A 72,089-nucleotide genomic window follows, 5' to 3' on the forward strand; every position below is an offset into this window, starting at 1 on the left:
GGTCATTCTTGCAGGAGTAAGGTGGTATCTCACTGTGGTTTTGATTGGCATTTCCCTGATCATTACTGATGTTGAGCATTTTTTCATTTTTTTGTTGGCCATTTGTATATCTTCTTTTGAGAAATCTCTATTCATGTTCTTTGCCCACCTTTTGATGGGATTATTTGTTTTCTGTTTTTTGTTTTTTCTTGCTGATTTATTTGAGTTCCTCAGAGATCCTGGATATTAGTCCTTTGTCAGATACATAGTTTGCAAATATATTCTTCCACTCTGTGGGTTGTCTGTTTACTCTGCTGATTATTTCTTTTGCTATGCAGAAGCTTTTTAGTTTAAGTCCCATCTATCTTTGCTTTTGTTGCATTTGTTTCTGGGTGCTTGGTCATAAACTCTTTTCCTAAGCCAATGTCTATAAAAGATTTCTGATGTTATCTTCTAGAAATTTTATGGTTTTAGGTATTTGATTTAAGTCTTTGGTCCATCTTGAGTTGATTTTTGTAAAAGGTGAGAGATGAGGATCCAATTTTGTTCTTGTACGTGTGGTTTGCCAATTATCCCAGCACCATTTGTTGAATAGGGTGTCCTTTCCCCACTTTATGTTTTTGTTTGCTTAGTCAAAGATCAGTTGGCTGTAATTATTTGGCTTTATTTCTGTGATCTTTATTCTGTTCCAATGATCTATGTGCCTGGTTTTATGCCAGTACCATGTTGTTTTGGTAACTATAGACTTGTAGTATTTTTTGAAGTTGGGTAATGTGATGCCTCCAGTTCTGTTATTATTGCTTTGTCTTGCTGTGGCTATTAAGGCTTTTTTTTTTGTCCATATGCCATATGAATTTTAGGATTGTTTTTTCTAGTTCTGTGAACAATGCTGGTGGTATTTTGATGGGAATTGCATTGAATTTGTAGATTACTTTTTGCAGTATGGTCATTTTAACAATATTGATTCTATCCGTTCATGAGTGTGGGATGTGTTTCCATTTGTCTGTGTTGTCTATGACTTATTTCAGCAGTAATTTGTAGTTTTCCTTATAGAGGTCTTTCACCTCCTTGGTTAGGAATATTCCTACATATTTTATTTTTGTTTATTTGCAGCTATATTAAAAGGGGTTGAGTTCTTCATTTGATTCTCAGCTTGGTGGCTGTTGGTATATAGCAGTGCTACTGATTTGTGTACGTTAATTTTGTATCATGAAAATTTACTGAATTCATTTAGCAGTTATAGGAGCTTTTTGGACGAGTATGATTTTCTAGGTATACAATCATATTATCAGTGACAGTTTGACTTTCTCTTTATCTATTTGTATTCCCTTTCTTTCTCTTGTCTGATTGCTCTGGCTAGGACTTCCAGTACTATGTTGAATAGCAGTGGTGAGAGTGGGCATCCTTTTCTTGTTCTAGTAGAATGGAACATTCAGTAAAATGTTGGCTGTGGGTTTGTTATAGATGGCTTTTATCACCTTAAGGTATGTCTCTTCTATTCTGATTTTGCTGAGGGTTTTAATCATAAAGGAATGCTGGATTTTGTCAAATGCTTTATCTGTGTATGTTGAAATGGTCATATGATATTTGCTTTTAATTTTGTTTGTGTTGTGTATCACATTTATTGACTTACATATGTGAAACCAAACCTGCACCCCTGGTTTAAAACCACTTGATCATGGTGGATTATCTTTTTGACATATTGTTGAGTTCAGTTAGCTAGTATTTTGTGGAGGGTATTCACATCTATATTCATCAGGAATATTGGTCTGTAGTTTTCTTTCTTTGTTATGTTCTTTCCTGGTTTTGGTATTAGGGTGATACTGGCATCATAGAATAATTTAGGGAGGAATCCCTTATTCTTTATCTTTTGGGATATTTTCAGTATGATTGCTACCAATTCTGCTTTGAATATCTGATAGAATTCAGCTGTGAATTTATCTGGTCCTGGGCTTTATTTTGTTTGCAATTTTTTATTACTGTTTCAATCTCACTACTTGTTTTTGGTCTGTTCAGAGTTTTTATTTCTTCCTGGTTTGATCTAGGAGGGTTGTATATTTCCAGGAATTTATTCATGTTCTCTAGGTTTTATAGTTTGTGCACATAAAGCTGTTCATAGTAACCTTGAATGATCTTTTATATTTCTGTGGTATTGGTTGTAATATTTCCCATTTCATTCCTAATTGAGCTTATTTGTATCTTCTCTATTTTTTCTTGGTCAGTGTAGCTAACGGCCTATTGACATTGTCTATCTTTTCAAAGAACTAGCTTTTCGTTTTGTCTTTTGCATTTTTAAATTAATTTCAACTTCATTTAGTTCTGCTCTTAGCTTTGTTATTGTCTTCTGCTGGGTTTGAGTTTATTTTGTTCTTGTTTCTCTAGTTCCTTGAAGTGTGATCTTAAATTGTCTATTTGTGTTCTTTCAGACTTTTTGTTGGAAACATTTAATGCTATGAACTTTCCTCTTAGTACTGCTTTTGCTCTATCCCAGAAGTTTTGATAAGTTGTGTTACTATTATTGTTCAATTCAAAGACTTTTTAAATTTCCATCTTGATTTTACTGTTTACCCAATGATCATTCGGGAGCAGGTTACTTCATTTCCATGTATTTGTAGGGGAATGTTTCCTTTTGGAGTTAATTTCCAATTTTATTCCACTGTGATCTGAAAGAGGACTTGATATAATTTTGATTTTCTTCAATTTCTTGAGCCTTGTTTTATGTCCTATCATATGTCCTATCTTGGAGAATGTTCCATTTTCTGATGAAAAGAATGGATATTCTGCAGTTGTTGGGGAGAATGTTCTGTAAATATCTGTTGTGTCCATTTATTCAAAGGTATCGTTTAAGTCCATTTATTATTTGTTGACTTTCTCTCTTGATGACCTGTCTAGTGCTGTCAGTGCAGTACTGAAGTCCTCCACTCTTATTGTGTTGCCTTCTATCTCATTCCTTAGGTCTAGTAGTAATGCTTTTATAAATTTGGGAACTCCAGTGTTTGGTGCATAAATATTTAAGATTGTGATATTTTCCTGTTGGACTAGTTATTTTATTATTATACAATGTCCCTCTTTGTCTTTTTTAACTGTTGTTGCATTAAAGTTTATTTTGTCTGATATAAAAATAAATACTCCTCACTTTTGGTGTCATTTGCATGGAATATCTTTTTCCACCTCTTTAATTTTATGTGAGTCCTTATGTGTTAGATTATTCTCTTGAAGAAAGCAAATACTTGGTTGGTGTATTTTTATCCATTCTTCCATTCTGTATCTTTTAAGTGGCACATTTAGGCCATTTACATTCAATGTTAGTATTGAGATGGGAGGTACTGTTGTATTCATCATGCCAGTTGTTGCCTGAATACCTTGGTTTTTTTTTTATTGTGTTATTGTTTTAGAGGCCCTGTGAGATTTATTCCTTAAGGAGGTACTATTTCGGTGTATTTAGAAGTTTTGTTTCAAGATTTGAACTCATTTTAGCATTTCTTGTAGTGCTGGCTTGGTAGTGGCAAATTCTCTCAGCATTTATTTGTCTTAAAAAGGCTTTATCTCTCCTTCATTTATAAAGCTCAGTTTCATTGAATACAAACTTTTTGGCTGATAAATATTTTGTTTGAAGGTCTAAGATAAGACCCCAATCCTTTCTGGCTTGTAGTGTTCTGCTGAGAAATTTGCTATTAATCTTATCAGTTTTACTTTATAGGTTACCTCATGCTTTTGCCTCATAGCTCTTAAGATTCTTTCTTTTGTCTTGACTAGATAACCTGATGACTATGTGTCTAGATGATTATCTTTTTTGAGATGAATTTCCCAGGTGTTCTTTGTCCTTCTTGTATTTGGATGTCTAGATTTCTAGCAAGACCAGGGAAGTTTTCCTCAATTATTTCCTGAAATATATTTCTCAAACTTTTAAGATTTCTCTTCTTTCTCAAGAACAGCAATTATTCATATGTTTAGTTATTTAGCATAATCCCATACTTCTTGTGGGCTTTATTTTTAAATTCTTTTTCCTTTTCTTTGTTTGATTAATTTGAAAGCCTTGTCTTTGAGCTCTGAAGTTCCTTCTTCTCCTTTTTTGATTCTGTTGTTAAAACTTTCCAATGTATTTTGCATTTCTCTAAGTATATCTTTCATTTCCAGAAGTTGTGATTGTCTTTTCTTCATGATATCTATTTCTCTGGAGACTTTTTAAAATGCATATCCTATATTTTTTAATGTATTTAACTTCATTTTCACCTTTCTCTGGTACCTGCTTGAGTAGCTTAATAATTAACCTTCTGAATTCTTTATCTGGCATTTCAGAGTTTTATTCTTGGTTTGGATCCATTGCTGGAGAGCCGGAGTGATCTTTTGGGAGCGTTATAGAAACTTGTTTTTTCATATTACCAGAATTACTTTTTTGATTCCTTCTCATGTGGGTAGAGTGTTTCAGTGGAAGGATCTGGAAATCAAGGGCTGCTGTTCATATTCTTTTGTCACGTGAGACACATTTTGTCACATGGCTTGAGCTGGGGACCTGGAGTGCCTACAGGGCTCTTCCCACTGCTTCTTCTACTTTTTATATTTCTCTCAGCTCCCTAAAACAATTTCAGTTCTAGGTAAGGTTGAATCCTTCTGCTGTGATCTAGATTTTCAGGTTGCCCAGTGGGGATGTGTGTTCAGAGGCACACTTTTTCCCCTTCACACTTTAGGAACTCACAGTTTTTTGTGATGTGATGTGATGTTGTGCTATCCCTGTTCCCCTAAGTATGGGGCTTCCTGAGATCCCGACTGCAGTGATTGGTAATGCCCTTCCATGTCTAGCTACTTTGCAGGGCTAGCAGGCTCCAGGATGTTGCTGGGGAATGTTTGCAGAGTCCTGTGATGTGATTCATCTTTAGGTTTCCCAGCCTTGGATACCAGCCCCTGCTCCAATGGAGGTGGCAGGGGAATGAGGTTGACTCTGTGGGAGTCCTTGGTTGTAGTTTTGTTTAATGCACTGGTTTTCTCAGATGTTGGTTATGCTAACAGTGAATTTTTCATGTGACAGACTCAGGTCCTCTGGTTAGCTAGGGTGTTATAGGTGGTGGAATTGGCTGTTGTTTTCTTTTTTGATGGAGCACGATATAGTCTTGTTATGAGTTGCTATAATGGCTTGAGTTGGTTGGCCTCCAGCCAGGAGGTGGTGCTTTCAAGAGAGCTCAAGCTGCAGTAGCAGAAGGGAGATATAAGCTTGCCCTATGTTGCCTATGATAAGTATTCTAGTTTCTCAGAAAATGGGTGGTGCTACAGAGCTCCCCACAGTTCATGTCTTTTATCTTCAGCTACCAGGGTAGGGAGAGAAAAACCATCTGGTGGGGGCTGGGTTAGGTGTGTCTGAGCTCAGGCTTTTCTTGGGCAGGCCTTGCTATGGCCACTACAGAGGATGGGGGTATGGTTCTCAGGCCAATGGAGATATGTTCCCATTTGGATTATGGCTGCCACTGTGGCATCATACAGGTTGCCAGGGAAGTGGGCGAATGCCAGCAGTGACAGGCCTCAACCAGGTCCCATGCAGCCAGCAAGGCCATTCTCACTCCCACTGTGCCCCACCAGCAGCACCAAGTTTATATTCAGGTTATACCCAGGCCGCTGGTGAAAAGGGCTAACATCTTGCCACAGGCTACAAGCCTCCCAGCTAATACAGCAAGCAGGGCTCTCAGGCCTCACCCCTCCTTGCCTGCCTGCACCATGGGTGCAGCTTTTGCACTTGTGTCTGCACTTCTCATTTTCCCCACACCCCCATGCCCCAGGATTCTGCCCAAAAAAATTCATGCTCTGTCAAAATTATTACAAAGTTCAGCTAGAAGTTTCTTTAATTCTGAGGCCTTTCCCCAATTCCACTGGCTGCCCTCCCCAAGGGCCCGTGTGAGATAAAACCAGGAATGGTTCCCTGGGCTTGAGCTGGGGACCTGGAGTGCCCACAGGGCTCTTCCCACTGCTTCTTCTACTTTTATATTTCTCTCAGCTCCCTAAAACAATTTCAGTTCTAGGTAAGGTTGAATCTTTCTGCTGTGATCTAGATTTTCAGGTTCCCCAGTGGGGATGTGTGTTCAGAGGCACACTTTTTCCCCCTCACGCTTTGGGAACTCACAGTTTTTTGGCTGTCACATGGAGTTTGCAGTGGCAAACCACTTCTTTCAAAGGGTCTGTGAATTCTTTCCTGATGGTTAATATTTTTTATTAACACAGGCTGGTTAGGCTTAGTAACATCCTTAATATAGGTCAATCAAAGGAGTGGTCAAGTTTTTGTTATGAAAATAGTAACATAGCTCTGTGGAATGCAGACTGGAGGGAAAGAAAGAAATTATTAGCAGAAAAACTATTTATAAAGTTGCTTTAATAGTTTATAAGAAAAAGACATTAAGGCCTAAACAAGGAAAATGACAGTGTCACTTGAAAGGAGAGGTATCATTAGACATATTTCAGATTTTACCCAGACCACTTGATAATCAATTAGATAAGAAATTAAGGAGCATGAAAACTAACTTGGAATATTATTTTTAAAATAAACAGAAATAAAGTGTGTAAAGAAGCTTGCCTGGCATATAGTAGCACTTCAGTTAGTCCCAGTAATTATAATAATAACTATATTAATAAAATAAATAAAACTATTATATTTATTGGTGGTAGAATGACATGAAGTAAAGAGAAGAAGACATAAAATCTATCCTTAAACATTTTGGAGGCTGTTACCTTTGCCATATAAATACTTGAGTCTTTGCTTAGAAACATTGCAGATTCAAGGATAGAAAAAAAACTAGTAAAAATCAGGGCATGAACAATAGTTACATCTCCTTTAATCATTTTGAACTTTCTTCCTTCTTTCTTCTTGACATTGCATCCATTATCTCTTGTTGCCCCTTTCCCTATTTTCTGCTTCTGTTCACATTTTCTTTACAACGGTTTCTAATAAAAATTGCTTATTGCTACTTAGTCACCATTATTTTTCTTTGCACAATAAAAATATTCTGAGGGCAAATTTTGAAACTTGACATTTGTCAATAATCCTCCTGCTAGGAAAAGACCAAAATTGTTTTATCATTTTTTTTTCTAAAAAAAAATCCCTTCTGTATTTAAATTATCTTATGTAGCAGGATTCAGGTCATTTTTCTACAAATGAAAACTGCAAAACAACTGATATTGCCTATCTATAATCCACAGCACAAAGTCCAGATTTTGTTCTTTTCTATATAGGCTCTCTGAAATAATGTGAAAATCTGACTTTTTTTTTTTTTGCCTTTTCTCTAAATGTTACCTCCCTTTTACCTCATCCAATGGCTACAAATATTGTTTTCCTTTTTTCTGAAAAAATCATTCTCATGAGTGCCATGCTCTTTGCACATGCTCTTTCTTTGCCTGGGAAGCCCTTCACCAACTTTTAATACAGTGCAATCTAATTCTTATCCTTCAGCTCAACTAAATTCCATTTCCTTTGAGATGCCTCCTTTCATTTCTTCAAAGAGGGAACATATATGTTGCCACAGAACTTTTGCAAATCTGTATTATAGAACTTAACACATTGTAGTTATTTGTAGACGTATTTGTCTCTTTCAGATTGAGCTACCAGAGAGAACGGGTGACATTCTAGTAATTTATATATTTCTTGAATGAAGCACTCATCAGTATGATTAAGAGATAGTAGTTTCTTAGTTAATATGTGACAGCAGAAGAAGTGAATGAATAAGTAATTTAATGAAGTCTTATGACTGACACTGTGGTAGACACTAGGTTCCCTGTGCTTTTTTTGTAGTGCATATTCTTCTTTTCTTGTCAGGCAGCATTCTTATTAAACTGAGAAGATAATCTAAAATGGCCTATAAATGCTTTCCAGAAGATCAAATAAATATTCCTATGTAAGGCCTAGGTGAAATTTATGAGGCTACAAGAATGGTGAAATGAGATCAGTCAGTCAAGTGTGGAGGAAAGTAATTACGGCTGGAAAAGATTTAAACTATTAGAGAAGACTGGATTAGAGAATATTAATATTCTAGAAAATAACAAGCTTATGACAGGAATACTATATCAGAGTCAAGAGAAAACAAAAGTATAGGTAAAGACTGAATTTATCATAGCCCAAGACAAGGAGCAGGAACTGACTTTTAGTCAACAGTATTTATTGAGTCCCTACTATGTGTGCCAAAATAAAAAATTAACTAAGTACTGGGTAACAGATAAAGAAATGATTATGAAAGCTGGCAAATAGGAAGTGAGAGATGAAACTAAAGATTTAGTTTTACTTGCACACTGACCTTGCAATTTCCCCAATGTAATTTTGTCTGATCTGAGTTGTGGCAAGATATCCTGTTTTTTGTAGTTACAGGTATTCCTGCTGAGAGTCATTTCCTGTGCTGGATTTACCATCACAGGGACCAGATTTATAGAAAAATGAACATGTATTGTTGCTAAATGGAGTTGGTCATGGAGTGGAAACTAACAATATGTTCACCTGTAAGTTTTTAAGTGCTGTGCCAAGAAAGGCTCTTTGGAGGCCATTGCCATAATCTACTGTTTACATTTGTGCATTTAGTTTCCGGGAAATATTTTTTAAACCTATCCTAGGAGCTATTCAGAACCATAGAGGCTATTTCAGTTCCCCTATCGACTGTGAAATGGAGATCTACATTCAAAATTTAGCCTGAGTTCTTTAGAATCCTAGTGCATGCAATTGTGAGCTCTAAAACAATGTGGTTATATCTGCTTTGGGAAATCTAGTATTCAAGTAGCTAAATTTAGAGTTTTTGCCATTATAGAAGAAGTGTTAACTGTGCAAAATCATTTGCTAATGAGTATCAAGCTTTCTGGGAACGTTTATATGATCTGTAACAGTAAACAAACTACACACAATTTTCAGGGTGTTACGTATATTTGCCCAAAGTGGATTATCTGTAATATCTACACTAACTTAACTACCATTTATTTTCTGATATCAGAAAATTTCAGATTTAACTTTTACTCAGGCATTTTTTCTATGAGGAAGGTTGAGCTGAAGGATAAATGAAACATAATTGCTTTATTATGTGTTACCTATCAGGCAATGTACCTTTGAGTTACTAGCACTCGCATGAGAGCAATGAAGCTGAAAACATTTTAGGGAAAATTCAAATAGGTTGGCATAGCTGGTATGTTTGGGGCTGATAAAGAGGTTGATGAAGAAGAGCTAGGAAGCACATAATGTAAGTCAAACCTGAGTTGAAGAAACAGAGATTTGTGCTCTGAGAACTTATTGGAGGACCAGCAACCTTGCTCACAGGGTTACGCCTTCAGTGCTATTGAAAGCACATACTTGGGACTTAACATCTGATAGTTAAGAAAGATAATTTGATAATAAGAAGTTTTAGTATTAAAAAATAGGCATTTTAAGCTCCTATGTTTAATGGTTCCTGGATAGAAAACCATTGCTGTTTTTTTTCCCCTCTGGATATGTAGAAATTAACTGGAAAGTTGTTTGAACAACAGTATGCTACACCTTGAATCTATTTTAGGAACATTCTTTCATGGCATATATTCACTTGATCATAAAAGGTGGTTCTCATTCAGGCAGATAAACAAAAAGCACAAAAAAGAAAATTAGATGACTGCCAATGTACATCAGACATAAATTACTGTCATTAAGAATTACTGTAAAAAGAGATCACACATTGTGTAGTTAAATATTTAATTCTTCTTGTATCCTGAGATACCAGTTAATATTCTTTCCTTTTAGCATAGAACTTAATTTGGTAGTTTCTTCTGGGTCCTAGGAATAAAGAATGCACTGATATTCATTGATGCTCACTACTAGATTTTAAAGCAGACTATTACTTAAAAGCATTTGGCTAATTGTCAAATGCAAGTAAAATTACTTTGGTTCTTTTTGTAATGGAAATTGAAATGCCATATTAGAGTATTTGATCAAAGAAAAGGAAAAATGTGGTAAGAAAACACTTCTATAGCAATGAGGTAGGGTTTTCAATAAGATTATTAATATTGTGACTCAGGGACATTACTAAAAAATTAAAAATAAGATTATGAATAAAATAAGCATACTAGAATACAATCTAAAATAATCTTTAAATGTCATGATTCATGTTATACAAAGCCCTGCAGTCCAGGATAGTTAAATCTTTTGCTCTTGTCTGTGAGCATTACTTATCACCGGATTTGGAACAACAGGTTTTGTTTTTGGTTTTATGCTTTGTTTTCCACTTCTACCATGGAAAATGTTTAATTCTTTAGATGCTTTCTCACATTTTTCTAATACTAAATTTTTAGAAAATAGTGAATTATGACTTTTACTCCAAAGTGTAGAAGGAATACTTGCCTTAGGAAAAAACAGTTTTGCTTTATCAGGAATGCCTTCTGAGGAGTTTTACATGTCCCCTAATAAATTGCACCTATATCCCTCTGCCTAATTTCTGAACAAACTGAAAAATAAAGACATTGCTATTCAAGGACCAAGATATCACCTTATAGATGATAAAATCAAAAGTGATGGGTGCAGCTTAGCGTAAAATCCACAAGTGCTACCTACTGAATGCCAGAAGTAGAAGGTCTTAGCCAGTAGAAGGCAGTATTGAACCAGTACCCACCAGATATGTGTTGATGAAGGGAACACTCTGGAAGAGTAATGTAATTCCAAGCAAGGAAAAAAAATGAAGCTAAGTTATTCTTCTCAGTTTTACCAATTAGTTAAATCATCCTCCATTACCTGGGGACAGAGTGAGTAAAGAAGCAAGCCAATGCCAGAAATGTGTTTGGAAAAACATGTGGGGAGAGATTAAGTCTGTACCTTACCAATTGTGAGAAATCATTGATATTATAAATTTCAATTTAAAAATATTAATAAACTCTATTTTTGAGAAGTTTTTAGGTTTACAGGAAAATTGAGAGAAAAGTACAGAGTTGCAATACACTCCATGTCACCGTCCACTCTGACCCCCAGCAATTAGCAATTTATCTTGTTATTAACACATTTAGTTTTTGTGATACATTGATTATAATGGATGCGCTAATATTGATACATTATAATTAAACTCCATAGTGACATCAGAGTTCACTCTTGCATATAGTATGTGTTTTGACAAATGTTTAATAACATGTATCTACTCTTATAGTATCATACACAATAGTTTTACTGCCCTAAAACTTCCCTGTGTTCCATCTATTCATCCTTTTCTAACTCCATTGAAAGCCCTTGATAACTGCAGATCCTTTAATATCTCCATAGTTTGGCCGTTCCCACCCAGAATGTCATATGGTTAAAATCAAGTACTACACAGCATTTTCAGTTTCTTTCACTTAACAATATGTACTTGAGGTTCCTTTTTGTATTTTCATTTTTTTTCTTTTTTTGAGACAGAGTTTCGCTCTTGTTGCCCAGGCTGGAGTGCAATGGCGCGGTCTCGGCTCACCGCAACCTCTGCCTCCCAGGTTCAAGCAATTCTCCTGCCTCAGCCTCCCGAGTAGCTGGGACTACAGGCATGCAGCACCACTCCCGGCTAATTTTGTATTTTTAGTAGAGATGGGGTTTCTCCATGTTGAGGCTGGTCTCAAACTCCTGACCTCAGGTCATCCGCCCGCCTCGGCCTCCCAAAGTGCTGGGATTACAGGCGTGAGCCACCGCGCCCAGCCCTTTTTTGTATTTTCATGGCTTGATAGCCCATTTCTTTTTATCATTAAATAATATTTTACTATATGGATATACAACACTGTGTTTATCCATTCACTTAGTGAAGGACATATTGGTTACTTCCAGGTTTGGGAAATTATGAAAAAGATTATTATAAACATTTTTGCACAGGTGTTTGTGGGGATGTCAGTTTTTAACATATTTGGGTAAATAGTTTTGAAAGAAACTATGACATTGTCTTCCAAAGTGCCTGTATTACTTTGCATTAGTACCAGCAATGCAAAGGACTTCCTATTACTCCACCTCTTTGCCAGCATTTGGTGTGATTGGAGGTTTTTTTTTTTTTTTTTTTGCCATTCTAATAGATATGTATTAGTATCTTGTTGTTTTAATTTTCAGTTCACTAATAGCATATGTTGCTGAACACCTTTTCATAGGCTTATTTGCCATTTATGTGTCTTCTTTGGTCAGGTGCCTGCCACATGTTTTGCTAATGTGTTAATTAGGTCGTTTGTGTTCTTATCTTTAAGTTCAAATAGTTTATTATGTGCATTTGAATACCAGTCCTTTATCAGGTATGTCCTTTGAAAAGATTTTCTCCCACTCTGTGGCTTATCTTTTCATTCTCTTGTATTTTTCAGAGCAGAAGTTTTTAATTTAAATAAAGCTCAACTATATATATTTTTTATTTTATGGATTTTGCTTTTGGTGTTGTAGCTAAGAAGTCATTGCCAAATCCAAGATCACCTAGATTTTCTCCTATGTTATCTTCTAAAAGTGTAATAGTTTTGTTCTATATTTAGGTTTATGGTCCACTAAAGTTAATTTTTATGAAAGATGTAAGATCTGTGTCTAGATTTGTTTTTGTTTTTGTTTGCATGTGAATGTTTGTTCCAACACTACTTTTTAAAAGTCTATACTTTCTCTACTGAAGCACATTCACATATTTTTGTCACGGATCAGTTGACTATATTTGTATGAATCTATTTCAGAGCTCTCTATTCTACCTGTATGTCTATCATTTTACCAATACTACACTGTCTTGATTATTCTGACTTAGCTATTAGTCCTGAAGTCAGCTAATGTAAGTTCTCCTATTTTTTCTTCTCCTTCAGTGTACCGTTGTCTCCTCTGGGTCTTTTGCTTTTCCACATACAATTTAGAATCAGTTTGTCAATATCCACAAAATAACTGGCTGGGGATTTTATAAATGTCAGGCTTAAGTTTTCCTGTTTTTTTTTTATTATTATTATTTTGTGCTCTTCAACCGCCACATTCCCATTAGCAGAAATGTGACTAAGAGATCAAGAGGAAAATATACAGAAAATTATCATTTTAAGAACATTTGAATGGTGATGTCTAAATTTCTACTTTGCTATACAGGTCTTGATAAATTACAGTAGAGTTGATCAAATATAATACTTCTTAGGAAAGAGGATGTACTTTGGTATTTATATGTGTGTTTAAAAATGTCACAATGAAAATATAAATGCAGTATATATCTTTCTTGGACAAAAATCAATATGCCACTTTGAGAGTCTTGACTGGCAGAAAATATCATATCAAAAATCACATCAAGATAGAATTTATTTTCTATTAGAAATGCTCTTATTCAGTCAGCGCTATCTGATTCTGCTTTATTTTTCCATTACGGTAGATTAATCCTGAACTTCTTCCTTAACTCTAATGAAATCTCATGTTACATTTTATGTAAATATTCAGGCATATATATATTATATATATATAAAACTATCATATTTCATTGTAATACCTGTTTTTGCCATTTTGGCTGTGTTTATCTAAATATAATCATATTTTATTTTTACTAATCTTTTGAGTGTGTGTGTATGTGTGTGTGTGTCCTTCAGTTAAGTTCTTGGCAATCCCTGGATGTATTATTTTGTTTCTGTTTCCTATTTTTCAATAACTATATGTTAATTATAACATTAACAATTACACTTAAAATGGATGATGAACTACATTTCAATCAAACACAACTTGTTGCTTCTGTGCATGGATAGAATTTTGAACTTTAACATTGTTTCTGACAAAAAAAAACATTAACTCTTTGCAGATAATGTAAATCCAGTTGATAAAATAACATGCAGATTTGATTCCTGCTTACACAGAGAAAAGATTTGTTAAGATTGGCAAAAAGAAAACTTGACCATTGTTATCTGGCATTTTAAAACTAATAACCAATCTTGTCTTACTTTTATTCAGTCTAACCTTTATTTCATATTAATTAAAATAAAGCAAAACAAAACATAATTATAAATGCAGAGATATTGCTGAATGAAATTGTCTCTGAAAATAGATCACTGAAATTTGGAGAAGAAACAAAGATCATAGATAGTAAGAAGAAAGAAACAATTGTTAATTTATAGGTGGATGATACCATTAATATTATCTTAAATATAAAAATTATTTGCACGTCTGCATCTGATTCTAGGAAAGTATATATTTTCAATCAATGTTGGTATATATACATATATATAGTATTTTGAAACAACATAATTATTTCCTGAAGTATTTTTGTTGTTCTTTTTCCCTTAAGCCCATGTATGATTCTTGTTTAGAAGGTGAAAGCTCAACATTTTGTAGAATTTAATATTAATGTATTATATCTCTACAAGGATTTATAATTTTCAAAACAATGAATTAGTAAACAATAAAGCAACAACTTCTAACTCATATTTTTCTACATTTGAATGGATGGATAATTGTGAGCACTGTCTTCTCAACCACTTGGAAAAGAGCTCTGCACTGGAGTCTCATCTTCTCACCATGTACTTTAAGAATAGAGAACATGTGGTACATGGCATTTAAGAGATGGTGAAACAATTGGAAATAGTCAAAAATCCATTCATTGTGTAGAGACGAATCAAGTGTCTCATGACATTTCATTTAAGGCTGTCTCTGATTTTGACTCTACTAATTTTGTTCATCAGGTTGACTTCATTCATCTTCTGTAATTTAAGGGTAACATTTCTAATAAGACTTCCGCTGAGTTGATATAATTAAGTAAGAAACAAAATATTAAGTTACTGTTAAAGGTGTGTGTTTTGTTTTGAGACCACAGTCTTGCTCTGTCACCCAGGCTGGAGTTCTGTGGCGTGATCTCGGCTCACTGCGACCATGGCCAGCTAACTTTTATATTTTTAGTAGAGATGGGGTTTCTCCATGTTGGCCCGGCTGGTCTTGAACTCCTGGCTTCAAGGGTCCACCTGACTCAGCCTCCCAAAATGCTGGAATTACAGACGTGAACCACCGTGCCTGACCAAAGGTGTGGTTTTTCTTAAACGTGTTTTTAATGGATCAGAGGAGAAGCCAGGTAAGGACACTATTCTGTACTTGCTCTGACTTTCTTTAATCTCAGCAAACTATTTCCATACTCTAGTTGAATCAGTATAGATCAAGTGAATGGCCAAAAATATCATCAATTCATGTTAATGATACAATTGTGTCCTATGAGGTTTGTTGTTTTTAGTTTTATTTTTGCTTCTTTTTCTGGGCTTCAAGTTTATGCTTTCTATGCACTTTAGTAAAAATCATTGTGTGACCAAGAGAAGCACAAATATTGCTGTCCAAACTGGTCACGCTTCTCCTTCATTTGCCAATATTCACAGACTTATAACTTGGTACCCAAAAACTCTCTCAAGGCTCAGATATCTGAAGTTTCTAGTCTATCAGTGTTCTTAAGAATTAAAAAGTTATCATTTATTAGAATATTAGAAATTTTATTAGAGATAAATTTATGCCATTCTATAATGCATCCTGCCTAAGTTATTTGAGTAGCCAATAACAATAGAAGGAATATAAACAAGTAACCCAGAATGTCCCTTGAATTTAGCATTACATGTACAAAATGTTTAGTATACAATTTTGCCAACATATTTCAGCTCATAGACATATTATAATATGCTATATATATGGATAATGTAAATTAAGAAAACATATATTTATTTTGTTATGGCTAATTCTCAGAAAATAAAAGTAAATAAGTCTCTTGGGAGCCAAACTGAAAGTTGAGGGTTTCAAAAATGGTGTTATTTGCCGAGAAATGAAATATAATTAAACATTTTTTTTTTTTTTTTTTTTTTTTTTTGAGACAGAGTCTCACTCTGTCGCCCAGGCTGGAGTGCAGTGGCGCGATCTCAGCTCACTGCAAGCTCCACCTCCCGGGTTCACGCCATTCTCCTGCCTCAGCCTCCCAAGTAACTGGGACTACAGTTGCCTGCCACCATGCCTGGCTAATTTTTTTTATATTTTTAGTAGAGACTGGGTTTCACCGTGTTAGCCAGGATGGTCTCGATCTACTGATCTCGTGATCCACCCGCCTCAGCCTCCCAAAGTGCTGGGATTACAGGCGTGAGCCACCGCGCCCAGCCTAAACAATCATTTTTAAAGAAATGTAAGGCCTATATTTGATTAGGAGAACCAAGTCTCCTCCTATATCATGAGCCTAACTCTGAATGACCAGACACAGAAGTCTACTGCTGAAAGTTGTATGATCATAGAGAGAGACTCCTACAGAATTAACAGAACTATTCATGATCCTTTGAAAGTTGAGGGTGAAGCAAGCATATTGACAAAACTCTCCAGCACTCTAGGATTCACACTAAGCAAGAGGTAGCAGCAGACTCACTGCTGGAGGAATTTGAAGTTTGTGGTACAATGAAAGTAACCATAGCAACAACAAAATCCAAACTGAGCTCAATTCCAGATGTGGCTGAACCAACTTCCTTCTCTTTCCCTAACCACCTCACAGTCTGTATGAAATAAACACTAAAGCCTTGACAGATGAATACACATCATTTTCCATTTGGTTGTTTTAAAGGTGTACTTGTCACTGCAGGAAGATATAACACTCATTTAACAGTATAACATTTAATGTTCAGATTTATGTTAAGCAGGCTCCCAATTTTACTTTTGCTCTGTGTGTATTCTTGCACATATTATGCCCAACTCTAGATCTCAGAAAACTATGTGGCACCAATAGCTAGCATGAAATTGAAATGCTATAGATGGACATCTATGTTGTCTCTATCTCTGTTACCACAGATTACTTCTCTGTTTTTTTTTTTTTCTAACTGAACAAGATAATTCATAGCTCTTTGTGCTCCTGGCAGAAGTTTATTTCTTTTTAAATATTTCCCCCAGGCATAGAGTTACTCAATCATAAGAATCCTCAATTGTACTAAATACTTTGATAATGACTTCCAAAATGGCCACAGCAGTTTTAATTCCCAATGACTATATATTAAGGGTTGCTGTTCCCCCAACCTCCACCATTTGAAATTAGTTGACTTTCCATTTTCCTCCTAGTAATACTAACGCAGCACATGTGTTGCTTTACATTTCACCATTTCAATTACTGGTGATGTTTACCATCTTTTCACATAATTGTTGGTCATTTGTGTGACCCCCTCCATTCACTCAGTATTATCTAAGCGACTATTTTCTGCCAAGCTTTGCACTAGGCAACTAGTGATCAAACAGTGAACGATTTATTCATATTGCTTGCCTGTTTTTTGTGTTACTGTGTTTTCTTTTGCACCTTCTGTCTTTTTATGGTGGATTTGGGAGAATTATTTGCATGTATTACATATTAATCTTTTATTGGTCATCAACACTGCAAAGTTTATCTCAGTCTCTATCTATTACCTGTTTATTTGATTTTCTTCTTTGAATAGAAATGGAATCCTCATTTTTAAATAGCACGCAAGATAATTCCAATGCAGATGGTTCTTTACAATAGCTGGAGAACTCTTGGATCTAGATTTGTTCTCATTTATCCATGTTTTAGAAAGCATATATGTGAAAGTAATATATTTAGATGGCAGTGACAAAAGTTTGCTTTCTACTTGAAGAGAGCAGCATCTTTCTGGAACAGCTAATGCAGAGGATTCTGAACCAGGAAATACTGTTCTATTCAATTAAATTTCCTTATATTAATATGTTGAAACAAGAGCATGTCATAACCAGTGTAATGAATGTTGTGTCTTTTTTAAAACCTCTAATGTAATTATATTGCCTTTAGTGTCTGAAAATGTGTTACTATTCTAAATCAAATGATTCCACCATCATTTTCATTTTCATTAGTTTTAATTCTTTTTATAATCAGTGGATCTTCTGAAAGCCGTCATAACCTAATATCAGAAACCAGATAGAGTATGGCTCTCTCAAAGTGTTATCAATCAGGGCACCTAATATCTTCAAATTATTTTGGGTTTTATTTAAGCACTATTACTCTTTTTGGCTAAAGTTTTATGTGACTATGAAAGCATAAATACCTTTTTTGATACTTATTTCAGTTTTGAAGACCAACTTATGTTTTCCTATGAGAAATATTTTGCATCTATTATATTATGCTTTCTAGGCCTAATTTATTTGAAGAAAATATAATAATTAGGTGGAAAAGAAATATTGTCAAGTGTTCTTCAACTTAATTTTTGTTAAAATCATAATTTGACATTAAAGTCTAAAATCTGTCTTGCTTCTCATGAAGGTAAGTCCCCATAATTTCTTTTCTGTGATATATACCTAAGCAATACCTTAAAACGATACTTTAACTGGGTTCAAAAATCAATTTGAACTCAAAAAAGGCAGTTGAATTTTGTCAAATAACTTCTCTTTGTAGCTATTTAATGCTAAGTGATAAGTTTAACAGATGTGTTTACTCCTTTCTATTTATTTTGGTAAGGTTTACACACAAACAATATTTACTTTTACAGTTGTTTGTTTACGCCCTAGCTAAAGCTTCTTCAATGTACAATAAGGGGACACTTTCACTACCAGATATCCCACATTAATCTCTATTACTACCAGTTTGCCTTTAGCCTGAATGTTTCTTAGGACAAACATTAACAGCAGCAGCATTTAGAGATCCCCCTAACAACAGGTATCCCTCTAGACAAAAAGACTTGGCTTATAAGCATATGGAACAAGTTTTGGTATAACCGAGGTCATTGTACTGTAAATCTATTGAGATACATGAACAGGGATAACTACACATAGGAATACTTAATTTTTTTTGTAGTGTATCAGTTAGGTTTTTCTTCTGTGTAACAATGTACTCCAATGCTATATGGCTTAAAATAACAACAATTTTAATTAATTATTGTGCTAGTTGAAAAAGCAAACTATTCTGAGTTGGCTGGTTCCATGTGGGTTCATCCTTGGCATCATGGCCAGCTGTTGGGTTGACTGGGGGCTGGATGGTTTAGGAAACTGAGCTGGAACAGTATATCTTTGCTCTATGTTGTCTCTCATCCTCCAGCAGCCTTATGCACAGGCTTGTTCACAAGGCAACTGGACAAGTTTTCAGGGAACAAATAGAAGCCTAGGAAACTTAAAGCTCAGGCTCAGAAGTGGTACATAGTTACTTATCCTGCATTTGATTGGTCAAAGCAAGTCACAATGCAGGTTCAGAGTCAAAAGAAGGGAAAATAGATTATACCTCTTGTTGGGAGAAACTGTACAATAAAAAAGAAAAAGAGCAACATAACTAAGAATATAGCTTACCAAGGGGGTGAAATATATCTACAATAAGAATTGCAAAACACTGCTGAAGGAAATCTGATATGACACAAACAAATGGAAAAATAATATTACATGCTCATGAATAGGAAGCATCAATATTGCTTAAATGGCCATACCACCGAAAGCAATTTACAGATCCAAAGTTATTCCTGTCCAAGTACCAACATCATTCTTCACAGTATTGGAAAAATCTATGATAAACTTCATATGGAACCCCCGCCCCCCAAAAAAAGTGCAAATAGCCAAAGCAGTCCTAAGGAAAAAGAACAGACAGAAGAATCACACTACCAAACTGCAAACTATGCTACAAGGCTACAATAACCGAAACATCATGATACTGATACAACATATAGACACATAGACCATTGGAACAGGTTACAGAACCCAGAAATGAAGCTATTCATCTACCAACCACCTGATCTTCAGCAAATTTGGCAACAATACATGATGGGCAAAAGGCTCCATAGTCAATAAATTGTGCTGGGATAACTGGCTAGTCATATGCAGAAGACTGACTCTAAACCCTTTCCATTCACCATATGCAAAGATTAATTCAAGATGGGTTAAAAAACTTAAATGTAAGACCTAAAACAAAACCCAGGAGAAAATCTAGGAAATACCATTCTGAATATCAATTTTGGCAAAGAAATTCTGATTAAGTCCTCAAAAGCAATTACAACCAAAACAAAATTTGACAAGTAGGACCTAATTAAAGAGGTTTTGCCCAACAAAGGAGACTATCAACAGATTAAACAGACAACCTAAATAATGGGAGAAAATATTCATAAGCTATGCATCTAAGAAAGGTCTAATATCCAGAATCTATAAGAAACTTAAATAATTCAGGAACAAAAAAGAAATATCTTTATTAAAAATGGGCAAAAGACAAACAGACGCTTCTCCAAAGAAGACATATATGTGGTCAACAAATTTATGAAATAATGTTCATCATCACTAATCAGTAGAGAAATGCACACTAAAACCACAATGAGATCCTCACACCAGACAGAATGTCTATTATTATTTTTCTTTTCTTCTTTTTAAGTGTACATAAAAGCATTTTACATTATGAAACCCCGTATCTACTAATATACAAAAAATTAGCCGGGCGTGGTGGTGCACACCTGTAGTCCCAGCTGCTCAGGAGGCTGAGGCAGGGGCATTTTGTTTTATGTTTCTGCGTTACTTCACTTAGGATTATGGTCTACAGGTAGATCCTGTTGCTGCAAAGGACATGACTAACCTTTTTTGATGGCTGCGTAGTATTCCATGGTGCATATGTACCACATTTTTTTAATCAGTCCATCATTACAGGTATCTAGGTTGATTCCATGTCTTTGCTATTGTGAATAGTGCTGTGATTAACATATATGCATGCATGTGTCTCTTTGGTAGAATGATTTATTTTCCTTTGCATATATACCAAGTAGTGGGATTGCTGGGTCAAATGTTAGTTCTGTTTTAAGTTGTTTGAGAAATCCCCTAACTGCTTTTCACAGTGGCTGAACTAGTTTACATTTCTACCGTCAGTTTATAAGTGTTTATTTTCTCTACAACCTCACCAGAATTCATTGTTTTTGTGTTTGCTTGTTTTACTTCTTTTTTTTTTTTTTTTAGATGGAGTTTCGCTCTTGTTGCCCAGGCTGGAGTGCAATGGTGCAATCTCTGCTCACCACAACCTCTGCCTCCCAGGTTCAAGAAATTCTCATGCCTCAGCCTCCCAAGTAGCTGGGATTACAGGCATGTGCCACCATGCCCAGCTATTTTGTATTTTTAGTAGAGATGGGGTTTCTCCATGTTGGTCAGGCTGGTCTCAAACTCCCGACCTCAGGTGATCTGCACGCCTCGGCCTCCCAAGGTGCTGGGATTGCAGGTGTGAGCCACTGTGCCTGGCCTTTACTTTTTAATGATAGACATTCTGGGAACTTATCAGCACAAAGAAGGAAACAACAGACACTGGGGTCTACTTGAGGAGGTAGGGAGGAAGGAGAAAGAGGAGCAGAAAAGACAACTATTGGGTACTGGGTTTAATACCTGGGTGATGAAATAATGTGTACAACAAACCCACATGACATGTGCTTACCTATGTAACAAACATTCATATGTACACCCAAACCTAAAATAACAGGTAAAAATTCAAATACAACTGGCAATAACAATATAGAAAATATCAAGGTGATAACCATACTGTTACGAATGCAGTAAAGGTTTTCTGAAACTTGTGTCTGGGTGTGGATGAGTTTGTGTGCATATCCACGAGAGATAGTTTTCTTTCTATGTACTGTCTTTGTCTGGTTCTGGTATTAGGATAATGCTTGCTTCATAAAATGAATTAGAAAATATTCTGTAATGTTTCAGTTTATGAAATAGATTATGGAGAATTGGTATTAATTCTTCAGAAATTTGATAGAATTCTCTAATGAAACCATCTTGGTCTGGAGGTTCTTTTGTGGGAGTATTTGAAATTACAAATTCAGTATACTTAATATGATGGGGCTATTCAAATTATTTATTTTATATTGGGCGAGTTGTGACAGTTTGTTTTTTTAAGATGGGTCAATATTATTTAGTTTGTCAAATTTATGTATATAGAGACTTTCATAGTATTATTTTACTATACTTTTGCTGACTTCAGGGCATGTAGTGATATGTATCTCCTCTTTGGATATTTAATTTGCATCTTCTCTTAGTTCTAAGTTAAAGGTGTCGAATTGTAAGTAACAAACCAAATCTGAACATAGTATTGATGATGATGATGAGGATGATGATATACTTCATCGATTGCTGCCTTACTGAATTTTAATATATAGGCAATTCATATGCAATATTTTATTTAATTATAAATAGCAAACGAGAGCTTGACTATATTATCTATTTTCATATGCTCATAATCCCACAAATAGTAAGTAGCAGAGCCTATATTTGAGCATAGATCACGCTGACTCCAGTCTACCATTAGTATATATTGCAGAAGTTTTATTTGAATAGCCTGGTGAGAGGTGACAACGTGCTAGCAGCCTTCGCTTGCTCTCGGAAGCTCCTTGGCCTCAGCCTCTGCTCTGGCCACACTCAAGGAGCCCTTCAGCCTGCCACTGCACTGTGGGGGCTCCTCTCTGGGACTGGCGAGGCCAGAGCCGGCTCCCTCTGCTTGCGGGGAGGTGTGGAGGGGGAGGCGCAGGTGGGAGCTGGGGCTGAGTGCAGCACTCGCGGGTTGGCTTGGGTTCCGGGTGGGCATGGCCTGCCAGCACCTGCTGGGTTTGATCAGGGAATGAGCTCCTTCTGGGCTGCCGGAGTGCCCACGGGTGACTGCCAGTGAGAGGTGAAGCCAGCTGGGCTTCTGGGATGGGTGGGGACTTGGAAAACTTTTCCTCTAGCCAAAGGATTGTAAACGCACCAATCAGCACTCTGTGTCTAGCTGAAGGTTTGTAAACACAACAATCAGCATTCTCTCAAATCGGACCAATCAGCTCTCTGTAAAATGGACCAATCAGCAGGATGTGGGTGGGGCCAGATAAAGGAATAAAAGCAGGCCACCTCAGCCAGCAACGGCAACCTTCCATGCTGTGGAAGCTTAGTTCCTTTGCTCTTCCTGCTAAATGTTGCTGCTGTTGACTCTTTGGGTCCGTGCCGCCTTTGAGAGCTGTAACACTCACCACGAAGGTCTGAAGCTTCACTCCTAAAGCCAGCGAGACTAGGAACCCACCAGGAGGGAGGAACAACTCCAGACGGGAGGAACGAACAACTCCGGAGGCGCCACCTTTATGAACTGTAACACTCACCACGAAGGTCTGCAGCTTCACTCCTGAGGCCAGTGAGACCACACATCCACCAGTAGAAAGAAACTACGGACACGTCTGAACATCAGAAGGAACAAACTCCGGACATACCATCTTTAAGAACTGTAACATTCGCCGTGAGGGTCTGCAGCTTCATTCTTGAAGTCCACAAGACCAAGAACCCACCAATTCTGGACACGCTGGGATACTTTGTGACTTTGTTTACAGAGAAAAAAAAATATATTTTTTCATTCCAAATCTGTATTTAAAAATATGTATGGTCAGGCACAGTGGCTGATGCCTGTAATCCGAGCACTTTTGGAGGCTGAGGTGGGATCACTTGAGACTAGGAGCTCATATTGACCAGCCTGGCCATCATGGCAAAACCCCATCTGTACTAAAAATACAAAAGTTAGCCAGGTGTGGTGGTGCACGCCTATATTCCCAGCTATTCGGAAGGCTGAAGCATGAGAATTGCTTGAGCCCAGGAGGCCAAGGTTGCAGTGAGCCGAGATCCTGACACTGCACTCCAGCCTGGGCCACAAAGCAATATATATTATATATTATATATTATGTATTATGTAATATAATATTATATTATATATATTACATTACATATGTGTCTAGCTAAAGGTTTGTAAAAATTTATATATTATAGAAGTATACATTATACATGTGTTTTATTAATATTCATTTATAAGTTAGAGAATTATGAAATCACATGTTTCAAGGTTACTTGATATATGTCAGATTATTAATGATAATCTGATGAGCAATTTATAAAATGGAACAATTATGATGTTTTACATAATAGAGGTAACCTTAATAAACTACTAAAAAGTTACGATATTAGAGGAAAGTAAGTATTACTCACTAGAAGCTATAAGGTTCAATATGAAGATAAGCTTTGGCATATTTGGATTAGAGTCATTCACGACCTAAAGGGTTTTTTTACATTGACAATTTTAACACGCATATACTTTAAGCTAGGAATGACAAAAATATTAGTGAAAAGTTTTGTGTCCATTCACATTAAAACATAGTATTTTAAAATCTTGAGTTTTTCGAAATATAAATAATATTTAGTGTATTTTATTAGTGTTATATATATTTGTAGCTCTGATTACACTCACTATACATGAAATATACTCTTAATCATTTAATATTATTTCTGATTATTTTTCATGATGTTGCAAATTCTTTGTATATGCGGTTGTAAGTGACTGCATAACATCTCATCTAATTGATGACTTGTATGTATGCATTTTGCCTATTTTGGGGTACAGTTTATTTTTTTCCATTTTTGATTATCATAAGCCATTTTGTGATAAAAATGTGTGTGTGTGTGTGTGTGTGTGTGTGTGTGTGTTTATGATGTTTTCAGGCAATTTTCAAATAATAGGCTCTTAGAAGTAAAATTACTAATCCAGGAATTATTTTGTTTCAAATCTCTTTACTTGTTTAGGGAAGGATATGGCTACTTTGAAATGGAAACAAAAGATTTTAAATAAGAAACAATGAATAACATTATCCACAGAAAATCAGAGATTGAACCGTCAACATTAACATGGCATTTATCTTTTATTTTTTATTTACATTATTTTTTTAGACAGGATCTTGTTCTCTTGCCCAAGCTGGAGTGCAGTGTTGTGATCATATTTCACTGCAGCCTGGACCTCCCAGGCTCAATTGATCCTCCCACCTTAGCCTGAGTAGCTGGAACCATGGGCAGGGACCAGTACACCTAGTTAATTTTTGATTATTTGTAGAGACGGAATCTCCCTATGTTGCCCACGCTGGGTCTTGAAATCCTGGCCTCAAGCAGTCCTCCTGCCTCAGACTCCCAAAGTGCTGGGATTACAGGTGTGAGCCACCGTGCCTGGCCAGTATCTTTGTTGAAGTCTTCATAAAATCTTAACAGATTTTAATCTAATCTTAATCAGGTAAATATAAATTTCTTAAAATTTTTTTATTAAATTTTACCACCATCATTAACTCCCTTTATATACTTTATAGCTATGTTGAAATGTCCATAAATGACCTGTTACAGGAAAAGAATATTGGCAACATATTTTTAAAAATCAGATACACACACATGCATTAATTATACTATCATTATATTTTCATTAATTTTCTTAAGAATTGATATTCAAGTGTTAATAGTCTATTTCTCTTGTACCAGATTAATATTTTATGTCTAGTTTATATAACTATACATTTTTAGGTCTCTGAGACACTATGCACTTGACAGTAATCATAAATAATATGAGAATAAAGGAAATAGCCCATAATGTAACCAACTACCAGTGATTTAATTTTTCTAATTAATCTGTGTATTGGGGTTCTCCAGAGGGACAGAACTAATAGGATATATGTATATATGAAAGGGAGTTTATTAAGGAGAATTGGCTCACAGTAACACAAAGCGAATTCCCACGATAGGCTGTCTGCAACCTGAGGAAGAAAGAAGCCAGTAGTGGCTCAGTCAGAGACCAAAAGCCTCAAAAGCAGGGCAGCCGACTGCAGTCAGTCTTCAGTCTGTGGCCGAAGGCCTGAGAGCCCCTGGCAAAACACTGGTGTGAGTCCAAAGGCCGAAGAACGTGGAGTCTGATGTTCAAGAGCAGGAGGAACAGAAGAAAGCATCCGGCACAGGAGACAGACGAAAGCCAGAAGACTCAAGTCAGTTTATCCCACCTTCTTCCTCTAGCTTTGTTCTAGCTGCTCTGGCAGCGGATTGGATGGTGCCCACCCATATTTTGCTTCCTTTCCCAGTCCACCTACTGCAATGTTAATCTCCTCTGGCAACACCTTTACAGACACACGCAGAAACAATACTTTACCAGCTATCTAGGCATTCTTCAATCCAATCAAGTTGACACCTAACATTAACCATCACAATCTGCCTTATTGTTTGTGGTTTATAGCCCTGTTGCATGTACTATCATCCATATGCAGGCTTGTCCATCAATGACAGCTGTTTCTCAATGAACAAATACTAAGGGGTATACTTCAAGAAAAGTGAAGAAATATGTCACTCATTACAGTTTCTATTAAAAGCTATCAGAGTTTCCTATCAGAACAATGTGCTGTGCAGTTTGGTTTTATCAATATACTCGGCAGATACCAGATATCAATTGGACCCGATGTTTGAGAGTGCTACAAATCTTGAAGAAAATTTGAGTCTTGTCTGCATTAGTGCTTTCAAGTAGATAACTAAGGTAGTCATTTCAAAGAAGGTTGTTAGAGAGTACTAGCAAATAACACAAGTTTTAAAATAGTTTATTAGATGGGTAAATTTAGACTAGGGCAAAAATCCACATAAAGTTTCTTTTCCTCATTTAAAATGGGAAAATAATTTCTAATTTATGAGTTTGTGGTGAGAATTATGTAATTTAACATCAAGCACCTAGTAAACAGTAACTGTTGTCAGTATTACTAATTATTGGAGTCTTTAGTCATTAACATCTGAAATTCTGTTTTATATAGTTCTTCTGAAATCTTTTGTTACTCCCTTTTACGTTTTCTACAATACCTTTTTTCATTAGTCATCCTAATTGTTAAAAAGCCAAAATTACATCTCTAAAGTCACATTAAATTTAGTTTATAATATTACAATGCATAAATGCATAAGGGAAGTGTTTTGCCATAGTTTTATTGGCCTTTTTACTTTCACATTATTACATTACCTTCTGAAGTTAATTAAACATTAGAAACCCAATAAACATTCAGTGGAAAAGCTATAGGTTGAGGTGGTTTAAGGACATTCTTTATTTAGAAATGAGTATCTTTGGCCAAGAATATAAAAAAAAATAAAATGTGATACACTCTGGCATATGTCAACTAGATGTACTAACCAAGTGAATATTTTGACATTAAAAGTAGATGTTGAATTCTACACTTACAAAGTTGGAATGTCCTACTGCTCATTGTGCGAGTAGATAACAATGGGCAGAGATAACTTAGCCTCCTTTAACAACTTGCAGCTATTTGACAAAAAGCCAGAGGAAGATGAGAATAGTGGGACAAAGAATATAATAGCTATTTTCTCTGTGTATAAAATTGACCTTTTTTGGGGGATATTATTCTTACAAATGGTGATTAAAATATTTTCTGATAATATAGTCGTCATTATGTTAAAGATCCACTTCTAGGAAACATGTGCTTTGAAATTTTAAACGCAATCTCAAATAATATTACATAAATACATGCCTGATGGACATTGCATAGGCTGGAAAACATCGAAATACAAAACATTAGATTTATGCCTCTTGCAAAGTAAGCTCATTGACTTTTAAGTAAAGGTTTAAATAAACATTTAAAGATAATTGCAAGATGACATGAATAATCTGCAAAGAACACTTTCAATGATAGGTGATTATGTTAATTTGCTTTACTATTAGTAAGATTCAGTTTAAGCATGGCATTATTAGGTATGACTGAATTATTTAACTCAAGAAAAAATTTTTTCTCTTTTGGCAAGAGCTACCTTGCCATTTTATTACATCTCAGTTTCTGACTAACAATATATTATCCTCCAGCTAATATCATTTCATAATCATTTCTTATCGGTGTCTAGCTGATAGGCCTAGGCCATAAGCTAAGGTGGGGACTTACTCTTCATCAGTCTCTCAAATTTATTTGTCTCTGACATTATTTCTGGAGTTAATTATTATCATATAAGAAGCAACAACATAAGAAAGCATTGTTGAATTTTCACATTTCTATCATGTATATATATCTTACATATATAATATATATAGATTACTGTAGTGTACTATATATTTATAATGCTATGTATACATAGATATCTTACTATATATGTAGATATATAGTAAACAACTGTTTCAAATGCATTATATTATACAATATATATTATGTAAATATATACATTTTGATTATATATGTACACACATAAACACATACATATACATATGCACACACATACAATGGAAGTTACAAACTTCTGTCCTGCAATGAAAGCATAAAATATTATTTTCAACTTCCAAACATTTTAAATTGGCACCATAAAACACTATTAAATAAATGTCACTTGTTGTGGCTCATGCATGTAATTCCAGCCCTTTGGGAGACAAAGGTGGAAAGATTCCTTGAAGGTGAATAATTCAAGACCAGCCTGGGCAACATAGTGAGACTCCATCTCTACAAAAATAAAAAATAAGAGGTGTGGTGGCATGCACCTGTAGTCCTAGCTACTCTGTAGGGTAAGAGAGGAGGATTGCTTGAGCCCAGGAGTTCATAGCTGCTGTGGGTTATGATTGTGCCACTGCACTCCAGCATGGGTGACAGTGAGATCCTGTCTCTTAAAAAATGAAAATTTTTAAAATGTCATAAATATTTCAGTTCTATATATTATAGTGGCTTAAGATAGCAAACATGAGGAAACAAAGTAAAAATAAAGAGAAATTATCAGCACAATCTTTTTTTCATCAGGGTTCCAATATGGCCAACATTTTACAGATACAAAATCTCTAATCCAGGCTGCTATAGGTTGCACAATGAACGAAAAAGGGCAAGCAATGGTTGACATCACCAAGAGGAAAGAGATGTTAGTATTATCTGACAGAGATTCTAAAGCAGCAATAATAAAAATGCTTCAATGAGCACTTACCAAAGTGTTTCGAACAAATGACAAAATACAAAGTTCCAGCAAAGAAATAGAATTGTTAAACCTAAAAATAGAAGATATAAGAAGCAACAAATAAAAATTGTATAACAGTCCTATAGCTTGAATGTATCCCCCAAAGTTAATGTTTTGAAAAGTTAATACCCAGTGAAATAGTGTCAAGAGGTGAGACCTATAAGAAGCAATTAGATCATGAGGTCTCTGCCTTCTTAAGTGTATTAATACCATTATCAATGGAGTGGGTTCATTACCATGAGAGTGGGTTTGGTATAAAAGTGAGTTTGGTTCCCTCTTGTTCTCTCTCATCCACATGTGATGTCTCTCCATGTGATACTTCCTGCCATGTTATGCTGCAGCAAGAAGACCCTCACCAGATGCAGCCCCTCTATGTTGGACTTCCCAGCCTCCGGAAGTGTAAGCCAGAAAAACTTATATTGTTTATAAATTACCCAGTCTGTAGCATTCTGTTACACCAGCACAAAATAAACTACAACAAACTGTAAAATATAATAAACAAAAACTAAACAAAACTTTGAGTGTGCTCAACAGCACAATAGAGAGGCAGAGAAAAGAATTAGTGACCATAGCAATTGCCTAATTGCAGAGGTTGCAGTCCTTAGGAGTCACACATTGGCCATGGGTTGGGGTAGGGAGGCCCATGGGAAGGAGAGTTTGACTGCTCAACACCCAGATGAGGCCTACATTTTCCTTTTGCACTGCGCTCTGCAAATTGGACCTACTGTCATGGTTCTAGCTGCCAAATAAAAATTTTGCTAATAGGTTTAATTAGGTTACACGGAAATTGGTGCACTTTGTTTATGGTGCAGTGAAAATAGTACTGATTAGGACTCAGGAGAGATCAGTTTAAGAATCAGCCCTGTAAAAGGAAATTATTGACTTATTTTTTATCTTGATTTTCTATTCTCCATTTTGATTATCTCTGCTCAAAGCCTTATTATTTCCTTCTTCTGACTTGGATTTAGTTTTTTCTCCTTATTTAGTTTCATAAGACTTAAAGTTAGGTAGTTAATTTGAATTCTTGCTTCGTTTTCAATGTACGCACTTACATTTAAAAATTCCCTCTTAGCATTTTTTTGGCTGCATCTATAAGTTTTATTATTTTGTGTTTTTATTTTCATTTTTCTCAAGGCATTTTCTAATTTCTTTAGTGATTTTATCTTTCACTCATTGTTTTTTAAAGAGTGTATTGTTTAATTTGCACATATTTGTGGATTTTTCAGTTTTCTTTTGCTTCATTTCTACTTTTATTCAATTGTGATGAGAAGAGATACTTTGCATGATTTAATGTTTTTAAATTATTGAACGTGGGATATTGAAGTCTCTAAGAGACTTCAATATCCCACGTTCAATAATAGAAAAAATAAGACAGAAGTTTGATAAATGAAAAGAGAATTTGATAAACATTATAGACCAATTGGATGTAACAAACATATGTAACACAGAAGAATATATTTTTTTCTGAGTGCATATAGAATGTTCTCCAAGATAGACAATATGCTTGGCCACAGAAAAAGTCTTAATTAATTTAAAAACATTAAATCATGCAAAGTATCTCTTCTCGTCATCCCGTCAAATTCATCAGTATTCGCTTCACATATTTTCAGACTCAGACATTTGGTACATAAATGCATATAAGTGCAATAAATAGTATATATATATACACACACACACATATATATACATATATACACATATATACATATATATAGATAGATATAGGATTTGGTACTATCAATGGTTTTAGGCATCTATTGTGGGATGAGTCTTGAAACTTATGCCACGTGGATAAGGGAGGACTACTGTATCTTCTTGGTTATTTGAACACTTTATTATTACATAATGTCCATTTTTGTCTCTAGTAACTATTTTTGACTTGAGAATTATTTGTCTAATATTAATGTAGCCACTTCTGCTCAATTTTTTTTACTATTTGCATGAAATATTTTCCCCATTCTTTCACTTTCTTTGCTAAATATGTTTCTTCATTTTTTTCTTTTTTTATTTATGCATAATAGATGTACATATTTTCAGGGTATATGTGATAATTTGATACATTCATATAATGTATGAAAATCAACTATCCTTTCATTTTTACTGTATATCCTTAGATTTAAAATGAGTCTTTATAGTCAGTGTATAGTTAAATCATGTTTCTATTTTAAAATATTCTGCCAATCTATGTCATTTGATTGGGCAGTTTAAACTATTTACATTCAAAGTAGTTATTGAGCAGCCTCCACTGCTTTTTTTTTCTTCACTCTGGGAGGCCCACATGGCTCTGCCTCAACTTTCTATTCCCTGTGACTCACAGGACCTGAGAGATCAGTAGGGAGGACAACATGGCACTCCAGAAGCTGGGAAGTGGACAAAGAAAAGGCAAGGGGATTCCAAAGCTCATATAGCTCAAAAAGTTTAGTTTACTTGGATAGTCTTATTTGAGTTTTCATCTATACAATTTTTTTTGCAAAAGTGCCAAAATGGCCAACTAGATGCAGATAGAAAGAGCTTCCCCCACTAAGAGACTAGACTATCAAAAAGACCAGCATACTCCAAGCAAATTTTCAGGAAGAAGGCATTGAGAGTGGGTAAAGGGAGGACATAGACTGAAGGGGGAGGAAGCTGGGAACCCTGCACAGGGTTGGTGAGCACCCTTATATCCAAACAAACAATTGAACTAGCTCTCCAGCAATACTTTTTAACCAAGCTGATATGTCTAAAATATAAACATATAATTCAGAATCTGGATAACAATGAAGATCATGAAGATTCAGGAAAAAATTGAAACTCAAGCCAAGGAAACTAAGAAATTTAGTAAAATGATACAAGAGCTCAAACAGAAAATAACTATTATATGCAAAAACCAAACTGATTTTCTACAGCTGAAATTTTCACTACAACAATTTCATAATACAATTGGAAGTATTTACAGCAGAATAGACCAAGCTGCAGGAAGAATCTCAGAGTTCAAAGACCAGTTCTTTGAATCTCAGTCAGACAAAAATAAAGAAGAAAAAAATACAAAAGAATTAACAAAACCTACAAGAAATATGGAATTATATAAAGAGACCACCACACCTATGACACATTGGTGTCTCTGAAAAACAAGGAGAGGGAACTAGAAACTTGGAAAATATATTCAAGGGTATTGTCCACAAAAATTTCTCCAACCTCAGTAGAGAAAGCAATGTTCAAAGTAAGGAAATTCAGGGAACCCCTGTGAAACAGTATGCAAGGCAACCATCCCCAATGCAGTATATATATATATATACACACATATATATATATCACATATATACATATATAAGTATATATATGGCATATATATATCACATATATATACATATATAAGTATATATATGCCATATATATCACATATATACATATATAAGTATATATATGCCATATATATCACATATATACATATATAAGTATATATGGCATATATATGGCATATTATATATGGCATATTATATATGGCATATTATATATGGCATATATATATGGCATATTATATATGGCATATATATGGCATATTATATATGGCATATATATATGGCATATTATATATGGCATATATATATGGCATATTATATATGGCATATATATGGCATATTATATATGGCATATAATATATGGCATATTATATATGGCATATAATATATGGCATATAATATATGGCATATTATATATGGCATATATATGGCATATTATATATGGCATATCATATATGGCATATAATATATGGCATATCATATATGGCATATAATACATGGCATATCATATATGGCATATCATACATGGCATATCATATATGGCATATCATATATGGCATATCATATATGGCATATATACATGGCATATGTATATATATGGCATATATATATACATATATATATGGCAGCTAGAAATAAGGGGCAAGTTGCTTACAAAAAGAACCCAATCTGGCTAAGAGTAGACCTTTCAGCAAAAACCCTACAAACTACCAATGAGGTTTTCCACATAGTTAGAAAAATCACTTCTAAAATTCACATGGAACAAAAACAGAGCCCAAACAGCAAAGAAATCCTAAGCAAAATAACAAAGCCAGAGGCATCACAATAGCTGATGTCAAACTATACTACAAGGCTATAATAACCAAAAAGGTATGGTACTGGTACAAAAACAGACACATAGATAAATGGGACAGGTTAGAGAACCCAGAAATAAAGTCGTCCACCTAGAACCATTTGATCTTTGACAAACTCAACAATAGCAAGCAATGCAGAAAGAAATCCCTATTCAATAAATGCTACTAGGATAATTTACTAGCCATAGGCAGAAGATTAAAACTGAACCCCTTTATTTAAACAGATGTAAAAAGCAACTCAACATGGATTAAAGACTTAAATGTAAAACCTAAAACTATAAAACCCTAGAGAAAAACCTAGGAAATACTATTCTGGATATTGGTCTGGCAAAGATTTCATGGTGAAGACTCCAAAAATAATTTCAACAAAAATAAAAATTGACAAACGGGACCAAATTAAACTAAGGAGCTTTGACATAGTGAAAGAAACTACCAACACAGTAAACAGACAACCTACAGAGTGGGAAAATACACTTGCAGACTATACATCCAACAGAAACCTAATATCCAGAATCTATAAGTAACTTTACAAAATCAAGAAAAAAAGAAAGAAAGAACTCCACTAAAAATGGGCAAATGACATGAACAGACACTTCTCAGAAGACAAACACATGGCCAACAAGCATATGAAAAAATGCACAATATCACTAATCATTAGGGAAGCACAAATTAAAACCACAATGCAATACTATCTCACACCAGTCAGAATGGCTATTATAAAAAAGTCAAAAAATAACAGATGTTGGTGAGGTTGCAAAGAAAAGAGAATGCTTATACACTGCTGGTGGGAATGTAAATTAGTTCAGCCATTGCAGAAGGCAGTTTGGTGATTCCTCAAAGTATTTAAAACACAATTACCATTTGACCAAACAATCACATTACTAAGTATATACACAAAGGAATATAAATTTTTCTACCATAATGACATATGCACATGTAGGTTCATCACAGAACTATTCACAATAGCAAAGACATGGAATCCACCCAGATGTCCATCAATGGTGCACTTGATAAAGAAAATGTGGTTCATATATACCATGGAATGCTTCACAGCCATAAAAATAAGTAAAATTATGTCATTTGCAGCAACATGTATGCAGACAGAGGACATTATCTTACGCAAATTAATGCAGGAACAGAAACCAAATACCACATGATCTCACTTATGAGTGGGAGCTAAACGTTGAGTACACAGGGACATAAGGAAGGGAACAATAGACATTGGGGCCTACTTGAGGGTGGAAGGTGAGAGGAGATTGAGAATTAAAACCCTACCTATGTGATGCTATGCTCATCACCTGGCTGGTGAAATGATCTGTACACCAAACCTCTGTGACATGCAACTTACCCTTGTAACAAACCTGCACATGTACCCCCTAAACCTAAAATAGTGTTTGGAAAGAAATAAAAGACTTTTATACAATAACATGCCCATCTGCATTACTTAATTGTATCTGTATTGGAACAAAATTAAATTTGTAAATTACCTTAAGAACAATTGATATTGATAATATTGAGTTTTCCCATCTAATAACATGATTTGATTTTTCATGTGTTTATGTCTACATTCATATAACTTAGGAACTTTCTATGGTTTTTATTATATTCAAAACACATTTTTGTTAGATGTATTATTAGGTAGTTTATTTTGTTATAGTCTATTAAAAAGTAAACAGAAGTATAAAAATAATAAAATAATTATTGATAACTATGGACATTTTTTAAATTCATTCAAGTAATTTGGAAGCCTTTGTTTTTTAGACTTAGTTACTGAGATATTTTCCCCCCAGTTTTTATTTTGGTTTAAGGAGTACATGTGCCAGTTTGTTATACGGGTAAATTGCATGTCATGCTGGTTTGGCATACAGATAATTTTGTAACACAGGTAATCAGCATACTACCCAGTAGAGAGTTTTTCAATTCTCACTATCCTCCTACCTTTCAACCTCAAATAAGCTCCAGTGTCTATTGTTTCTTACTTTGTGTCCATGGGTACCAATGTTTAGCTCCCACCTATAAGTAAGAACATGTAGTCTTTGGTTTTCTGTTCCTGCATTAATTGACTTATGATTATGGCCTCCAGCTTCATTCATGCTGTGGCAAAGAATATGATCTAATTTTTAAAAATCTTTGTAGTATTCCATGATGTACATTACATGCACCACATTTTCTTTATCCCATTCACTGTAGGTGGCCATCTAGGTTAATTCCATGTCTTTGCTATTGTGAATAGTGCAGCGATGAACTTACTCATGTGTGTGTCTTTATGGTAGAATAATATATATTCCTTTGAGTATATACCCATTAATTGAATTGCTAGGTCAAATGTTAGTTTTGTTTTAACTTCTTTGAGAAATCTCCAAAGTGTTTTCCACATTGGCTAAAGAAAAATTAAATTCCCACTAACTGTGTAGAAGCCTTCCCTTTTCTCCACAACCTCTCCAGCATCTGTTATTTATTTATTTTTGACTTTTTAATGATAGCCATTCTGACTGGTGTTATTCTGATAGCCATTCTGATGGTATCTCTTCGTGGCATTGATTTGCATTTCCCTAATGATTTGTGATATTGAACATTTTTCCATATGCTTGATAGCCACGTGTGTATCTTCTTTTGAAAATTGTCTGTTCATGTCTTTGCCCATTTTTACATGGGATTATTTTTGCTTGTTGACTTGAGTTCCTTCTAGATTCTGGATATTAGACTTCTGCTGGATGCACAGTTTCCAAATATTTTCACCCATATTGTAGGTTGTCTGTTTACTCTGATAGTTTCTTTTGTTTTGCAGAAGCTCTTTAGATTGATTAGGTCCGATTTGTCAATTTTTTGTTTTTGTTGAAATTACCTTTGGAGGCTGCATCATGATTTCTGAGCAAGGGCCAATGTCTAAGAATGGCATTTCATAGGTCTTCCTCTATAGTTTTTATAGCTTTAGGTTTTACATTTAAGTCTTCAAGCTATCTTGAGTTGATTTTTGTATAGGGTATAAGGAAGGAGTCCCATTTCAACATTCTGCATATGGCAAGCCAGCTATCCCAGCACCATTCATTGAATGGGGATTCTTTCCCAATTGCTTGTTTTTGTCAGTTTTGTCGAAGATCAGATGTTTTTAGGTGTGTGGCTTTATTTGTGGCCTTTCATCCTTTCCTATTGATCTATGTGCCCATCTCTGTACCAGTACCATGCTATTTTAGTTATTTTACCCTGGCACTATAGTGTGAAGTTGGATGTTATGATGCTTCCAGCTTTTTTCTTTTTGCTTAGGATTGCTTTGGATGTTTGTTATATTTTTGTTCCACGTGAATTTTAAAAAAGATTTTTCTGATTATGTGAAGAATGGCATTAATAATTTGATAGGAGTAGCACTGAATCTGTAAATTGCTCGGGTCATTCTTGTGGCCATTTTAAAAATATTGATTCTTCCTATCCCTGAGCTTGGAGTGTTTTTCCATTTGTTTGTGTCATCTTTGATTTCTTTGAGCAGCATTTTGTAATTCTTGTTGAAAAGATCTTTAACTTCTCAGGTTAGTTGTTTTCCTAGGTATTTTTGTGTATATGTATGTGATTATTGGGAATGGAATTGTATTTTTGATTTGGCTCTCAGCTTGGACAGTATTGATGGATAGAAATACTACTGATGTTTGTACACTGATGTTGATTCTTGAAACATTGCTGAAGTCATTCATCAGATCTAGAAGCCTTTGTACAGAGACTAGAGGATTTTCTGGGTATAGAATTATAATGTCTTTGAAGAGAGTTTGACTCCCTGTCTTTTTATTTGACTGTCTTTTGTTTCTTTGTCTTGCCCGATTGCTCTGGATAGGATTTCCAGTAATATGCTGAATAGGTGTGGTGAGAGTGGGCATCTTTGTTTTGTTCCAGTTTTCAAGGGAAATTCTTCCAGCTTTTGGTTATTAAGTATGATGTCAGCTGTGCAGAAGCTATTTAGTTTAATTAGGTCCCATTTGTCAATTTTTCTTTCTGTTGCAATTGCTTTTGGCATCATTGTCATAAAATCTTTGTCAAGGCTTATGTCTAGAATGGATTTTCCTGGGTTTTCTTCAAAGGTTTTTATAATTTTAGGTTTTACATTTATGTCTTTAATAATCTTGAGTTGATTTTTGTATATGGTGTAAGAAAGTGGTTCACTTTCAATCATCTGCATATGACTAGCCAGCTATCCCAGCTCCATTTATTAAATAGGGAGGCCTTTTCCCACTGCCTTTTTTTGTTGACATTTTCAAAGAACAGATGGTTGTAGGCGTGTGGCTTTATTTCTGGGCTCTCTATTCTGTTCCATTGATCTATGTGTCTGTTTTTGTACCACTTCCACGCTATTTTGGTTACTGTAGCCTTGTAGTATAGTTTGAAGTTCAGTAATGTAATGCTTCCAGCTTTAATGTTTTTTGTTTGTTTGTTTGTTTTGTTTTTCTTAGAATGTCTTTGGCTATTCCGGCTCTGTTTTGGTTCCATATATATATATATATTTTTTTTTTTTATAATTCTGTGAAGAATGTCATTGGTACTCTGATAGAAATGGCATTGAATCTGTAAATTGCTTTGGGCAGTATGCCCATTTTTATGATATTGATTCATCCTATCCATGAGCATGGAATATTTTTCCATCTGTTTTTTGTCATTTCTGATTTCTTTCTTTCCTTCCTGCCTTCCTGCTTTCTTTCTTTCTGTCTTTCTGTCTTTCCTTCTTTCATCATCTTCTTCTGTTTTTTTTTTTTTTTTTTTTTTTTTTTGACAGGGTTTTACTCTGTCATCGAGGCTGGAGTGCAGTGCTGCGATCTCAGCTCACTGCCACTTCCACCTCCCTGGCTCAAGGGATCCTCCTATCTTAGCTTGCTGAGTAGCTGGGACCACAGTTGCGTGCCACCACGCCTGCCTCGCTAATTGTATTTTTTGTAGAGACAGGATTTCGCCATGTTGCCCAGGCTGATCTCAAACTCCTGGATTTAAGCGATATGTCTGCCTCGGACTTCCAAAGTGCTGGGACTACAGGCGTGAGCCACTGTGCCCTGATTTTTTGAGCACTGTTTGGTAGTTCTCCTTGAAGAGGTCTTTCACGTCCCTGGTTAGCTTTATTCCTAGGTACTAATATTTTATTCTTTTTGCAGCTATTTTGTAAAGAATTGTGTTCTTGATTTGACACTCAGCTTGGATGTGGCTGGTGTATAAAATGGTACTTATTTTTGCAGATTGATTTTTAGGCAGGAGAATAGGGCTTGGAGGCAGGTAACCTAAGGCCAATTCGTGCTGAGTCACAGAAAAACATCAAGCTCTGTGGGCAAGGAATCTAAGGGCAATTCACTCTGACTTTTCAAAGCTGGATCAAAAGGAAAACACCTGGGTCTGGGGGCAGGGAACCTAAGGCCAATTAACACAAAATTCCTAAAGCTAAACCAAAAGGAAAAACCCCATCTCCCACAGGGAGTAACAAAGGAACAAAGGCTACTCTCCCAACAACCCTCCCTCCCCCTTCCACCATCTCAGTTGGAAAGGGAGAGTACCTTGGATTAGCCACAGGCCAAGCAGGGACCATCCCTTTATCTGCATTGGGCACCAATTCACAGCAGCCTTTAACCACAGACCAAATCCTTCATCCAGATAAGGGGTAGTCCAAGAACCTCAAACAGAGTTCTTAAAGCCCAGAAACTTTTGTAACTGGGCCATGGGGCCGCTTGCTGGGACCCACTCCCTCCCTGCAGAGTGCTTTCTCGCTTTAATAAATTCTTGCTTTCACTGCTTCGTTCTTGCATTTCATTTCTCTGCTACTTTGTGCGTTTTGTTCAATTCTTTGTTTAAAACGCCAAGGACCTAGAGAGTGTGTAGTCAAGACCCACTACCGGTAATAATTTTGTATCATGAAACTTTTCTGAAGCTGGTTACCAGATCTAAGAACTTTGGGGCAGAGACTATGAGGTCTTCTAGGTATAAAATCATATCAACTACAAAGAGAGATGGTTTGAATTCCTCTCTTCCTATTTGGTTGCCTTTCATTTCTTTGCTTGATTGCTCTGGCTAGGACATTCAGTACGATGTTCACTAGAATTGTGGAGAGTGGGCACCCTTGTCTTGTTCCATTTCCCTAGGGGAATGTTTCCAGTTTTTGCCTGTTTCCTAAGATGTTGGCCATGTGTTTGTCATAGATGGCTCTTATCATTTTGAAGTATGTTTCTTCAATGCCTAATTTGGTGAGAGTTTTAAACATGAAAGAATGCTGATTTTTGCTGAAAGCCTTTTCTGCATCTATTGAGATGATCATTTTTTTAAAGTTCTGTTTATGTAATAGACCACATTTATTGATTTGCATGTGTTGAACCAACCTTGCCTCCCAAAGATAAAGTCGACTTGATCATGGTGGATTAGCTTTTTGATGTGCTGCTGGATTCATTTTGCCAGTTTTTTTTCTTTCTTTCTTTCTTTTTTTTTTTTTTTTTTTGAGCATTTTGGCAGTGTTTGTTGTTGTTGCTGTTGTCATTGTGTCTCTGCCAGGTTTGTTATCAGAATAATGCTGGCCGCATAGAAGAGTTAGGCAGGAATCCCTCCTCTTAAGTTTTTGGAACAGCTTCAGTTAGAATGGTACCAGCTCTTCTTTATACATCTTGTAGAATTCAGCTTTTAATTAATCTGGTTTTGGGCTTTTTCTGGTTGGTAGGCTTTTTATTACTGATTCAATTTTGGAACTCATTATTGGTCTGTTCAGCATTTGAATTTCTTCCTAGTTCAATTTTGAGAGGTTGTATGCTTCTCGGAATTTATTCATTTTTTCTAGGTTTTCTAGTTTGTGTTCATAGAGGTGTTTGTAATAGTCACTGATGATTTTTGCATTTCTGTGAATGTTGTGATAATGTCCTCTGTCATTTTTGGTTGTATTTACTTGGATCTTGTCTTTTTTTTTCTTTTCTTTATTATTCTAGCTAGCAGTCCATCAATCTTATTTATTCTTTCAAAAAACAAACCTAGTTTTATAAAAATTTTCTGTATTTTTTGTGTCAATTGTATTCAGGTCTAATTTTGCTTATTTCTTTTGTTTTCTGCTTGCTTCTGAGTTGGTTTATGCTTACTTTTCTAGTTCTTCTACATTTGATGTTCAGTTGTTAATAGAGATCTTCATGATAGTTATTTGAACATATTTATCATGGCTCCTTTAAGTCTTTTTCTGTTATATCTGATAGCTCCTCATTTTTACATACTTTTCCCATTGTTTCCTTTTTTCTGTGTATCATTCACACATTCCTATTTATTTGCATATCTTGTAGTTTTTTGATAACTGAACGTTATAGGTCATATATTGTGGCAATTTGGGGTACTAAGTTTTTTTTTTTTCCTGTCTCTGTTTCTGTTGTTGCTTACTTTGTTATTATTATTATTTTTAACCTGGCTAGGCCATTTTAGTGAAATTGATTGCTACAGCAGTTTGAAGCCTTTTGTGTTCCTCCTTTGAAGTCACCTACATGGCTGTGTATAATCACCCTGAGATTGTAGTGGCTTTGTCAGAGATCTCTTTGATTATCTCTTTTCATACTTTTTCTGTAAAACTCTCTGCATCATTTGGTATTATTTCCCTCCAGTTCAGCTTCATTATCAGCTGATTTCTCTATTGTATTCAGCAATACCCTGAGTGAAGTATTGCTCAGCAATTTGATCCAGATAAGTTGGGTCAGGAATAGTATTTAAGGCCAGTCTTTAAACTTTGTCATGACTTTAGGGTCGCTATTCTTAGCTACATTTTTTCATACATTCTGGTAAAGTATCTGGCCTATGTTTCAGATTGCTGATCTTGATTGAGAAGAGCCATTGCTACTGAGAGTGTCCTTAATTTAAAACTCCTACATGTTCTATAAAGTCATATTTTGTAAGGGGAGCTTCATAGCTCTCTTTCCTTATACTCTTCCCTTCTCTCTGGCTAACTATATGACTAACTACTCTGGGCACTAGGCAGGCCACTAGACTGTGCTCTCTTATGCTTGCCTCTCCTAACATGGAAACTGCCCAATAAATGAGCTAGGGCAATAGCATTTGGGGGTCCCAGAATTCTCAGCTTACCACATTTGGGTTAGAGCTTCTATCCTCTATGTAGAGACTGGGTGTAGGTAAAAGGTCCCACTTCTTGGTCACACTCACTATTAATTTGGCCTCTTTAGCTAGGAGTTGGAGGAGATAAAACATGTTGATGACCTACCCCTCTAGGTGAGAGATAGAGTAAACCTTAATTTGGATTTGAGAGTAGAGAGTCTATCCTCTTGGCTATATCCACCCGATATAAAATTTCTGTCAAGATGAGCCCAGGATAGGTGAAGGAGAAGGTCTCAGATACCATGGGGTCTCTGTGCTCTTACTAAGTTTTAGTAGATTTTTAAAATAATTTAGTTTTGTTAATTAGGACGATTTCTAGGGACATTAAGTGGTTGTGATTTTAAATGTTTTTATGCTAGTTAGGCATTTTTCACAAGGGAGTGTCTCTGTGAAACACTACATGTCATCATTCTGAAAGAAAAGCACTCTAGTTGGTTTGTTAAAATGAGCATGTATGCAAGGAAAAAAAAATTATCAGACAATAAACATTATACATAGTTTTAATTGCATTGATGGGAGTGGGAGTTTTGCATTTTCACATCTCACATAATGGATGAACAGAGAACTTTAGTTCTTAGTAAGAAAACAAAAACATTGAACCATGGATAGAACAGTGGGGAGCTCTCTTTTGAACAACTTGTAGGTTGATGAGTAAATCAACACTAGCACTTATGTCTATCCAGAAAATAATCAGGAGATTATCACAGCTCATGAGATAAGCACAGTAGATACGTTATAGCTTTTAAACAAATTTCTTTCTAAACACAATAAAAGGAGAAATTTAATTGTTTTGCTTAAGATAAAAACCTAAGTAGGCTGGGCGCGGTGGCTCATGCCTGTAATCCCAGCACTTTGGGAGGCTGAGGTGGGTGGATAAGGAGGTCAGGAGGTCGAGATCATCCTGGCCAACATGGTGAAACCCCATGGCTACTAAAAATACAAAAATTAGCCAGTGTGGTGGCGTGCACCCGTAGTCCCAGTTACTCAGGAGGGTGAGGTAGGAGAATCGCTTGAACCCAGGAGGTGGAGGTTACAGTGAGCTGAGACAGCACCACTGCAGCTTGGGCGACAGAGCAAGACTCGGTCTTCAAAAAAAAAAAAAAAAAAGAAAGATAAAAGAAAGAAAAAAAAACCCTAAGTAAAAGTGGAGAAATATGCATATTATATTAAAGTATTAGAAAAAGTAAACTAATAGGCAATAAATTATTCTAAGTGAGATCAATTGCAAAATAAAATTTATGAAGAGAAAAGCCCACAATTACAATGAAAAACAGAGTAACAGAAAAACACTCAACAAAGCAAATAAAAGTAAAATTAATTATTCTTTGAACTGACTTTATACAAATTTGAGTAAAATGATTAATTTATAAGAAAATTATAATTACCAATAAATTGACTCAAGAAGCAGTAGAAAAGCTAATCAGATGAGTATTATATACAATATTGAGTACATTTTCAAAGGGTTATACTATGAATTTTTTCTGGCCCAGAAAATTTTGCAGGCAGTTTTTGCAGTATGTTTAAGAACAGATAATTTTGTTGCTATTTAGCTATTCCTAAGTATAGAGAACAAAGAAAAAAATTATGCTTTTTTTTCAAGATTCAAGAATAAGTGAAATATGCTTAGCACACTGGTAGTGTGCTACTTTGTTTATTTTCATTATTACTAAATCATCATAACATTGTAACCAATGTCTGACAAAGACAGATCTAGGAGAAAATAAGCATACCAATTCACCTCACTGATAGACACTGACACACACATTTTTGATAATATGTAACTGCATTGCCTCCTGTAATACATGCATAAAAATTACATCATGATCAATTAAGATTAACCTGGGAATGCAGAGATCATAGAGTCATAGTTTTATCTATTTTAGCTAATTCACCATTTTGATAAAAATGAAAAATGATCTTAATAAATGATAAAAGTAAATTTGATATAATTAACAACTAATTTTCTAATCACAACATTTAAGTAAATAAGCCCCCCAAATTAATTTCTCTGTGCAAATATCAAAGACTAACTAAACTTACAAAATTTGCATTTGATTATATTTAGAAGGTATTATCCAACAAACTAATGTACTTACTGCTTGGAAAAAGCAAGTCTCTGTGATTCTGGAATACCTGTCAGTCAGCTCTGAGATTACTTTCTTATGTTAAGAAATACTTGTCTATCAACTGTGAGATTACTTTCCTTTGCTTCTTAATCCTATGTATTTTATTTTGGCATTTAAAATTAGTATTCTGTGAAGGGATCCATTTTTTTTTTTACTGACAAAGAGGTGCACAGAACAAAAAAAAATGAGTAAATATAGCTCCTGTTTGGCAGCCTCCTTTGTATGGCTTTAGCTCTAACCATTGTTAGAGCTAATGGTCTCAATATCACCATTTCTTCCTTTTTGTCCCTTGAGAGCCAATGGTTACAAGGACTTCTTTCTGTTGCTAGTTACCAGATGCCTCAATCTGCCTCATTGGTTCTCTTAATCTTGCCATAATTTGCGGAATAGTCCTTTCCTTAAATATTCTTCAATTCCAGGCTTAGCAGGTCTTCTGTTTCCTTTGAAGATAAGTAGCAAATATATTATCCTGCCTTTATGGACAGAATTTTTGCATAGGCAGAATAGGCAAGGGAGTTAGCTTTATAAAGTTTGATGAGAATTGTGTCAATACAGAGCTCCTTTGCTAAATATATGTGACTTGCATAATGAAATACTAAAATCCTCTACTAACTTCTTTTAGATATCATACTCTACAGATGTCCCTCATTTTAAAATTCAGATGTTCTCTGGAGGTCTAACATATTCAGTTCCTTAAAAAGAAATATTATTTTTCTTTATTAACCAGACGTGCTGCTCCTTTGCCTGTGAAGTCCTGAGTACTGAAAGAGGTTCAAGTAATACGGAAAAAATGATGTTATTTTAAAAGGCAAACATCCTCTTCTGTCTACTTTTCCATTTTGTCATGGGCCATCTATGACATCACTTATAAAGGAAATACAAGAAGTAATATTTCTGCACTTTGAGTTTTAGTGAGTAAATCAAAAATTGTACACATTCAAATCCTATACAGTACAAGCATTTATTAGTGTTATACTCCTATATTCTTGTTTCTGCTTGTGCCTGGGTGCAGGAGAAATTGCAAAACATTGGGAGTGATGTCTTATTTATGTACTATCCTCTGGAGCATCATCATTGTCTGCTAGAATGACTTATCACAATTGGTCTGTGGTGCCACCCTCTGTCCCTACCTTAACTACTTTGTTGCAACTGAGCTTGTCCTAAATTTTGGACATATGCTAACTTTGACTGCTGACATTTCTGGAATGTGCAGTGGCCTGTATTCATAAGAATCACAGACTTTGAACCTTCTTTGTCATAAGCCCGGGCCTATTTTGGCCATCAGTTCTCTCAACGCTCTTACACCTTCCCATTAGGTAGGGCATGCAGAAATTTCTGGTTCTACTCCATGGCCCATTGGGACAATGTGAAACAGAGAAATAAATCATCTTAGATACTCTATTTACCAGAACATAAAATATATTCAACTGTACTCCATTGAACTATCTCATGTTGGCATGTAACATACTGTAATGATGTCTTCCTCCAGAGTTGCAAATAACAAGTGATACAGAAACACATTTTGTTTGTTTGTTTTCTTCACTTACACTCTCAATCTTATAATTCTATCTATCCATATGCCCAGTGCCCAGGGGGCCTAATACTGCCTCCTTTAAATATTTCCGTCATCATCTCATGTCCACGTAGTATTCTTTTTGCCTCCCTTCATTGTGGACACTGCCCTTGAATGATACCTTGTGTTTTCAAATATATAAGAGAGAAGGGAGAGTACAGTAGGGGCTGAAAATAGAGAGTTCTGAAGTAATACCTTTTAACTTGCTATTAGGACTCTTAACTTTACATTGTGTGGAATAAAAAGCATTGGAAAGTTTTGAGCAGTGGAGAGGTATGACAAAACATTTTAGAAGAATCAGTATGGCTGCCACACTGAGAATAGATCATAGCGTGGTGGTGGCCAAAACAGAGACTAATTAGAGGCTATTGCCATAACACAGGTGACAGATACTGGCTTGGAGCAAAGCTGTAGCAGCTGAAGGGGTGAAAAGTGTCGAGTTTTATATGATTTTTTTTTCATGGAAGAGATGACAGTGTTTTCTTGTGGGCTGGAAGTAGGGCTTAAGAGAAAGGCTTTAAGAATAATTAAAAAGAGACTGCTGACTGCTTGCCATTTTCTTTCTTAATAACAAATTATCCTTATTATTGGAGGTGGGAATATTTTCAAGTTATAAAAGAAGGAAGAGAAGGAGGAGGGGAAGAAGGAAGAGGAGAAAGAGAATTCATTTCTCAGCTTCTCTTTCAAATGAAAGTAGCCAAGAAAATGCAACGATAAAATTGCCTGGTGGAGCTTTTGGGAATGCACTTTAAAATGAGTTGCTTAGCTAGAATGTTTACTTTATTGTACTCATCTTTTCTTTTTAAAAATTTTTTTGTTTTTAAAATTTTATGTAGGTACATAGTAGAGGTCCATCTTCATGGTGTACATGAGATACTCTGATACAGGCATGCAACGTGAAATATGCACATTATATAGCATGTACTCATCTTTTGTTCCTTTCTGCTATCTGGAATATGGACTAAAATACCAAGATGTTTGCAAATGATGCATTTTAAGCCCTAAACTGGTAACAGTGGTTGTCTATATCTAAAATATTTGTCAAATAGGAAAAAATCATTCTTATGTTTAAACCACTGTAATCAGGTCTCCATTACTTGTATTTTAGCTTAAATTCTAAGTAAAACAAATGAATTCAAGATTTTTGTTCTTAGCAGATCTAATGATGGCACTGCCATTTACTGAGAAGGAGAAAGCAGTTGGGAGGAGCAGATTTTGAGGGAAAACCAGGAGCTCAGTTTTGCATGCGTTAAGTTTTTGATGCCCATTAGATATCTATGTACAAATTTTTAGTAGGTATCTGGCCATATGAGTCTGGAGATCATGGAGTCTTAGAAATAATTATATGAAATGCCTGATACCTGTGAGCGATGTCTAAAGCCAGTACAAACTTTATAATTTCCCAAATGCTATTGATATATTTAAAACAGAGTTTATTTCAAATCATCGTCTTTATTTTTTTGTATAATCAGAAAAATATTAGTTCATAATTAATGTATAAAAATGGGTAAATATCCTTTCTGCTTTGTTTTCTCTTACCACAATGGCATCACAATGAAGATTTACTAAATTAAATAAAGTTGATTTCAGCTAACATCTTCAAATCTTTGTAATATCCTGGATGCCAATGTATTTAAGTCAACTTGGACAAAACTATATTCAGTATAATAAATAAAATACTAATAAGATCACTAATTCTATTATGTAATTACAATTTATTTGTGACAATGTTCATTAGTACCAAAATAGTTATATATGTAAACACACACACACACACACGTATGTATATACATATTTGTTTTTGTATTTAAAAATATGTGAGCAACAAAGAACAAAAATATTAATAGTTCTATCAAAACACTAAGAGAAAATATTTCTATATTCATGACCATTGATTAACATGACTAGCTAATCCATACATGCTTGAGATTTAGGAATATATCAAAAAAACAAATAGTAATAAATATGAAAATTATTACCCATTGAAGCCATCCAACCTAAGCAGCAATCTTAGTACTGGCTGATCCTGCATTGTTACAAAAGTATGGGTGATTATATTTCCAAAGATTCTTTTCCTATAAAAACCTTGTTCTGCACAAGCAGAATATCAAAATTTCTATTCACATTTTACCACTATAGTTGTATTTTTTTACTCACACTGTAGTTACTTAGAGGAAAATTAGTACCATAAACTTATACTTTTATTATCTTATGGCATTCTCCTCATTTTTGATCCTGCATTTATGAGCTTACATTCAGCCAGGAGCTTATTATTATCCATTTATAAGCAGCCAATAAAATAGTAAATTATACATTTGAAAGCCGGGCTTACTGAGATTTTAAAAGTCACTGCATTTATTTTCTTTTCTGTAGTAGAAATGTGCTACAACCACTCAAGGTCTGCAAACAGATTCCTATTTAGATGTTGTTGAGAGGTAAGTACAACTAGTTCTCATTAATATTTCATGTCTTATGTGCCATACTTACACTGCCATTTTGTAGTCATTTGTCCTACAGCTAAAGATTAATTTATAATCAGATACGTGAAATCTGATATGTGCATTAAGCTTGATTATACCTGACTGTGTCTTCACGAAGATAATTGTAAGTGACATATTAATTAATTTGCAAGTGTGTTCGTTTTACATTACATATAGTATCACAGACAACATTACACATATGATAATTTGCCATTAGTCCTAAATATTAATAATATGATTTCTCAATGAGTCTGAAACATTTTCAAGATACTAGAAATTTGTGACAGATGCCTTTTACATCTATGAGAATCCAGAATATTATTCTTTAAAATGCATTTTCTCATAAATAGCTCATTAACTTTCTCATTGTTCTCAGTTGTAAATCTGTAAAAAGCAATTTTGTTCCCTTGTCTGTAATAAGAAATCTTTTGCACTCATTAAGATAATTAAAGCATTACTAGTGTGCATGCTCACTATATTCAAAACATTTTCTACTTGATATGAGTTGTCATGGCATTATCAAGACCGGAGGGGGCGGAAAGAAAAAAATAAAATAGCGTCAGCCTATGGTTATGCTCTTTGAATTTGAATATGATTAAGTGCATCTTTAATTTGTTTCTGAGTCGTAGTTTAAAATAAAAACTGGAGAGCATTTTGTAGGAGCAATACTGCCCTTTTGTTCAATTTCCTTCTTTTAATTCAACAGAACACTTAATAAAATCATACATTTTAGAAAGTTTTGGAAATTTTTTTGGTCTTTTTATTACAGTTAGGTAGGGGTTTTATTTCCTCATGTGTTTGCTTTATTTTGCTTGGGTAAAGAAATGTTTTCAAATTTAGTTTATGTCTTTACATTATACATGTAGTCCAGGATGTTAGCTGGTAACAAAATTATCAAAGCAAAATAGGTGTTTATGCTATGGGTTCCTTGATCTCCTACTCTTAGGCTTTTTGAGACACATTCACTTTTACCATTTTGATCTTTTAAATTTTTTTTATTTTTAATTTTTGTGGGCACATAGTAGGGCATATATTTACGAGGCACGTGAGTGATTTTGATACTGGCATACAATGCATTATAATCACATCAGGTTAAATGGAGTATCCATCACCTCAAGCATTTATCATTTCTTTGTATTACAATCTAATTCTACACTTCTAGTTATTTTTCAATGTATAATAAATTAGCATTGACTATAGTCACCCTGATGTGCTATGACATGCTAGATCTTATTCATTCTATCCAACTATTTTTTGCACCCATTAACCATAGTCACTCTGCCCCAATCTTCCCACTACCCTTCCCAGTCTCTGGTACCCATCCTTCTACTCTTTATCTCTATGAGTTTAAAGGTTTTAATTTTTAGCTCCCACAGATAAATGAGAACATGCAAAGTTTTTCTTGCTGACCTGGCTTATTCACTTAACCTAATGACCTCCAGTTCCATCTATGTTGCAAATGACAGGATATCATTCTTCACATTTCATTCACAAATGGTATGACAAGCTGTAGTAGACAGAAATTATTTTTTGGTTTAATCTCACATGCCCATTTTATCTTTATGGGGAACTAAACTATTTTTCTGGGAACTACTCCTTTCCCCACCTTAATCCCTATAGGTGTTTTGTTTTGTTTTGCTACAACTCTTATTATGTTATCTTACTTATTTTATGCCTGTTGCTCCATCCAGGTGTGGGCAGTTTATCTTATTGAGCGAATCATTTCTTCAATGAACACTTTATTAATTATACAGAAAAGTATGAGTGATTCCAACTTAAGAAGTTTTAAATTGTGGTGATGTCAGCTCTATTAATAGGCTAATAAAAACTTTTAAGATTAGGCCTGGTCATGGGAATACGTTTTCAGGAATCGTTTCATGAAAAAACACACAAAAATGTTTTACTTATGGTTCTGTATTCGTCAAAATTCTCCAGAGACACAGAATCAAAAGATAAATAGATATAAAGATAGATAGGTGATAGATGGATAGATAGATAGATAGATAGATGGATGATAGATAGATAGATAGGAAAATAAATATATGTGAGGGGTTAATAGGGGAATTGGCTCAAATTATTATGGAAGCTGAGATGTCCCACACTAGATCATCTGTAAGCTGAAGAACCAGAGAAACTACTAGCATGCTCAGTCCAATTTGGAAGGTCTAAGAACCGAGAAAGCCAACGATGGAAGTCTCAATCTGAGTCCAATGGCAGGAGAGCCCCAGTAGACTGCAAGTGCAATTCCCAGAGTCAAATGGCAGAACAACCTAGAGTTTTGATGCTCAAGGGCAGCAGAAGGGTGTGCTACTCCAAAAGAGAGAAAGATATAATTGACCCTTCTACCCTTTTTTGTTTAATAAGAGCCCTTAGCCAATTGGATGGTGTTTGCCCATGTTGAGGGTGGAATTTCCCCACTTAGTTGACTGGCTCACATACCAGTTCTTCTCCAAAAACACCCTTACAGACAAATCCAGAAACAATGTTTTATTAGTCATCTAGGCATCCTTCAATCCAGTCAACAACTAAAATTAACTATCACAGGTGTCCACTGGTTTTTCTCTTCTATTTTCAATGACTCTTGATTGTGAGTTACAGAAAATGAAATTAAGCACAAATCAAAGTGTACTGGAAGAATCCCAGGGACCTTATAAAATAATAAAAATATGGAAGGAGAAAAAAAACAAAGGATGGCCAGTGATTTGATTATCACCAGAGTTTTTTTATCCCTTGTCTTTATTTCTTTCTAAATGTCCAATGTTTTATTTTGTTTTGTATTTTAAATTGTGTTTATTTTTAATTTTTGTGAATACATGGTAGGTATATATATTTATGGGTCACATGGGATATTTTGATACAGGCATGCAAAAATGCATAATAATCACATCAGGGTAAATGGGGTTTCCTTCGACTCAAGCATTTATCCTTTGTGCTACAAACAATGCAATTATATTAGGGAGCTAAACATTAAAATAATTGGACTCATGTTCAGTATTTTTGTCTCTCTCCCCTCAGAATGACTGTCTATCTTGAGAAAAAAAAAAAAAAAAAAAACATGCTTAAACCGTATACCATATCTTGTTTTTGTAGGCATCCAGAGAGATAGGCTCTTAAAGATACACAAACCCTACTTTTAAAATATTAGAGAAGAATTGAAGGAAAGATTGACCACCTGCTGTAGGGGAGAAAAAAGTGATATGTTTTCCTCTCCCATCACAAGGGTGTTCATAGCCAACACCCCTATAACAAAAGACAGATTAACAAGAGAAAATCATCATTTATTTATTTAACCAAAGTTTTATGTGACATGAGAGCCTTCATAAATCAATGCAAACCAAAAAACCTAGAGAAAATGGTGTATTTTTATGCTGAGTATGAAGAAAAAAGTCGATAGTTGTGAAAAAACATGATTAGGAAAAAAAGAGTATAATCTAATGACATTATATAAACTGAGATAAACTTCAGCAAGGACTGTTTGTTCAGATTATTTCCTGCATCTCTGTATGATATTTCTTCCCCTAGAGTATGGAGCAGGACCCCTGTTCCATGAGGATCATTAGGGGAGAAGCGAGATCAGAGAGTCACAACCAAGGTGTCATTTTTTCAATGTAGTACTTTCTAAGCCTTGACACAGTCATGAGTGTGATCTTTCAGAATTATGTGGCAAATCAAGCAATTGGCAAGCTTTTAATGAAAACTAAAGGAGCTTTGAGGATATAAAAAAGATATAGATAAAAACAAGTTATAGAATTTATCAAAAATGATTTCAGAGGAAAATATGATAGTGGTCCTGCTTATCTGTGGGGGATAGGTTCCAAAATACCTAGTGGATGCCTGAAACTACTGTTAATACTGAACCCTATATGTAGTATGTTTTTTCCTGTGCACACATCTATGATGATATTTAATTTATAAATTAGACGCAATAAGATATTAACACTAACTGATAAAATAGAAGTCATAATAATATAATATACTGTAATTAAAGTTATGTGAATGTAGTTCTCTCTCTCTCTTTCTCTCTCTCTCAAAATATCTTATTTATCTGAAAATATCTTATTGTATGTAATATGTTCACACTGCAGTTGATGGTGGGTAACTGAAACCCCAGAAAGTGAAAACAAGGGTAATGGAAGACTACTGTACCTTAGAGATAGATTAGTGTTAAATATGTGCCAACATAGAAAATTGTCTCATTTACACAAATTCAATATAGTATTTTCTCTTAAAGCAAAAGGAGCTAATAATATTTTCTGTAGTGACTACTGCTTCTTAATAGTGTAGCTTCTTTTTTTTGATAACCATTTTTCTTAGAGCTATCTGAAGACACTATTCAAGTAGTGTAACAAAGCAAAAAGCAAATGTGTATGCTCTGTTAAAAGACAATGAAAGTTATACAGAAGAGCTCCTTTTATAACAAATAATTTTGCATAACATAACTACTCTTAAAGCAATACTAATCATACAAAACTTCTATTATTGATTTATAAGCATGACAAATAGCCATTATACTTTTTGATGTTTTTGCTATCTTCTTTTGGATTTTATTTTCTGTTCATGTTTTGTAAGGTATGTTTTCTGTCATTTTAATTACTTTTAACAAAATCACATCCGGGTGCACTTTTTATTAAATAAGCATTTAGTTCTGGTCTCTGCCTCAAAGAGCCGAAGTTGAGTTGTAATATTTGCTTTAATGTTCAAGTTTTTACCTTGTAGGATAGTGATGAGTTCTGGGTTTGTGTAGTAGACAGAATAATGCTCTCAAAAGATGCCCACAATCTAATCCCCAAAACCTGTGAATATGTCACCTAGCATGGCAAAAGAGACTTTTGTACATTATATGTTATTTTCATGTCTTTAAGTGTAATTAGCTAAAATATTGTTTAGTTTTCTACTGTTTGTCTTTACCAATGATCAGTTTAACAGTTTTTCTATTATGGAGATTTAGATTGACATCAACATTTGCTATTAATGATTTATTATTTCTTCCTTTCTGAAAGTTGAATTTCTGGAACAAGAGATATAGATTAAGACTGTTGTTACATGTTGCCTACATGACTTTCAAAAGCTTGATTCCCAGTGGCATTCTCAACAGCAGTCATAAACAATGGTAATTCAATGTATATTTATATTCAACTGATATATTAATTGGAATATATTAAAAATACGTATATTTATATTCAGAATATTTATATGGAAAATATGAATATATATGTGTGTGTGTGTGTGTGTGTGTGTGTGTGTGTGTGTGTGTGTGTATCCCATTATTTCCCTAACACTAGATCAGGGCTTTTTAACTATGGTGATTTTACACACCCCTATTCTCCAGAAGACGTGTTATTTATGGAGACATATTCAATGGTCAAAACTGCGTGGATGATGTTAGTAGGCAGATGCCATGGATGCTGTGAAAGGTCCTACAATGCATAGGTCAGCCCCCCACCACAAATAATTATCTAACTCAAAATGCCAATAATCTCCAGATTTAGAAACCCTATTCTTCCTAATGAATAGTCATATTTTACCATCTTTAAAAATTGAGAGCCATGTGACAGAATTATTTTGGCATTCCCTTTCTCAGAAGAATGTTAAACATATTTTGCTCACTCTTTCTGAGTGATTTCACCACAGACACTACTTGCATCTGTTCCCACTTATTTTTTTCGCATCAAACCAAATATAGCAATTTCAAAAACTAGTTACTTTTTCTGAATTAAATAAAATAAAAACATGATTTAAGCTGTGCCTTCAGATTTAAAATAACAGAATGCCTTTTCACATTGACCATAGTATATATGTACATAATACTTTCAAGTATCTTTAAAATTTTCAGAGGTTACTTTTCTGGTAGAAAGTTTTATCTTTATATATGGCTCTGTGTGTGTCTGTGTGTGTGTTTGTGTGTGGTATATGATATACGTATGTGTGTGTGTTGATATGTATGTGACACATAAAATCATATGTAGTTTTAACCATTTAAAAGGATCATAAAACCTACAACCATTTAACAATCATACTATTTTTTAAAAAATAGATGATTATTCATAGTCTTGAAACATTTCATTTACTTTCATGAATCTCATTCCCTTCAACAACCCTGGAAAGAGCAACTTTCCTGGAATCAGCATATATAACATTCTTGATTTTCTTATTAGTTTACTCAACAATATCTGCAAGATACATTCATCCATATTCTTGATATATATGTAGGTTATTTATTTTCACTGCTCTGCAGTTCTCTACCATATGAAAATAGCACAATTATATCGATGTATCCCCTGGCTAGTGGTTATTTTGGTTGCTTCTATTTTTTTGATGTTACAAATAATGATGCTATGAACATTATGTGCACATTTTCTATTGAACATGGGAGTATCTCTTCAGCAGCAATCTTCAAACTTTTTTCTTTAATACAACTGAAAAAAACTATGTCCACTTCACATATGTTTGGGTTGGTGTCTAAATATTTTTATGTAAAAGAATTGCAAAAATATTTAATTTCTAGCATACTATAAATGTGTCTTAAAAATGTGTTTTCCTCAAACCCTTAAAGCTATAGCTTTATCTCATACAATTTGGGAAAATGTCTACTATATACTCTAATTGGCAAAACAGTTCCCACGCTGAGAATCAGCCAAAAATTACTTGCATTACCAATAAGAATAATTTCACTTTTGAACTCCAATAAAGCTTAAGATGCCCATTAAACATCTCATTTTTAAAGATTCCTAGGTAGATACAGTATGCAGATAAATAGATGATTGATAGAGTGATTGATTGAAACAGACAAAAATTTTTGATAGTAGTTTTGTACTTAGGTGAAATAAAGGCAATATTTTTTACACATCTTTTTAGTTTGCTTTCACAATAAAAATCTTCCTCAGAAACTTTGTATGCTCATACTGTTTCCTTGTAGGATGCTCTACAGATTGGTACACTCTAATGTACTATTGTAATGTTCCAGATAGGAGAAATGGCTACCTTTATTTTGTTAAACTGGAGATTGGCAGCTATGACTGAGGACTTGCAAAAGCGGAAACAGGGACTTCTCAGTGAGGTCAATATTTGGAGGAAATATGTATAGAAACTGAAGATCTGTCTGAGTTTACCCCTGAGGTACATTATAGCATACATCAGTTTGAATATTTATTCTTTAATGTACATATTTGGATATGGAGTTGTTTAAGCATCAGCTGTTTGGAAATTCTGCTTTGCCAAGATATTTCTAACTTGCTTTTTAGAACAGTTGTAACATTTTACATTTCCATAGCTCCCTTGGCTTCACATGATTGAGTAATACTTTAAATCAGATTGTATATGTATTACGCAGTGTTTTTAATTTCCTGATTAGTAATGAGATTGTAACTGAACTCAGGTTCAGTTGTTTGCCAATTGAAAGCCAAAACTTGAGAGGCAAGCGTTGGTGGAAGAGAAAAGCAGGTTTATTCAGGAGCTGACAATCCAAGGAGATGGTGGACTTGCATAGCAAAGACCATCTCAAGTTTCTCAGCCTGGACATAGGGGTTTTAAAGGGGAAAGGGCTTGGGAAACTATGTACAGGAGTTAGCTATGCATTTCAGAATGTCTTTTTCCAACGACTATCATGAGGAATGGGCATCAAGAGGTGTAGCTGGCATCATCCAACCTCTAATAAGATTGAAGATTAACTGCTCAGCATTTTTTTTCCATTAAGAACATTTCACAGCCTTGGTTTTATCTTGGGGTTAGTTCTTGGAATTCTTAAGCAAGCACACAGTTAGGTATTGTAAAAGAAAGAATAGTTATTTGTTTCCAAAATGGAATGACTGCGTCGGTTACAAGATGATCACCTTTATATGTTATTGCTATTCAGATTTTCTCTTCCATAAAATACTTGTTTGCATCTTTTGCCTGCAGTTTAATTGGGTGGTTTGACATTTTGGTTTATATGAATTTCTTAATATGTTATGGACATTAATCCTACACTGGTTTTTTATGTTGCAAAGATCTGCTCTCAGAGTGAAAATTATTTTTATGGCATCTTTTGATGATGAAAAGTCCACAATTCAAAATAGATTAATTTATCAATACTTACTAGTTTCTTTTACTTAAGTATGTTATTTCTCTTAAAAATTATCTATATATCAGAAAAATACCTCCATTTATATTCCTGAAAAAATTATTTAAATTTGCCTTTCATATTTAAGTCTCTGATATACTGGAAATTAACTTTTGCATATGTCATGACGGATACACTATTTTGCTTGCTTTATAGTTTCTGGATAAATACTTATCTCAGGGCCACTGACTGACTAGTCTATACTTTTACCTCTATACAATATCTGGTGTTCATATTTTTGCAGGTGTATTTCCTGACTCTCTAACGTGTTATTAGCTTTCAATCCTTGCACTCACACCATGCAGTGTTAATTGCAATTGTTTGATAGTAAATTTTAATCACTGCTGTAGCAAATTTTCATATCTTATTTCTTCTGGGTTACACTTGGCTCTTTGGCCTTTGGTTCCTTGACTGTACTTCCATTTAAAATTTCAGGATTGACTTCAGTTAAAAATAATCTGTAAGAATTGTTCAAATTTAAGCTTGTAATATCAGAAATATTTCACTTTTTGCATTAAATGCATCTCATGATTATTGATATGTAATATTATTTTATTTTCTTCAATTCTAAAGATCACTTATTCCCCACTGGGATTTTTTATTTAGCATTAATTTATGTAGAAAAGTATTTTTAAATTTCCAAGCTTATGATATTGTGAGTTATCTTTGTATTATTTAAAAATTAATAACATTGCAGTTAGAGATTATTATGTGTATGAAATTAATATTGGAAAACCACTGAGAATTGCTCTACTTCCTATTATATTGTTGATTTTCATGAATGTTTCCTGTTTCTTGAAACTGTATATTCGTCAGTTCTTTGGTATAGTGTTCTATGTATACTCATTTGATCATTCTTACTATATGTTACCCAAATATTCTTAATCACAATTTTTACCTGTTTCACCCATCAATTACTGAAAGATATGTTTTTAAATCCTCACTGATGTAGTAACTTTCAGCATATTTTGCACATATACAGATGCTCCTTGATTTATGATAGATTTATGCCCTGATAAACTCATAATAACTCAAAAATTTTGGAAATCACAATGCATTTAATACCCCAGTAAACACATTGTTAGTAAAAAAAAAAATAATAAGTTGAACTATCATAAGTTCAGCTGTTCCTTGACTTACAATGAGGTCACACCCCAATAAACCCATCACAAAGGCAAAAAATCATAAGTTGAACCATAGTTAAGTAGAGGTCATCTGTATATATTTATAACTGTATATCAATATAAACATAGATATAGGTATGTGTGTACATGCATGAATGTATATCATACATATCTGCCAGGTTAGAACTATTATATTAATATCTTCCTGACAAATTGAATAAATGAATAATTCTAGATGTGGAAAGGTTATCATTATAATTAGTTATAACTATAATATTATAATAATACAAAGATCTGAATGAATGGCTTCTCCCAGATAATATTGTATTGAAAGTATATATATACCTTTTAAAAAATGAACATAATTAAGTTGCTCTAATGGAAGAAAAATCACACCTCGTTTTGCACCATGTACATCAATTGACGTTTGATAATAAAGTGCAGATTTCCACACACAGCACACGGCAACACCTTGGTCACCTTATCATTCCATCCAATCTGTGATATTAAGATTGTATATGATCTCCTAAGATTTATTCAACTCATTATATATTCCCCCTGAAAGGAAGTGGGGATGGTAGACTCTCCCATTCATTTCTCTTAATTTTTGCACAGAATGCCCTTCATTGTGATACATACATTGTACTATCCTCCTAGATCATTACATGTGAGATGCAAAAGTTCCTTTTACCCTAATTTCAGTCATTTATAATTTTTAAATTTATTAGTTAAAAGTATAATAGTTATTTCTACTTTTTAGTAGCATTTGAAGATAAGAGACAAATACCTTACCCAGAATTATCTGGATGATTCAGTTAAATTTGTTAACTTTATTATGTGATAGGCCATTGAATTTTCCTGCACTGTAATATGAATTGTGTAGATAAAAACATTTACTCAAATTCAGCTCTAGCCTCACTTATATTTTCTATTCTATTTTATATTTTAAAAAACTAAATGTAATTTCCATAAGAGCTGTATGGAAACACAGCTGCCAGAGAGCATGGCATAATGTGGACAAGTGACACTGGGAGGGAACAGTCAGAAATTAGGTCAGTTTTCCTGTCCAAAAGCTTTGCTGGGGAGAATGAAAATGGGAAACAGAAAAAAGCAGGGGTTGCAATCCTAATTTCAGATAAAACAGACTGTAAACCCACAAAGATCAAAAAAGACAAAGGAGAGTATTACATAGCACTAAAGGGCTCAATTCAACAAGAAGGCCTAACTATCCTAAATATATATGCACCCAAAACAGTGGCACCCAGATTCATAAAGCAAGTTCTTAGAGACCTACAAACTTAGACTGCGACACAATAATAGTGAGAGACTTCAACATTCTACTGATAGCATTAGACAGATCATAGAAGCAAAAAATTAACAAAGATATTCAAGACCTAAGCTCAACAATGGACAAAATGGATCTGATAGACCTTTACAGAACTCTCTAGCCGAAACCAGGATATACATTCTTCTCATTGCCACGTGGCACATACTCAAAAATTGACCACATAATTGGGCATAAAACAATATTCAGCAAATGCAAAATAACTGAAATTATACCAAACAGACTCTTGGATCACAGTGCAATAAAAATAGAAGTCAAGCCTGAAAAAAAAATCACTAAAAACTACGCAATTACATGGAAATTAAACAACATGTTCCTAAATGACTTTTGGATAAATAATGAAATTAAAGGAGAAACCAAGAAGTTCTTTGAAACTAACGCAAAGGTACAACATACCAGAATCCCTGGGACCCCGTTAAGCAGTGTTAAGAAGGAAGTTTATGACACTAAATGCCCACATCAAAAAGTTAGAAAGATATCAGATGAGCAACCGAGCATCACCATTTGAGGAACTAGAGAAATGAGAGCAAACCAACCCCAAAGCTAACAGAAGACCAGAAATACTCAAAATCAGAGCTGAACTGAAGAAAATTAAGACACAAAAACCATACCAACAAATCAACGAATCTAGGAGTTGGTTCTTTGAAAGAATTAATAAAATAGGCTGCTAGCTAGACTAGTAAATAAATAGAGAAATATTAAAACAAATGCAGTCGGAAATGACAAAGGGGACATTATCACTGACCCCACAGAAATACAAAACAAAAACAAAAACAAAAAAAACCCGAAAAACCCTGACACTACTGTGAACACCTCTATGCACACAAACTAGAAAACTTAGAAGAAATGGATAAATTCCTGGAACCCTACGACTTCTCAAGATTGAAGCAGGAAATAATTGAATCCCTGAGCAAACCAATAATTATTTCCAAAATTGAATCAGTAGTAAAAAGCCTATCAACAAGAAAATGCTCAGGACCAGATGGATTCACAGCATAATTCTACAAGATGTGTATATCTGTGTGTGTGTGTGTGTGTGTGTGTATGTAAATAAACTGGTACCATTTCTACTAAAACTATTCCAAAAAATTGAGAACGAGATACTCCTCCCTAACTCATTCTTTGAGACCAGCATCATCCTGATACCAAAACCTGGTAGAGACACAGCAAAAAAAAAACTTCAGGCAAATATCCTTGATGAACATTGACGCAAAAATCCTCAGCAGAATACTAGCAAACCAAATCCAGCAGCACATAAAAAAGCTAATACACCATAATCAAGTAAGCTTTATCCCTAGGATGCATGGTTTGTTCAACATATGCAAATCAATAAATGATATTCACCACATAAGCAGTACTAAAAAAACAAAAATCACATGATTATCTCCACAGATGCAGTAAAGACTTTTGACAAAATTTAACATCTCTTCATGTTAACAACCCTCAACAAACTGGGCATTGAAGAAACATACTCTAAAATAATAAGAACCATCTATGACAAGCCTATAGCAAACATCGTACTGAATGGGCAAAGGCTAGAAGCACTCCCCATGAAAACCGGAACAAGACGAGGATGCCCAATCTCACCACTCCTATTTACCATAATACTGGATGTCCAGGTCAGAGCATTCAGGCAAGAGAAATAAAGAAAATCCATCCAAATAGGAAGAGAAAAAGTCGTACTATCCCTTTTTACCAATGATATAATTCTATACCTTGAAAATCCCATAGTCTCTGCCCAAGAACTCCTTGATCTGATAAACAACTTCATCAAAGTGTCAGGATGCAAAATCAATGTGCAAAAATCAGTAGCATTCCTATACAACAATAACATGCAAGTTTCTAAGCTTACATGGCTCTAGCCATGCCTCTTATTGTTAAAATAATGACTATCCAAAATTTTGTATATATCCTCACTTTATAGATGAATCTATGGACCTTATTTTGGAAAATTTACTTCAGCTTACCATTTTAAAATTGTATACAATTTTATGATTTGTGGTTTTCATTGTGCTTCTAACATTTATCTAGATTGATGCATGAGCCCCATTAATATTACTGTGGTAGTAAAATTCATTGTGTGCATGTACTACAATGTATTTATCTATTCTCTGATTGATCATCATTTGGGTTGTTTTCAGGTTTTGATTATTATACAAATGGTCTCCTGACCATTTGTGTACACGTCACTTGCAAACAGACACACATTTTTGAGATATTCACCTGAGAGTAAGATTCCTCAATTTTAAGCTTTACAAGATAATTCCAATTTGTTTGCTAAGTTGTTTGTACAAGTTACATTTTTATGAAGAGTCTATAGCAGTTTCCTTTAATCTATACATGTCAAGGTGTGTACCTGACATCTTAAAACTTATAATTTTTATGGCTGACTTTTGAACATGCTAAAATATTTCTTTGTAGATTTGATTTACATTTCTCTAATTAGTAGTAGTTCCAGCATTATTTCAGGTATATATTTGCACCTTTTTTTCCTATTTTATGTAACTCCTTTTCCTGTTTTTGTTATTTTTTCCAAAAATTATGTATGTTGTCCCTTTCTTTTTGATTTTCAGGTATTATATAATTTATAGGGATGACTTTTTAAGTGATAAATATTGCAAATATTTTCACCCGCTTTGTGAATTGTCATTTTTGTCTCCTTTTATGGTGTTTATAATAAAAATAATTATTTAATGTAATATAGTCAGTTGCAGCATTTTCTTATGGGTCTAGCTCATGAAATCCATCTCTACTCCCAAAAGCATAAAGATATCTCTATATTTTCTTCTGAAAGTTCTAAAGTTTTGCCTTTTACTTACTTTGTTTTAACTTTTTTTTTTTTTTGGAGACGTAGTTTCGTTCTTGTCGCCCAGGCTGGAGTGTCATTTTAACTTTTAAAACATCCTGTTCTGTTTCATTGGTAAGTACATTTTTTCAAAAGTTTAATTATGCTTCCATAGTTGTGAAGACAGATATACATTTAAAACATAAAAATCAGAACCTCAACAGAACCCCAGAGGTGAGCAGAGTAGGTAGGTCAGGTGTGATGTATATGGCAAATAGAACATCAATGCTGCTTTGGGGGCATGGGGGAATATATACAGTATTGTATTCAGTGTTCTACATGATCAGTGCCAGATTACTGGTTTGTTTTTGTTTTTGTTTTTATTTTTGAGATGGAGTCTTACTGTGTCACCCAGGCTGGAGTGCAGTGGCACCATCTCTGCTCACTGCAACCTCCACCTCCTGGGTTCAAGCAATTCTCCTGCCTCAGCCTCCCAAGTAGCTGGGATTACAGCTGCACACCACTGTGCCTGGCTAATTTTTGTATTTTTAGTAGAGACGGGGTTTTGCCATGTTGGCCAGGCTGGTCTCAAACTACTGACCTCAAGTGATCCGCCCACCTCGGCCTCCCAAAGTGCTGGGATTACAGGTGTGAGCCACCACGCCTGGCCCAGATTACTGTTTATTGGGATCTTCTCCCATGGATGGAGACCACAGTGGTGGAGGTAGAAACCGTTCTGATACCATTGCTATAGGTCCTATGGGTAACTAGTACCTCTTTTAAGCAGCAGGCCTCTGGGGCCTGTGAGTGCTGGATGAACACTTATAAGCTAGTAATGTAATTATGTGATAGAGAGCAAGAGCCACAGAAGCTGGTGGAGAAAAGAGTATACAGCTGGGTGACATGGTAGTAGATATAAATGAAACTTATTTATTACTATTGTGAATGAATTAACATATACAATGAAACCCAGGGTGTATATAAATAGGTAGTTTGCTTCAGCGAATTATTGGTAATGAGCCTATAAAAATGACTTAAAAATTGGCAGAAATGTTTCTGAAGTTGATGATACAATGGCTAAATGATTAAAAGTCACCTATATCTAAATCCATAATATATTCAAAGTTGATTTTTATTAATCTTATAAAATTTGGATTTTGAATGATTTTTCCATAAGGATATCTGAGTGTGTGATAACAATTTATTGAATAATCAGTCCGTCTTTTCCTAATGGATCTATCCCTATGTTACTACTACTCTCTATGTTACATATAAGTAATTGTGATGGTTAATTTTATGTGTCAACTTGATGAGCTATGAGGTGACCAAATTAAATATAATTTCTTGGTGTGGTCATGAGGGTGTTTGAGTGTTAAATTAACATTTTAATTCCTGGAAGGAGGAATTCACTTTTTCATTTTCTTCCTCTCTGCCTACTTAAGCTGGGGCATCTTATCTCATCTTCTAAGGCTCTCGAACTGGGATTCAGCTTCCCTGGTTTTCAGGTCTTTGACTCAGAGTGAATTATGTCATTGGCTTTTCTGGGTCTCCAGATTGCACACAACAGATCATGGAACTTCTCAACCTTCATTATTGCATGAAGAAATTTTCTATAATTGATTTTCTTTTCTTTCTGTCTCTATTTATTATCTATCATCTATCTATATCTATCTATCATCTATCTATCTATCTATCTATCTATCTATCTATCTATCTATCGTTATCATCATTATCAACTAGCTCATACTTGGTTCTGTTTCTCTGGTAAACCCTGACAAATACAATAACTTTATAATGTACTTTGATATATTGAAGGTTGAATTCTCCCACGATATTTTCTTTTTCAACATACAATTGTATATGTTAGAATCACTTCTTTCCATATAGGTTTTAGAATCAGCATGTTGCTATTGTAAGTGATAGTTTTTTTAAATTATACTTTCCAGATCTGTGGCTGTTGTACAGAAATGCAATACGTTTATATGTACTGATTTATGTTCCCAAAATAGTGCTAATAGCTTAACTATTTTTACAGTTTAATCTGTATGTCATTTTGCTTCCTCTCCCACATCAATTTCAGAAATTAATTTCCAAGTGCCCTTCAAATTCTGTTCAAATTTTGTTCGTCATATCACTTATTATAAAAATAACTGAGAGGAGATTTGACTTATTTTTATGCCTCTCTATTTATATAGATGTTTCTTGTTGATAATGAATAAAACTTTATACTTTTCTAGATCTTTTCAGGGTTATTGTTGCTATCTTAAATAAATATTTAAAGTGAATTTCCTAATTATTGGAGTAGACAATTGCTATTAATTTTTAGATTATGATTTTTTGGTTAAACTTTCTAATTAAATCTAATAGAGCATCTGTAGTTCTATTAGTGTTTCTATTCATACAATAATATCAGATGCATATAATGCATTATTGCTTTTCTTTGCATTTTTCTTGATGTAGTGAACTGGCTGAGCTTTCCAAGATGTGGTTGAACTGAAGTGAAGATAGAGAATATTCTTCTATTTTTCCTCATTTAAATGAGCACAATTTTATTAGGTTACCATTATGAATGATGATTGCTGTTGATGTCTGAGATCTGATTTGTGATGACCATTAAAACCTTTTAAGTTTTTATTTCAGCCAAGAAATTTTGCTTGTTAATGTTTCCTTGACTGTTGTTCCTTATACTTTAAGTGAACTGACCTTCAATCTTTCTCTGTAACTCTTGATATTATCATACAATTTTTTCATCAAGTCTCTTAAAGTGGTAAATGATGTTTGAAAATTTGCTTATATAAAATCACTCTTTAACCATAATGGTCATGATTTACTATATTTTTAAGGGTTTATTCAATTCTGTTTACTAATATTTTATTCAGAATATTTACTTCTAAATTCATAAGTAACATGGGTCTATATTTTTTAATATTGTAAGTTTCATTTTGGTATTAAGATTTTATTTTTTATAGCATAGTTGAAGAATAATCTAATTTTTCCAATTTCTTTGACTAGTATATATAAAATTGGAATTATTTCTCCCTTCAAATTTTTGTAATAGTGCCCTACCAAATTTTAGATAAGCCACCAAAATTTGGATGATTAGAAGACCCCAATAAACAGGAATCTGGCATTGATCATGAAGATTATTTAGACCTACCAAAAAATCTTCTTTGTGTGAAGATTTTTTTTAAATTAAGCTAAATCAGGTTTCCTACTTGTTAAATCAGTTTTTGATATTTGTCCATATCATCTGAGTTTTCAAATTTACAGATATCAGTATTCTCATACTATGTTTTTATTCTCTTTTAAACCTCTTCTCTATTTGTGGTTATATCTTTTCATTAGTATTAGTATTTCTTTGGAATTCTTATTTTTCTTAACTATTTGTTTAAACATTTTATCAATCTTTTCAAAGAACCAAATTTTTATATGTGTTAGTGTTATATTTTTAATAATTATATTAATATTGTTTTGAATGCAAATACCAGGCTTCTGGATAAGGGCAGGTTTATTATTATTATATACATAATAGTAGCTATGCTAATTTCCCTTTGCCTCAGTGCTTAACCCTAGCATAAAACTATGAGAGACAAATGTCATCATGTGCATATTGGAGTAGGTAAAAAATACCAAAAGTATAAATCTGGGCATTTATATAGAAGAGAGAGTTTCTTGTCATCCCCTAATGAAAGGAGGAGAAAAATACTTTTCTCCTTGAGAAGAATTCTTAGTTTTTACTCTCACACTTTGTAATGTAAATAAGTTTCTCCAGTAGAAAGATGAGACTAGTGTCTTTATAAAATGTCTCCATCTTTATAACCCAAGACATCTCTCTATAATCCAAAGTTTCATTCTCCTTTGAAATCTCAACATATATATTTTCAGAAGGAAACTCCTTGTAGGTGGTCTGTCACTATTATCTGTCATAATTTAACTTCTAGACTTGTTGATAAGTTCAGATTCCAAGTTTTAGTACGATTTACTAAAAAAAAACCTAGCATGCAGAAACAAAAATATTTTCTCTACAGCTTCACTTTGAGCTTTTGCTTTATTTTTCATGAATTTCTGCTATATATTATTTCTTTTATTCTTGTTTACTTGGTTTTATCTGTGTGGTTTTTAAGTTTTTAAGTTAGATACTTACCTTGTTTTTGGACTTTTATATGTATCTATGCATTGAAGCCATAAAATTCCTAAGTTAAGCTTATGCTATATTCCATGGCACTCTTCAATGTAAGTAAATTTTTTGCTGTCTTGTTAAATATTTCAACACTATTTTTATTAAAGTTATATTGCCATGTTCAGAAGAAAAAAAATCGAGAGTCAAACAAAGTTACTTTTCTTTTTATTGCAAGTGCTATTAATATACATAAGAAATTACAAGTTATTACAAGTGCTATTAATATACATAAGAAAAATATAACCACCTTCAGCCAGTTTCTGATATGAATTATACAAAGTGACATGATCAAGTGTTAACTACTAGTTTTAAATAGCTATGGCTATTTTGAAATACTTAACGCTTTTCACAATTGAAATACTTATTGATATTTTCGAAGAATCATAGGCAGTTGGAAAAAATAACACAGAGATGGTTTTATAAATCTTGCCCAGTTTCTTCCTGATAACATTGTGCAAAATTATAGTATAATATTGCAAACAGAATTTTGACATTGATAACATTCATTGATCTTATTCAGATTTTCCCAGATTTGCTTGTCCTCATTCGTGTATGTTTTCTTTTTCTTTTCTTTTTTGCTTCTTGAGACAAAGTCTTGCTCTATCACCCAGGCTGGAGTGCAGTGGTGTGTGATTTTGGCTGTCTGCAACCTCCGCCTCCCAGGTTCAAGGGATTCTCCTGCCTCAGCCTCCCAAGTACCTGGATTACAGGCATGTGCCAACAAGCTTGGCTAATTTTTATATTTTTAGTAGAGACGGTGTTTTGCCATGATGGCCAGGCTGGTCTTGAACTACTGGCCCGAAGCAATCCACCCGACTCAGCCTCCCAAAGTGTTGGGATTACAGATGTGAGCCACCACGGCTGGCCTTTGTATGTTTTTGTGCATGCTGATCTGTATACAATTTTGTCACATTTGTAAATTATGTGTTCACGCTACAGTCAAAATGATCAACTGCTCTAACATTACAAGAATCCCTTGCATTGCCCTTTTATAATGACAAACTCATGACTCCCACCCTCCTTTCTGTCTTAATCCTTAGCAACTACCATTCTGTCTCCCATTTTTAAAATGTTATAATTTCAAACATGTTATATAAGCCAGAAAAGTGGCATGAAGAACTCCAAGAATGTCCTTAGAGGAACAATCACAAATAACAAAAATTATTTCAAAATCATCATGTAAAGGGATTGCTGGGTTGAAAGGTAGTTCTGTTTTCAGAGTTTGAGGAATCTCCATGCTGCTTTCCACAATGGTTGAACTAATACCCAGAGGAATATATATATATATATATAATATATATATAAAATATATATTTTTATATATATATATTTATATATATAGATATATAGAATTATATATAGATATATAGAGAGATATAGAGAGAGAATTATATATATATATATATATATATGTAATTCTACAATAAAGACACATGCACGCAAATGTTCATTGCAGCACTATTCACAATACCAAAGACATGGAGTCAACTAAATGTCCATCAATCACAGATTGGATAAAGAATATGTGGTATATATACACTATGGAATAGTATGCAGTCATAAAAAAGAAGACCATGCCTTTTACCAGAACATGGATGGAGCTGGAGGCTATTATTCTTAACAAACTAACACAGAAACAGACAACCAAATACCACATGTTCTCACTTATAAATTGAAGCTAAATTATGAGAACTCACAAACACAAAAAAGGGAAAAACAGACACTGGGGTATACTTGAGGATGAGGGGTAGGAGAAGGGAGAAGCAGAGAAAGAAATAACTATTGGATGCTAGGCTTAATACCTGGATGATAAAATAATCTGTACAACAAATCCCTGTAACAAGAGTTTACCTATATAATAAACCATTACATAAACTCCAGAACCTCAAATGAAAGTTTTTAAAAAAAGGAAGAAATTGCACATTCCAGGGCCTCCACGCCTGTGTTAGAGTAGAACTGCCCCACTGCAGAGGTCCAAGGCCTTAGCCTTGCCTTCCTCCTCTCAGCACGGTCTTGCTCAAAAGAATGGCTGACTGAAACCTATATTCAATTTCTTTTATTCATGCATGCATATTACCTGACTTTTGTCTGCACATGTAGGGAACAGAATAGTTGAGAATCAAAACATAAAAATTAAATGAATAAAAATGAAAAGACTAGAGAAAATAAAAATAAGTAAAAACTATCATATAAGGTCTCTGGAAATTGTTCTAACTTTATGCAACAAGTGGAGAAATATTAGTCAAGAAAATATACTAACCTTTGGTAAGAGCAGCAAGAAGTTTGGGACATTTGACTCAGATTGGTATAGCCAAGAAATCAGGGCTTGCCCTGTGCCCTGCCCCAAGTCTAGGGTTATGATATAATATGTACCTCATAGAGGCAGGCTACAAGCATTTCTAATCTGCTCTATTTCATGTGGCAGAAGCTCTATTCTAGGCAAGAATATCTTGAAGGAATGAAGCTCTAGAAACAGCTAAAGAGAGTTCTTCTAAAACTGGTCTCATACCAAGGTAACTGTGCACATAACCAGAACTTCACTACCTGATAAGTGATATTAGACACTCAGGGGAAATAGATTTCGCTGAACTAGTCCACTAGTCAAAGAAATTTAATTGTTTAGATTACTAAACAGACAAATAAATAAACTTTTTGTTTTATTGATATTCTCTATTTTTTGCTATTATCTATTTTATTGATTTTTACTCTATATTACTTTATTCTTTTTGCTGTAATTTGGTTCATCTTACTCTTCATTTTCTAGTTCCTTATAGGGTAAAGTTAGGTAATTCATCTGGGATCTTTCTCTTTTTTAATGTATATGTTTACAGTTCTTAATTTTCTTTAAAGTATTGCCTATGGTGCATCACATAAGTTTTGGTGTGCCGTGTTTTATTTTCACTTATCTAAAAGTATTTTCTAATTTTATTTTTTAATTGTTTTTGATTCAATAATTATTCAAGAGTGGGTTGTTTTATTTTCATGTGTTTGTGAAATCTCTAATTATTGTTATGTTGTTCACTTCTAATTTCAATCGATTGTGATCAGATAAACTACTTTGTATGTTACAATCTTTTAAAATTTACTGAGCATTGTTTTGTGTCAGCAGATGGTATCTCCGTGACTAAGATTCATGTGCACTTGTGAAAATGTGTTTTCTGCTGATTTTGCATGAAGTATTCTCTGTAGGTCAGACAGGTCTTGGTTTATGGTTTTTCAAGTCCTCAGTTTCTTCGCTGATCTTCTATCTTACTGTATTTATTTCTGAAAGTAGACTATGGAAGCCTTTAACTAATATTGTATTTAAAGATATCATCTTTGATATTTTTTCCCAAAATTGACCACATCTTTTTTAAGATTCTGTTGTGTGTGTATATATGTTTTATAATTATTATAAATGTTTAATGAATTGATACTTTTATTATTATATTGCATCCTTCTTTGTCTCATGTAAAGATGTTAAAGTTGATTTTGCCTGGTATGAGTATAACTACCTTAGCTCTCATCTGATTAATATTTGCATGGAGTATATATTTCCATTCTTTCACTTTCAGCGCATTTGTGTTTTTGGATATAAAGTAATATATCTTGAATATATAGTTTTTATCTGGAAATCATACTTTAATAAAGCTGGGGAGACAATAAAGTAAATCTCTTGTAGTCAACATATAGTTGAATTATGTATATTTTATACATTTCTTTAATACCTACCATTTAATTGGAGAGTTTAACCTATTCAGTTTTAAATTAATTATTGTTAAAGAAAAACTTAATGCTACCATATTGTTGTTTATTTTCTGTAGGTTTTGTATCTCTTATGTTCTTTCATTTGTTTATTACTGTCTTCTTTTGTGTTTATTTTTATGTATACATTTTGATTCCCTTCTCATTTACGTTTTTGTGTGTTTATTTTATATTTACTTGCTTTTATTTGTATATACATATTCTCGTTTTTTCTTAATGGTTACCTGAGGGATTACAATGAACATCTTAAATTTATAGAAATCTAATTTAAATTAATTCCAACTTAGGTTCAATATTACACAAAAATGGTGCTCCCACACAACTCTCTGTCCATCCTAATTTATGTTGCCATTTTGTTTATTTATGATGTACTAATTAATATAGATTTATTATTATTATCTTATTTGACTTTTATATCATATAGGAAGAAAGTGCAGTTGCCAACCAAAAATACAATAATAATGACCTTTATATTTTCCTGTGTAGTTATCATTTCTAGTATTCTTCATTTCTTCATAGGACTTGAATTTGTTCTCTACTGACCTTTCATTTCATCTTTTACCTGTTCTTATGAGTCATGTTTGCTAGTAACAGTCTTTCAGCTTTTGTTCATTTTGGAATGTCCTAATTTCTCCTACATTCTTGAAGGTGATTTTTGGTAGATATAGAATTTTTGCTTTACATGGCTTTTTTCTTTCAACATTTTAAATATTTCATTCTACTACCCCTTGGATCATGGTTTCTAATGAGAAATTAGTAATTAATCTTTTTTTATTTATTCAATATTTTAATTTTTAATCTTATGGGTACATAGTTGGTATATATTTATTGGATACATGAAATATTTTGGTAAAGGTATACAATGTGTAGCAATAACATGTGGGTAAATGGTGTATCCATCACCTCAAGCATTTATCATTATTTTGTGTTACAAACATGGCAATTTTACTATTTTATTTAAAAATATACAATAAATTATTGTTGACTGTAGTAACCCTGTTGTGCTATCAAATACTAGATCTTATTCATTCTACCTAAACCATATTGTTGTATCCATTAATCATTGCCTGATACCCTACCTCCCCACTACCCTTCTGAAACTCTGGTCACCATCCTTCTAATCTCTATCTTAATTAGTTTTTTTTTCTTTTCATTTTTAGCTCCCACAAATGAGTGAGAACATGACAAATTTGTCATTCTGATACTCTGAACCAGACCTCCAGTTTCATTTATGTTGTTGTAAATGACAGGGTGTCTTTTGAAAAATCTACACAAACTATTTAGTTTTAACCTCAAGGAACTAAAAAACAAATGAACAAACAAACAAAAAAACTAAGCCAAAAGTTAACAAAAGGAACAATATAGTAGTACAGGTTACAGAAGAAATAATTGAAAGAGAGAATAGAATAACAATGGAAAAAGAAAATAATTCACAGATCCTTTGAAAGAAGCAGTGCACTGCTGCAAATTCTGTGAAACAGGTGAAAAACTTTGACTTCCCAAAGTGTGAGAGGGGGTAAACCTATCTCCAAAACACATCCCCACTGGGGAATTTAAAACTCTAGATCATGCGAGAAGGATTTACCCTTACCTAGAGCTGAAACAGGCTTAGGGAGTTGTGTGAAATATAAAAGTAGAAGTAGCAGTGGGAAGTGCCTTGCAGATACTCACAGTCTCCAGCTGGAGCCCAGGGAAGCCATCCTTGACTATACCTCACAGAGCCCCTCAGGAAACAGTCAGCAGAATTGGGGAGGTGTTTCATGGCAAAGGAAGCATCCAACTAAAATTGGTAGTGATTTTGACTGGGAACAATTTTTTTTCAGTGGAGTCTGGGGAACATTCAAGAGCCGCTGCAGATAAAAGTGCAGGAGTGCAGCAGCTGCCCAGACAAAGTGGGCAGATGAGGAGGAACAAGGTTTGAAAAAGAAAGCTATGCTTGCGTTCTCAGCAGGGAAGCCCACAGCTTGGGGCAAGGTCTGAATGGGGCACTTGGGGACTCAGACTGGCCTTGTGAACTGCATGGAAGCTAGGTGAGGCCTCTCTCTATAGCCTATCCACCACTTCCCTGGTGAACTATATGACACAGCAGAGATGACCAAGATCCCCTCTGGAACATAACCCCATTGGACTGAAAACCACTGCTAAATCACCCAAGTGGCTGTGGCAAGCCCTGCCTAAAGAGAGTTTGAGCCCAGATCTGCCTAACCTTGCCCCCACCTGATGGTATTTCTCTACCTGCCCTCATAGCCAAACACAAGAGACAGAAACTCTTGGGAGCTTTATAGTCCTGCCCACCTCCTTAGAAATCAAAATAATCACCCTAGCCAACTTAGGGCAAGCTTAGAATCCCCACTACTGCTGCAGCTGGTGCTTTCCAAAAAGCACCACCTCTTTGCTGAAGGACAAAGAACACAGGCCACTACAGCAACTCATTACAGAATAACCCTGACCCAGGAAGGAAAATACAATACCTAATTTGACTTCCTGCAACATCCTGGTTAAAGAGTTCCTGAGTGTGCTCATGTGACAACTTCACTGCTGGCATAACCAGCATTTGAGAAAGCCAGCACACTTAACATATCTACAATCAAAGACTCACACAGTCTACTTCATTGCCCTGCCACCTCTACCAGAGGAAGTGCTGGTATCCATGGTTGGGAGACCTGAAGATGGATCCCATCACAGGACTCTTTGCCGACATTCTCCAGCACTAGCCTGGCGCCTTGTAGCCCTGCTGGGTAGCTAGACCCAGAAGAGAAATAACAATCACTGCAATCTAGTTCTCTAGAAGTCCCATTCCATATTAAAAAATGCTCAACATCACTAATTATCAGGGTGATGCAAATTAAAACCACTATGAGATACCACCTTACTCCTGCAAGAATGGCCATAATAAAAAAAATCAAAAAATAATATATGTTGGCATGGATGTGTTGAAAACGGTATACTGTTACACTGATAGTGGGAATGTGAACTAGTACAACCACCATGGAACATAGTATGAAGATTCCTTAAAGAACTAAAAGTAGAACTGTCGTTTGATCTGGCAATCCCAATGCTGTGTATCTACCCAGAGGAAAAGAAGTCATTATATGAAAAAGACACTTGCACATGCATATTTATTGTGGCACAACTTAAAATTGCAAAAATATGGAACCAGTCTGAATGCTTATCAACCAAAGAGTAGATAAAGAAAATGTGGTATATATACACCATGGAATACTACTCAGCCATCAAAGGGAAAAAAAATAATGGCATTCACAGCAACCTAAGTGGAGTTGGAGACCATTATTCTAAATGAAGTAATTCAGAAATGGAAAACCAAATATTGTATGTTCTCACTTATAACTGGAAGCTAAGGTATGAGGATACAAAGGCATAAGAATGATATAATGGACTTTGGGGACTCAAGGGGAAGGGTAGGAGGCAGGTGAGGGATAAAAGACTACCCATTGGTATGTGGTCAAGTGATCTTCAACAAACGTGCCAAGAATACACAATGGGGGAGGGATAGACTCTTCAACAAATGGTGTTGTAAAAGCTAGTTATCCACAAGCAAAAAAAATTAAAAGTAGAATCTTATCTCACAAACAAAAATCAACTCAAAATGTATTAGTGATTTATACATAAGACCTGTAACTGTAAAACTCCTAGAAGTCAACCTATGAGGGAATCTTCATGACATTGGGCTTGGGAATGATTTCTTGAATATGACACCAAAAGCACAGGCAATAAAAACAAAGAAAAAAATGGTACTAAATGGAACTAAAGCTTCTGCACATCCAAGAAAATAACAGAATGCAAAGGCAACCTATGGAATGGGAGAAAA

At 34.4% G+C, this 72,089-nt stretch overlaps 1 long non-coding RNA gene across 2 annotated transcripts, besides 2 other annotated features; it reads left to right on the plus strand.

The window, feature by feature from the left end:
* The first annotated feature begins 8,317 nt into the window (after nucleotides 1-8,317).
* Nucleotides 8,318-60,443, plus strand: LOC102724150 (uncharacterized). Of its 2 annotated transcripts, XR_001755912.1 has the most exons (4): nucleotides 8,318-8,445; nucleotides 28,927-28,984; nucleotides 46,878-46,939; nucleotides 60,406-60,443. It is a non-coding gene; the product is annotated as an uncharacterized LOC102724150 (long non-coding RNA). The 2 variants fall into 2 exon arrangements; XR_938461.2 differs by lacking the exon at nucleotides 8,318-8,445 and having other exon boundaries at nucleotides 28,769-28,984.
* Nucleotides 11,148-11,393: a silencer, noted in NCBI's record as "fragment chrX:88660958-88661203 (GRCh37/hg19 assembly coordinates)". NCBI's record gives its function as "represses an EF-1alpha promoter that drives an FKBP-Casp9 reporter gene in an ReSE screen in phorbol 12-myristate 13-acetate-treated (for megakaryocytic differentiation) K562 erythroleukemia cells {active_cell/tissue: K562(+PMA)}" and the evidence as "EXISTENCE:reporter gene assay evidence [ECO:0000049][PMID:32094911]".
* Nucleotides 37,712-38,475: an enhancer, noted in NCBI's record as "OCT4-NANOG hESC enhancer chrX:88687522-88688285 (GRCh37/hg19 assembly coordinates)". NCBI's record gives its function as "activates a minimal SCP1, AML or CMV promoter by ChIP-STARR-seq in naive and primed H9 embryonic stem cells {active_cell/tissue: H9 hESC(naive and primed)}" and the evidence as "EXISTENCE:reporter gene assay evidence [ECO:0000049][PMID:30033119]".
* Nucleotides 60,444-72,089: the final 11,646 nt, after the last annotated feature.

Source organism: Homo sapiens, chromosome X (genome assembly GCF_000001405.40).
Source record: "Homo sapiens chromosome X, GRCh38.p14 Primary Assembly".
NCBI classification, from domain to species: Eukaryota; Metazoa; Chordata; class Mammalia; order Primates; family Hominidae; genus Homo; species Homo sapiens.